Source organism: Setaria italica, chromosome IX (genome assembly GCF_000263155.2).
Source record: "Setaria italica strain Yugu1 chromosome IX, Setaria_italica_v2.0, whole genome shotgun sequence".
Classification (NCBI taxonomy): Eukaryota; Viridiplantae; Streptophyta; class Magnoliopsida; order Poales; family Poaceae; genus Setaria; species Setaria italica.
In genome coordinates this window covers 22,913,317-22,985,405 of record NC_028458.1, presented here as the reverse complement: position 1 = coordinate 22,985,405, position 72,089 = coordinate 22,913,317, and the positions used below count along the sequence as shown (strand labels likewise).

At 43.6% G+C, this 72,089-nt stretch overlaps 3 protein-coding genes across 4 annotated transcripts; 1 reads left to right on the top strand and 2 right to left on the bottom strand.

Moving 5' to 3' along the window:
* Positions 1-11,011: 11,011 nt before the first annotated feature.
* LOC101770142 (scarecrow-like protein 21) lies at positions 11,012-16,184 on the bottom strand. Of its 2 annotated transcripts, none has more exons than XM_004983172.3 (3): positions 15,845-16,184; positions 12,005-13,747; positions 11,012-11,467 (listed from the first exon to the last, which is right to left on the bottom strand). In XM_004983172.3, exon 2 carries the CDS (start codon positions 13,653-13,655, stop codon positions 12,027-12,029), a length of 1,629 nt encoding a protein of 542 aa, XP_004983229.1. In that variant the 5' UTR covers positions 13,656-13,747; positions 15,845-16,184; the 3' UTR covers positions 11,012-11,467; positions 12,005-12,026. The 2 variants fall into 2 exon arrangements, with proteins under 2 accessions (XP_004983229.1, XP_004983228.1); XM_004983171.3 differs by having other exon boundaries at positions 11,012-11,449; positions 15,845-16,177.
* Positions 16,185-40,898: 24,714 nt separating this feature from the next.
* Positions 40,899-44,353, top strand: LOC101769734 (inositol-3-phosphate synthase 1). Its single transcript, XM_004983170.2, has 10 exons — positions 40,899-41,165; positions 41,342-41,410; positions 41,584-41,719; positions 41,940-42,187; positions 42,279-42,505; positions 42,596-42,711; positions 42,798-42,974; positions 43,068-43,256; positions 43,365-43,427; positions 43,754-44,353. Exons 1-10 carry the CDS (start codon positions 40,981-40,983, stop codon positions 43,871-43,873), a joined length of 1,530 nt encoding a protein of 509 aa, XP_004983227.1. The 5' UTR covers positions 40,899-40,980; the 3' UTR covers positions 43,874-44,353.
* Positions 44,354-44,525: 172 nt separating this feature from the next.
* On the bottom strand, positions 44,526-50,270 carry LOC101769331 (probable protein phosphatase 2C 71). Its single transcript, XM_004983169.4, has 9 exons — positions 49,941-50,270; positions 49,192-49,862; positions 48,345-48,406; positions 48,029-48,098; positions 47,693-47,780; positions 45,693-45,862; positions 45,470-45,613; positions 45,260-45,388; positions 44,526-45,176 (listed from the first exon to the last, which is right to left on the bottom strand). Exons 1-9 carry the CDS (start codon positions 50,116-50,118, stop codon positions 44,994-44,996), a joined length of 1,695 nt encoding a protein of 564 aa, XP_004983226.1. The 5' UTR covers positions 50,119-50,270; the 3' UTR covers positions 44,526-44,993.
* Between the last annotated feature and the right edge of the window lie 21,819 nt (positions 50,271-72,089).

Below are 72,089 nucleotides of genomic sequence, written 5' to 3'. Positions count from 1 at the left end.
GACCTTGGTGTCATTGTTTCCTCCAACCGCTTGGACCGCTAGCGAGTAGCACCGCAGCCATTGGACTGGGTCCTGCCTGCCGTCGTATTTGTTGATACCCGAAAGTTTAAACTTGTTGGGTAGAGCTGTATTGCGTACTCGGCTTGAAAAGGCGGGGAACTCGTTAGTGTCTTCTCCCGAGTAGTCGATTTCTTAATCACGTTTGCGGCAGTGCCCTTCAATAATGTCACGAGCGTCGCGATTCTGGTTGATCTGCTGGCAAAGGTCATGAGGTTGCTCAGGTTTTGAGTGGGGCTAACGGGACCAAGGCCTCCCGAGGGTCCCCCCCCCCTGACTACCTTCCATCCTGTGTTGACTTGCCCTGGGTTGCTCAATCTTGGTAACCTCATTTCTGGCAGCTTCGTTGCGACTTGGATGCCTGCCACTGCTGCCATGATGGGAGGAGGTGCGTCGGATTGAGTTGATCGGACTCTGTCGATCTAGTAGTTCGTACGCGTGCTCCACTAGAAATGCTAGTTGCCTGTGTATCTGTCTTGCACTAGTGCCCAAGTGAGCAGGTCAATGGAGGCGACGGTGGCAAGAGGAGTGTTATGTTGACGCGTTGAAACTTCTTTGAACGCTTGATCTAGATTCATGATGGGTAGGTCATTTGTCAGGCAGTGTTGACGTTCTGCTCGCTTCGTGTTTCTTGCTCGTCGGCGCACCCTTTGATCTTTTGTCTCTTCCCCTTGGACATTGGCAGAGAGTTCATCCCCCAACACATCGTCAGGGTGACGCTCGCATCACGGATTTCTTTCTGGTTGTTCTGCTCCATCGTCGTTGGCTCTTTGAGTGATAATGGCGAGTAGTTCTCTCTTTGGGGAGAAACTACTCGAGCTTGATGTGATGATCTCCGTAGGGCCATCTTTTTCGTAGGTAGGAGACAGAGGTGTTCCATCCTGGTATGGGAGGTTGTCGAGGTACGCGACGAAGCGTGACTTGTTGTCCTTGACGAGGGCAGATGGTTTCATGCCGGGCCAGTAGACGAATCTGCCTTGTGGAGTATATGTGATTACCAGGCCCTGCTATGGACCTGATAAGGGAATCTCCTAGTCCAGATTCGTGTAGTAGTCGAAGTCCTCGATTGAATCCAAGTTGGACTGGGATCTGGATAAGGAAGCTTGGTAGACGGTGCTTGTGTTTTGAAGTCCGAACGGGAACCAACTTGTGTTGTAGACTGATTCGCACGATGGCTCAAGTACCAGCTCATGGGAACCAGTCCGACTGGTGGGAGAAGTTGAGTTGTACTCGGACTTGCCCATGGGACCTCGGAAGAGGTCAAAAATTTCATTGAATTTTTCAACGAAATCCTCCAAAGCTTGGCGGTGGAGATTGATGTCGTAGTGCTTCTCCTCTGGGGCTGGCGCGATGTGGCGGTGCAAGTTTCCGGCGCCGTCCGTGACACAGACCAAGGAGCCAAAGACGAACGTCGCACCTTCTTCGAACGCGACAGTGGGCTTGATGATGACTGGAGCCATCGAGTTCACCAGTGGATCTTTAGCGAGAGCCCCTACCTGGCACACCAGCTATCGATGTTTAGACCCGGCAACCTACCAATGGGATACCCGCGGTAGTATTTTGTGCGTGGGGCTCGCCAAAGACCAAGAACTCGAAGGTGAACTCAAACACACGATTAGACAAGTTTGGGCCACTTATGTCGCGTAATACCCTACGTCCTGTGTGTTGGTTGGATTGTATTGATTGATGAGATGTTTGGAGGGGGTCCCTGCCTTGCCTTATATTGCTGAGGGTAGGATTATAGGTCGGTTGTTGTACAAGAGTACTAGTCGGACTCGTCTAGAAAGTCCTACTCTAATTGCTACGAGTACTTTCCTAATCCTTGACTAGTCCCTGTCCTCCACGTAGACCATGCCGTCCTGCACTGTAGTCTCCGTGTCTGATATGTCTTGGTGTACAACCCTATATTGTAGGACTATCCAAACCTCTCAGTGGGCCCATAGATGTATGGCCGACACCACCAGTGCCAGAGACCGCAGTGGCGACTACCTCTGGCGTCGTGGCTACTCTTGTAGCCCCCGAGCCGGAGGTAGAGACCGAAGCCATGGAGGGGCTGGAAGTTGTGATGGCCATCCCACCTTCTTAGATAGGCCCATCGACAAGTCATGCCCTAGTTCCACTCGGCGTAGCAGAAGCTGAAGCAGACAGGGAGCCATTGGCAGCACGTGTTAATCTTGAAGATATTTAATTAATCGACAACCTACTGCTTGACATAGAGATGGAGGTCGGGATGATGGAAATGTACCACCGTGTAGGTGAATATGCAATGGTAATCTTTTGATCCCATTGATTCCATCACTTGAAATTGGTACCTGTATCTTTGACACGAGTACTTCCTCTGTTGTGCAGGATGTCATCAAGCGCTCCTGCCGGTAGTCTCAGATGCTCCAGAGCTACAGGGACACAATAATCTGTGCTAAGGCACTTGCCTAGGAGCTTGGCAAGGAGCGGGAATACTCCTCCTTGCTGCTGATGAAGTACGATGGTCAAGCCGTCGAGTATCGGAACAACGTCCAGTAGTTTGAGGAGGAGAAGAACTGCCTCCGGAAGCTCAACAAGTCTCTAAAGCAGCAACTGAGAGGTAATTGGTATTCTCCTTCAGTCTTAGAGTATTGATTTTTTCCTTGTAATAATGAATTTCCTTTGAATTATTCCTGCAGTGCTTGAAAAAACAAAGGATGCTCTCTTGGGCCAAGTTATTGACTAGCAGAACTCCTATTACCGAGTGATGGACCAGCACGATAGGATATCTGCATTATATGAGAACCTGGACCATCACCTACAAAAGGAGAAGAAGATGTGCGAGGACAGGGAGGTTGACTTGGTCAATGCCATGAAGACCCTCCAGGAGCGCGAGGCCGAGCTGGAGGCTATGAAGCTTGCTCTGAAGGAGCTATCCGAATCAGTTCAGCCCATTGCAGACATGGTGGAGCCCCCAACCGAAGGTGTGGAGCCCCACCCTCTGTCTGAGATACTCAAGGAGGTGCCAGCAAAGTTCACCAGCTACATCTAAAATATAGCGGAGTCGGTCTCGAAGCAGCTACTGACCTTTGTGAAGTCCTTCTACCCATAGGTGGACCTAGCTCCTGTTGTGGAAGGGATCGTAGAGAACTGCTCTGATGAGTTGTTCTAGTAGTACGTGCAAGAGATTTGCCCTATCGCCAAGGAAGTAGCTAGCCATTTAGACCTTGAGTAGTCGTTTGTAAAAAGTAAACATTAGTTCTTTGTAATATGAACATGATATGAATGAAATGTAAATAATTCTAAGTCTTGTTGCAATTTTTTATTGCTTTCGACTTGTTGGTTTAGTGCATCTTACGAACTACCCTGATAGTTGCTCGTACGGTAGTCATAAGTGTCTGCGCACATAGCTATTTTGATGAGCCTCTTTAGATACACGGTGTAGAGTACTTTAGGATGCGACTCCTTTCTGCGGAGTACGAGTACTCAGGGCATCTGGGTAGTCAGACCTCTTAAGCGAGTAGACTCTTCAAGGTTTCTTCGACTAGAGCCTATCATTGCAACCTCTCTGGGTTGTTCTGATGTTATGCTCTCGAAAGCCTGGAACTGCAAACTTGTTATTACAAGCCGCGACTAGACAGACTTATCTAGTAGAAAGTAACTTAGGTAGTTTAATTAACTCCTGAGTTGCTAATGACTTCTTTTCTGGAGGCCGCTGAGGGACAGACTTGTCCGATGAGTTGAATAACTCGTGAATTTCTTTGAGGACTTGTTACTACAAGTCGCATATAGGCAATTTTGCCCCGAAAGCTAAATAGCTTTGTACAAACTTGTGATTACAAGCTGTGAGTTGGGCGATAGTGCCCGGGGAGCTGAATAGCTCTGCGAACTTGCTTTTGCAAGTCATAATCTGGTAGAAATAAGTAGTCATTTTATGACAAAAAATAAATCTGCTTTATTAAATTTTAATTTTAAAACTAAGGCCGATGGCCAATTTACATAAATATGTAAACTAAGGATAAAATCGACAAAGTTGCTCGATGTTCCACGAGTTGTCGACATCTTCACCAGAGAGGTGTTGGAGCCTGTACGACCCAGGTGCAGTGATCTTGGAGATGATGAAAGGACCATTCCATGGTGAGTTTAGCTTTTGCAACCCCCTTGGTGTCTTGGATACGCTTGAGGACCATATCGCCTATATTGAACGAACATTCTTTGACGTTGCGATCATGGTAGCGGCAGATTCCTTCAAGGTACCTTGCAGACTGGACGAGTGTTGCACAATGACCTTCTTCGAGTCTATCTGATTCTAGATGCCTTGTTTCTTCTGCTGCGTCCTCCTCATACTGCTCGAATACTAGAGATTTCCACATGACGTCGGTAAGGAGGACAACTTCTGATCCGTAGACCAGGAAGTAGGGCGATTTCCCTGTAGGCTTGCACGGCTGGGTGTGAAGCCCCCAGAGGACATTGTGTAGTTCCTTGAGCCACTTGCCCCCTTTTGTGTTTTCAATGTCATGCAACCTTTTCTTGAGAGCTTCTAGTAACATCCCGTTGGCGCGCTCAACGTGGCCGTTGGCCCGCGGATGAGCAACAGAGATATACCGGATGTCAATCCCTCTGCTCTCGCAATACTCCCAGAACTCGTGGTTGTTGAAGTTGGAGCCCAGGTTTGTTATAATGCGATTGGGGAAGCCGTAGCAGTGGAAAATTTTGTCGAGGAAGTCGAGTACTCCATCTGCCTTGGGGTAGGTTATTGGCTTCACCATGATCCACTTGGTAAACTTGTCGATCACCACCAGTACTCGGTTGAATCCTCCAGGCGCCGTAGGCAGTGGACCAATCATGTCTAGCCCCCAGCACGCGAAAGGCCAAGAGTATTGTGATCAGCTTGTAGGTAGGGACGTGTTGTTGCTTGTCGAAGAATTAACATCCTTGGCATCAGCGGACCAATTCCTCAGCGTTAGCGAGAGCTGTATGCCAATAGAACCCTGCTCTGAAAGTCTTTCCCATGATCGTTCGTGAAGATGCATGGTTGCCATAGATACCTTTGTGAATTTCCTCCAATATGTCCTTGCCATCTAATCATGAGACGCATTTCATGAGTACTCCTAATGATGTGTCTCTTCTATAAAGTTTATCTCCAATAAGAACGTAGCTCTTGCCATGCCACTAGACTTGCTCTGCTTCTGTTTTGTCCAGAGGTAACTTGTGCTCTTTGATGTATTCGATGAAGGGGGTTCTCTAGTCTATATCGATCATCATAACCTCCCAGTCTGGTGTGTCATGACCTCGATCGGTGGTTGTTGATGGCACCAGCTCTGTTATGGATGGCTTGTGTAGCTCATGGATGAAAAACCTAGTTGGAACTTGACCATGAGTAGATCCAAGCTTTGATAGGACGTCCGCGGTGACGTTGTTGTCACGAGCTACGTGGTGGAACTCCAGACCGGAGAACTTGTTTTCTAGCTTGCGTACTTCCAGGCAGTACACATCCATGTTATCCTTGTGGCGATCCCACTCATTGTTGACTTGATTAATTACCACCAAAGAGTTGCCGTAGACCAACAATCGCTTAATTCCCAGCGAGACAGTCAGGCGGAGCCCGTGTAGAAGCGGCCATGGATATCTCCCAGAACATTTGCATGACATATTTAAGTTGTTCGACTTTGGAAGATATTAACAGTACTCCTGTGCCGGCGCCTTCAAGCTTGAGTGATCCGTCCCAATGCTCTGGACGCTTTGCTAGAGCTTGTAGTTGATTTTTCCGCCATTCTGCCATGAAATCAACTAGTGTGTGGGATTTGATGGCAGTCCTTGGCTTGAATTCCAGGGACAATGCTCCAAGTTCTACCGCCCACTTGGATATTCTTCCTGTTACAACCGGATTGTGGAGGATTTCTCCTAGGGGGAAGTCTGTGACAACGGATATGTTGTGCTCCTGGAAGTAGTGTTGTAGCTTCTGTGAGGTGAGTAGTATTGCATTTAGCAATTTCTGGACTGGTGGGTATCTAGCCCTAGAATCCGACAACACCTCGTTGATGAAGTAAATGGACCTATGTATTTTGTATACATGGCCTAGTTCTGGTCTCTCAACTACGATCACCGTATTGACGACATTAATAGTCGTAGCGATGTAAAGCAACAAGTCTTCATTGGGGTTTGGCGTTGTGAGGACTGGTGGCTTTGATAGGAAGTCCTTCAGCTATTGCAAGGCTTGATCTGCCTCCTCAGTCCATTGGAATTTATCTTGCCACTTGAGTAGTCTGAAGAAGGGTAGGCCCCATTCTCCAAGCCTTGAGATGAATCTGTTGAGGGCCACCATGCATCCAATTAGCTTCTGGACGTCCTTGATGCACGATGGGGCATGCATGTCGGTGATGGTGGAGATCTTTTTGGGGTTAGCTTCAATTCCTTGATGACTAATGATGAACCTGAGTTGCCCCCGACTTCTTTTTTGGGATCTCGAGTTCTGACGGGGATAGTTTCTTGGATGCGACGAAGCCTTGCATCATCGAATTTGGCACTTGTGTAGTTGCTACTAGCTCCATGGCTTCTGTGTCGTAGTCGTAGGATCTCTTCAAGTCTCTGCGCAGGGAGAGTACTCCCTTGGGTCCTGGCATCTTGAGTACTAGGTATATGTAATGTTGGATGGTCATGAATTTGGCCAATGCAGGTCTTCCGAGGATGGCGTGGCACGATTTTTCAAAGTCTACCACCTCGAACTGGATGTACTCTGTCTGGTAGTGTTCTTAGTTCCAAAGGTAACTGGCAAAACCACCTGTCCAAGGGGTACATCCGCGTTGCCTGGGACAATCCCATAGAATGGAAAGTTCATTGGGGGTGAGCAAGTCAGTGATGTCGAGGCCCATCTTCCTCAATGTCTTGATGAAGAGTACGTTAAGACCGCTACCACCATCGTGAGTACTTTGGTGAGTCTGGAGCCAGCGACTACTGGATCCAGGATGAGAGGATACCATCCTGGGTCTAAGAAACTAGTCCATTGGTCCTTCCTGAAGAAGGTAATTGACACCTTGGACCATTTGAGGAATGTTTGTTTTGCCAGTTCAATGGACATGATCTCTTGGAGGGCGAGCTTTTGGGAACGCTTAGTAGCAGTATCCGGTGTGCCATCAAAGATGACGTTGATGGTGTTGGAAGGGTTCTGGAATTTGCCGTTGTCACCATTATTTTCGTCTTCCTTGGTCTTGCTCTTGTCTTTAGTACCAGAAGGTTCCGGCAGGTCTTTCATGACTCTACGTAGACTGTAACAATCCATCACAGAGTGCTTATGGTACGGGTGCCATGGGCACTGCTTCTTCAGGAGCTCGCTGAACGGAGTTATGTCTTGATTTCTGTCGCCACCTTTCTTAGACGATTGTGACATTGCTGTGACAGTATTGTCTGGCTTCCGCTTGCGATTCTGACCTTCCAAGTAGTTATTTCGGTTGTCATTGTTGCGCTTTTTATCATTGCATTGGCCATTATTCTGATTATTGTTGTTCTGGCCCTTGTTGCGATTGGACTCAAACCTTTCGATCTCCTTATCTTCTTCATCTGCCCACGCTTGTACCATGATCTTGAGAGAGTAGATATCATCGGGGCATGTCCTGCCAAAATCCTAGAACATCCGACGGTCATAGAAACTGTTCTGGAAGCAATCTATGGTGTTGCGCCCCATGATGTCCATGATTGTGGCCTTCTTGTCGAAGAAACGACATAGGTAATTGCGCAGGGTCTTGCCTTATTGTTGTTTGACTTGAGGACAATTCGATCCTGTTGCCAGGACACCGCATTGCCCCTATGAAGTTGTTGGTGAGCGCCACCTTGAGGTCCTTCCATGTGTCGATGGAATTCTTGTCCAATGATCGGAGCCATGTAAGTGATGCTGCTTCCATGCAGATGGGAAAGTAGATGACCTTGGTGTTGTCGTTCCCCCCTCTACCTGTACTGATAGTGAGTAGCACCATAGCCATTGGACTAGGTCCTACTTGCCATCGTACTTGGTGATACCCGGAGGTTTGAATTTCTCAGGTAGAATTGTCCTCCTTACTCATCTTGAGAAGGCGGGGAACCCATCAGAATCCTCTACTGGGTACTCGACTTCTTGCTCACGCTCGTGGCGGCGTCCGTCAATGATTGTACGGGCGTCGTGGCCAGCGTTGATCTTGTTACGGAGATCCTGTACTAAGCGGTTAGGCTCTGGGTTGGGCCCATGGTGGCTACGGCCTCCCGAGGGTCCTGCCCGGCTACCCTCTGCTCCAGCTTGGCTTGGTCCGGCGCCTCTGATTTGACTTGGTCAAGATGGAGTGTGCCTATGGCTATTATCATGTTGGCTACGCTGGGATAGGGTGTGTGGAACTGAATGTATCGGGTTTTGCTGATCGAGTTGTTCGTACGCGTGCTCTGCTAGTTCAACCAATTGTCTAGTGTACTTGTCCTATGACATTGCGCGGGTAATAAGATCAATGGACACGATGGTGGTAAGGAGAGTACGATGTTGACGCGATTGAACTGCTTCAAACGTGTTGTCCAAGTTCATGATTGGCAAGTTTGTTGCAAGGCGGCGGTGGCGCTCTGCTCTTGCGATGTTTCTTGCTCGTTGTGGAGTTCTTTGAGCTTCAGTTTCCTCTCCAGCAACGTTGGCGGTGACCTTATCCTGCAAGACATCATCCGAGTGACGTTCATGCCGCAGATTTCTTTCTGGTGGCTCTTCATCTTTGCCTTCTTGTCTAGCAATGAGAGTGAAGAGTTCTCATTCTGGAGAGTAGCTTCCCAAGATGACGTGATGACCTCCATGGAGCTGCTTTCTTTGTAGATGGGCGACAGAGGAGCTCCCTCCTGGTACGGGAGGGTGTCAAGGCAGGCGATGAGGCGTGAGTCGTCATTCTTGGCAAGAGCAGGTGGCTTCATGCTGGACTATTAGACGAATCTGCCTTGTGGAGTCGATGTAATTACTAGGACCTGCTACGGACCTGATAAAGGGGTCTCCTCGTCCGGGTCTGAGTATTAGTCGGGGTCCTTGATCATATCCGTGTCGGATTGTGATATGGACAGGGTAGCTTGGTAAATAACACCCGTATTTCGGAGTCCGAACGGGAATCGACTTGGGTCGTAGTCCGATTCGCATGATAGCTTAAGCGCCAGCTCGTGAAAACTAGTCCGACTAGCGAGAGAAGTCGAATTGTACTCGGACTCATCCCCCCAGCCTCCGACTAACTCAGAAATTGAAAATTCGCTAAATTTCTCAACGAGATCCTCCAAAGTCTGACGCTGGAGCTTCATGGCGTGCTGCTTCTTCTCCGGGGCCGGCGCAATGTGGCGGTGGAAGTTTCTAGCGCTGTCTGTGATGCAAAACCAAGAGCCGAAGATCAACGTCGCGCCAGCTTCGAACGCGACGATTGGCTTGATGATGACTTGGGCCATCGAGTTCGCCAGTGGATTCTTAGCAAGAGCCCCTACCTGGCACGCCAGATGTCGGTGTTTAGACCCGGCAACCTACCGAGGGGGTGCCCGAGGTAGTGTTTAGTGCGTGGGGCTCACTGAGATCAGGAACTTGAAGGTGAACATAGACACACAATTTAGACAGGTTCGGACCGCTGGATTGTATAATACCCTACGTCCTGTGTGTTGGTTGGATTGAATTGCTTTAGAGGGGGTCCCTGCCTCGCCTTATATTGCCGGGGTCAAGGTTACAGGTCGGTTGATTTATAAGTATACTAGTCGGATTCAACTATATAAGTCCTACTCTAATTGCTACGAGTAGTTTTTCTGATCCTCGACTAGTTCCTATCTTACCATGTAGACTACGCCATCCTACTCCGTAGCATTCTTGTCTGACACGTCTCGGTATCCAGTTCTATATCTAAGATTGTCAAAACCTTCTAGTGAGCTTATAATGTATATACGACAGGTCGATACCTAATTTTGTACACGAGGGATGAAACTAAGACTACGGCAATACATGAGGACGTCGAAAGGACTTTTTCCTTATGGGAATGGCCGAATGGATGCTTCTCGCTTCCATCCGCCACACAAGAGACGATGGTTTTTCATTTGTTATAGTCTGCACGAAATTAATTAAAAAGTTAAGGGAGCATATCGACAAAGCCATCACGGTGACAACGGTTTTTCATTTATTATAGTATTCACGAAATTGATTATAAAGGCAAATTAAGAGACGAGATTTACTAAGTCATCATAGACTTTAACAGTTTTTCGTTTGTGTTAGTCTTCACGAAATTAATTATAAAGGTAAATTAAGAAACAAGATTTACGAAGTCGCCATACACTATAATAGTTTTTCATTCGCTTCAGTCTTCATGAAATTAATTAAAAAGGTAAGTTAGAAACAGGATTGACGAAAAGGCACTTCGATGAATGTACAATTGAAAGAACAGCACCGAGCATCTATGTCATGCTAATTTGAGAATTCAAAGTTCTTGCAAGTTGTTCATGTTGGTATCAGGGGCGGAGCCCCGACGTTGAGGGGAGCGAGGGCACAGGTCCTCACTTCAATTTTTGATGTAGTAATTTGCAAATTCCACCGTGTTAAAGCTTTCTTAATCTTGTTGTCCTTAAGGTGTGCCCTCCCTCTGATTTATCCTAGGTCCGCCCGGTGTTTGGATCCCTAGGTTAAACTTTAGTCCCTATCATATCGAATATTTAAATACTAATTAGGAATATTAAACATAGACTATTTACAAAACTTATTGCACGAATAGAGGCTAAACGGCGAGACAAATCTATTAAGCCTAATTAGATCATGATTTGACAATATGCTGCTACACTAACCATTTGCTAATGATTAACTAGGCTTAATAGATTCGTCTCGCCATTTAGCCTCCATATGTTGAATTAGTTTTATAATTAACTCATATTTAGTCCTCCTAATTAACCTCCGAATATTCGATGTGACACGGACTAAACTTTAACTCCAGGATCCAATCACCCCCTTAGTACGATACAAGACTATTGTATGATTGATGAGACATGACGCGACAGCTAGAGACTTCATCACAAAGAAACCACATAGCATTCCACACATATATATACAAAGTAGGGGCCAACACAGTCCAAACTGATACACGAGTACACGACTGACAGACATCCTCTTGTGCCTGCCTAGCATAACCTCTGCATCTGCCAAACCTATGGAGCTGTAACCCAGCTTTAGAGAAACCAAATTCCTAGTTACAACTTCTAATTTCAGGATCCCCTTCAACTTGCGGTGACGATTTAGATGATAAGCTAACCGTTGGATTAGATTGCTTGTGTGAGCATGGGAGGGTTGGAAACTGAACACAGACAAACAAAATACTAAGTAAACCAAGTAGTAGTGGTTTACAGGGTCTTCTATATTAATAGAGTTCAGGATAGAGTCAGGATGAAGTCTTGGAAACATGGGATGGAGGCCAAAATACGATGAAACCTGCAAGGCAACAAAAATCTATGGCAGTTTAAGTATATGGACATGACACCTCTATGTTTCTTAAACCTCTGCTTTAGTTCCAGATTGTTCTATCAACACGTACATATGATGGCCAAACTTCTCAGATAGTAACATAGCAATGAAAGTAAATGAATAGGTCTCAGGAGCATTGCAAGCAAGGAACAAAAAACTAGAATCCATGAATTTGAAACAATCACATGAATAGATATATTGAGGAGCAACAGAAAAAATTAAACTGAATCTCTTCTATATATCTATGTCGAACCCCTAGAAATTCTAAGATGAGCAAGAAATAATAACAACACCAATGTAAACTTATGCCTTTAACCTACTACAAAGTATGCCCAGCAATTCAAAACATGTGGCATTAACAAATAATGGGGATATAGCCAATACTTATATGTGTGTTCATGCCACCTATGAATATTTCTTTATCCAATATACATATATTAAGATAGTTTATACTAGCATGCAGCTAAAAAGTATAGATAGCTATGAATAAAGAATGAAAGTTCAGAGATGTTAACAACTTACATGAGCTTCTTCTAAGGAAATGTCAACACCATGCTGAAGATACGACTAATACTCTGTTCTTCCATCCAAGGTAAAGGACACCATCTCTTTCCTCAAGATTGTAACAGCTGTTGTAACTACGCAACAGAGTGTTGATGGTGTTGTTCACCACTGAACTCAGTGGGTAAGGCCTAAATCCAGCCATTGCAAATCTTGCCTTCCATTTTCCAAACAGCTCATGCCTCTCAACTCTTTCAGGACCCTCACATGCGATTAAATTAACAATATCCCTTGCAACACAGTGTTGTTCTGCGCTCATCCGCCTCCTGTCATCCCTTGGGAGAGCAACATCTATCGACTCAAACATGGCTGTATAGTAGTTGAGAGTTTCCATGTATCTCGGGAAGAATGGAGCTGTGTTTGTATTTGACTCCTGCTCAACAAGAGTAACAACCCTAGGATTGATGCTCTTGATCATTCTTATAATCCTATCCCGATGATTTTCAATGCTTACGCTTTCATCAGGAACATGATGCAGCTGATAGGCAAAATTCACAACAATAATCTCCCCGGGTCTTACAGCAAGATGCTCAAGCTGAACCTCATGGCTAGCAGCTGGAACGGCATTGAACTCAAAGGGAAGACCACATGACTGAGCAACACTATGCAATCTCCTCCCAACTATATCAAGCCCACCCCCTCTGGCATAAGCAGAATTTGAGTCATCAATACCAGTGATTCTAATGTATGGTGGACCCCCAGGCCTTGCAGCAAGGGCCTGTATCAGAGTAATCCATTGGCTCCCCTGAGCAATTTGGAAATCAATGATGTGAACAAAGTTCTCACCCTTAATAGCCTCGGCAATAGCACCATTTGCTGACATATAACCAAACTTGTAGAATGGGCAGATCTCGTAAAGGAGATGCATGTATGACATGAGCTCAGAGCCTGTAGGTTCTTTACATTTCAAAGATTTATATAGCATACTGCCAGAGGAAGAAAGTCTTGCAACAATTCCTTCCAACATATATGCTCCGAGTCTTTGCATTGGATCTCCGGATACAGATACGAGCTGACCTAGCTCAGATATCAGCAGTTCTGTTGCAAAGACATCATTCTCCGCAACAGCCTTACCACATGCTATGATAACTTGCTTCAAGTCTCCTGCATCAATTCCCAGAAGTTGTCTCCAGTTGTCTGGTCTCAATTGAACATTGGCTTGTAAGAAGCTCTCAGGGCTGTCAGAAGTAATGTCCAATTCAGGTCCAAGAATAACATTCTCTAACTCTTTTAATTTAATCTGGAGATCTGCAACTTCAGTTAGACAGGAAGCACTTGGGGGAGAACTATATGTGTGATCTGAGTGGCCATCATGCTGAGACAGGGGGCTCCCACTTAAAGGGGAAATGCTGTGAGAAGATGTGGAGCTTTGTGCAGGATAAATACCATTTGCTGACGACGATTCCAGAGTGCAGTACTGTGCTTCAAATACTTGGGTGTTAGAACTATTAATCCTCTGTGATCCATCATCAGGAGAAGAGTAGTGATGATCTAGATTATTTTGCATCGCATGAAACCTACCATTTTCTCCTACAGGTGCTGAGTCACTGTAGTATGGCATTTGAGAATCATTTGAAATTTTGTACGGATGGTTAGAAGCCCTAGCTGACATACTGCCCTTTACAAACTTGTAGGCAAAAACTTAGCAGGGAGCAGATCCTGTCATCTTTGTCACAATTGTATATAGTGTGCTCATGTCATCCACTGAAAATATACAAGATTATGAAATTCAAGTAAGAAAAAGGAATATATAAGCACATATAAATTATATTTTAACATCTTTGAGAAGAAAATTAGCTTTGAATGTGACACCTGAACTACATCGTATTTTCAAAGCATAAAACAAAATTCAACCATTACCACTTTGTAGTACCAACAAATGAGAATCCAGATAGTTGCTCATGAATTTTCAGATTGCTAAATTTAACAGTTAGCTGACATAAACACTTTAACAGGCAGCAATTTTGTACTGTGCATAATAAGCAAGGAAGTCAAATAAGCCTAAAAGTTGAAATAAAGAATGGGCACATATGATCAACCATCAGCGCATGCAGGAAGATTTCATGTCACAGACTCACAGTTGACCTTTAAAACTCCAAAGGGAGGTTACATACGAAAGATCAGCTAAAAACCAGAATTTCAGATTTCTTGTTAGTCGATGTAATAACCCCATTACATTTCTCATGGAACAGGAGACATGGTAATATCACACTGGGTTCCTCCATCATAAATGATATTTAAGAATATATCGAAGTGTGAACTATAATAAAGTACTCAAATGTATAAACCAACAAAAAAGGGATTTTTTTTGGAATTAACACATTACAGAGATGATGTATGACCTAAAGCCTCGAAGAAGTAAGAACAGAGTTATACAAAGGAATTGCCTGCCAAGCCTGTTGAGCTAATGTATCTGTAACCGAGTTGGCCATTCTAGCAAACTTGATTACAAAATCAATCAACAAAAGGGATTAATCTAACCATTTCAACTAGCTGCTATGCTATCACCTAGAGAAAGAACACAACTTGCAACCATCAGTTGCACCTTGTAAAATATAAATAATTGCTAACAAATTCAATTAATATCATCTTGCAAACCAATCATGCATGATAGAAATCCAATTAAGATTATAAATTTTCTTATTTCCTTGGATCAGTAATTCATCATTATGATAATACTCCTTGGTATGTTCGGACTTGCCAGATATGGAAGGTAACTCAAATTTTCCAGCATATTTCCAGACATAGACAACAATTGCTGGAATTAATTTTAAGAGGAATGGACTCCTACTAATGCAATCATACGCAACTCTCGTGCATGTTTGAGAAAACCGAAAAAGGAGGAATGGACTCAATGGCTTCAAGCCAGTACAGTTGCTGATGATATTTTTGTAATGCCCAATCATTTCTGTCAATATTTTTTTTGTTTCTCAATGTCCATATAAGCCCTCTCTGAACTCTGTTGGTAGTTCTGTAAGCTGTTAAATCATTTCACTGAACTATGACTGATGTGGGAGACATTCATTGAGGATTAGGCTGCATATTTGTTTCTTTATTTATAAAGGAAAGATGTGTAAGATCTTTAATCATCATTTGAGTGATGTGACATTCATTGAAGATTCGGTTGTATATTTGTAGGCTAGATATCTGTTCCTTTATCCATAAAGGAAAGATGTGCAAGCATCACATGTTCTCAAGGGGAAAAAAAAGGAAAACCTCTGTTTTCAAAAGGTAAGGTGGATGAATTTTTTTTTCTATTTCAATTTAGCCATTTAGTTATGTTTTGTTCCAATCGATATCAATCCGGTAGTATCGCACAAAGCTACTTAGGCAGCGATTACTCAGTCCAGCGCTATCACATATTCTGCTAGCAATTAATGACACAAATTCTTACACTAGTGTGTACATGAAAAATGAGACAAGTCAGCATCAGAGACAACTATCCTTTATCAGCAAATAGTTGGAGACCATTCTAACGACCTCGGTGTATTCAGTAGCACTAGGCCAACTATAGTCCTTTTAAAAGAACAAGTTCTTGCACATGAGACAGTAGTCACCCTGTGGCAATCAACTACGGTTTTGTATTCCTAGGTCTAGAGGTCCTTTTCAGTATGGTTTTGTAGATCCTAGATAAGGGACCTTTGAGCATTTACTCAGCAAATTAACAACCACAGCAGACACAACAGAGAACCCTGAACAAGAACAAGAAGACTATCCAACCACAAAATCAAGAACAAGAACCAAAAGGGGGGAACCCCCAAACAAAATCTAAAGCAATTACTGCACGAAACGAAGGCATACCATCAAGAAACAGGCGTCCCCAGGCGATTCTTGTATCCCTTTTGACTCGCATGGAGCAAGAAACGACGCACGGACCGCGATGCTGCAAAAGGACCGGGCCTCAGCTGAAAAGAGGCAGGAAGGAAAGAAGAGAGGCCAAGGTCCTTCAAGGGGGTAGAGCTAGAGCGTGTGCGATGGGGAAGACGACAACTGCTCACTGATGGGGATTGATGGCTGAATTGGTGTGGTGTGGAGGAAAAGGAGCCCCTTATCGGTGAAAAAGGGGGAAAAATCCGAGCCGAAGGGACGAGAAAAATTGGGCCTTTGCGAGGGAGGAACAGACATGACGGCGACCACAACGAGACGACTCTGCTCTTCCGTTTGTGGTGTACTACCACATTACCACCACACTCTTCGCTCCTTTTCGTTATTTCATTATTGTTTCTTTTTTTTATCTTTGTTTTGCCTTTTGATAGGCTGAGCGCAACAGCGACATCCGTCCGGGGCGACGATCCTGAATGGAATCTGATTCGTGCAATCGTGCTGCCGTCTTGACAGTGTCCGCTGTGCATTTCCAAGCAACCCAAATTCGTTTACTGCTACTGTTTTCTGATTTGCCGTGTTGGCCATGCCTGAATCCCTGCAATACTTATTTGGTTCCTATAAAATTATCGTGTTTCCACTTAACAAACGATAACAAACGATAGAGGGTTTGTTTGGCTTCCGGCCACAACTCGCCACACGGCGCGCCACAGAAATCACATGCAAAATAGCAGAAAATTCACCACACTAGCGTCGATTTTCTACACCGCCATCTATGGTTGCTACACGATGGCGTGGCGGTTGGTGGCATGCAACCATGCAAGTCCAGAGAATGACTGTAAATCTAGGATTGCTTTCCACATAGCCTAGAAAAATAAAAGCTCAAAAAGGCTCGTTTCACAATTACTCCAATTCTACTGCTAACAAAATTAGTCAACTCAGAATGATTGTCACCTATAATTCGGCTCGACTCATTTGCTCCATAGTAAAATTGTTCTTAAAATAAATATGATGGTCACTTTTTATTTTTCCCTGCCTATTTTTCAGTTATACTTTCATATGAGGCTCTATTCAATTTATGACATTTTCGCTAAACTTATTTTATAACAAAACCATCACGGCAGCTTGGGCTTGACCTTGGTTACAACTTTTATGATGTTTTGTAGCCTCGTTAATAAATTTGCTCGAATACAATATTTTAGGACGTTTCCAACAAAAACATTGTAAATTTATGATATTTTATCATTTTTCATAAATTTGTTGTTATAAATCAGAAAATTTCTTGTTGTGACTTCAAGCAAGTCTCTCATGTCCCAATTATCATACGGCTGCAACAATAAGACTTGAACTAACAATGGAAGCTTGACTCGTCAACGAATATAATAACAGAACTGCAAGCAATGAGTGACTCGATACCGGATCGAACCCATATTTGTTAAAAGGAACTGCACAGTTATTCTTAGCCGGTACTAAAAGAAGTCTTACCGACCGGTACTAAAAGATACTCTACAGTGAGTTCAAAAGGAAAAATATCTACTTCAATTTGATGTATTCTGCAGGTGAGATGGTAAGAAAGGTACACGTAAGGTGAGAGGTTCTTTCAAATCCTACGCACCACACACACTCGTATTCCGTGCGATTTTTTGTGTGACTTGTGTAGGCCTAGTGCAGATTTAAAATATTTTTTCGATAATTTTTTGGACGCACACACTACCAACTGCTACTAAAGGTTTTTACTAACATCCGGTATTGATGGGGTTTTTCGACCGGTATTCTCGATTCAAATATAATCCTATGCACCGCACGAGCTCATATTCCAATTGTATAGGCCTATTGATTTAAAATATTTTTCCGATAACTTTTTGAACGCAGATCCTACCAACTAATATTAAAGGATCCCGTACTGATAGGGTTCCCAGCCAGCATTGAATGTGCATTCTCTACTAGCATTAGTGGTCTTACACTACTATAGAATGAGTTATCACCGCTGGTTTGAGAAAATTCGGCGGTGTTGAGTTATCACCGCTAGATTATTACATGGCCCAGCGGCGATAACTTGAACCGACGGTGATAATATAACATCACCGCTGGTTTATAATTTGGCCTGGCAATGATAGCTATCACAATCGGACCATATTAAAAAACGGCGATGATAGCTCGAGTCTCAGACCTGAAATTTGGACTTCACTGATTGAAGTCCACGTACGGGTCCGCTCCTCTCTCTCTCTCACCCGAATGCCCCCTCCTCTCCTCTCCCTCACCGCCTGACCCCCCACGCGCTCGTCTCCTTTTCTCTCTTAGTCTCTCCCTCTCTCTCCCGAGCCTCCTCCTCCAGATCCGGCTTCCTCACTCCCTCTTCCTCCTCCTCCGGATCCGACCCCTCCTCTCCCTCCTCCTCCTCTAGATCCAGCCCTCCCACGCTCCACTCGACCCTCTGCTTCCCCTCTCTTCCCCCCTCCACTCACCCCTCCGCTCGCAGGGGTAGTGAGGAGCGACGGTGGGGTGAGGAGCGGAGGCAGAGCGTAGGTCGGCGATGGGAGCGATGACGGCGGGAGCAAAGGTGGGCCGCGGCAGTATGAGGGGTAGTGGCTCACCATGGCGGCGCGAGGGGCAATGGCGACAGCAGGGCGCGACAGCTCTAGGGGCAACGGTGACGGCGGGTGTGACGGTGGACCTCGGCCTCGGCTTCCTCTCCCCGGGTATGCCTCTCTCTCTCTCTCTCTCTCTCTCTCTCTCTCTCTCCCTGTGCCGAATCTAGCGAGGTGTGGCTGACCAAATTCGGTGAGGCAGCACGCGGCCGAGGCGTGCGGCGGCCGTGCAGCATGATTTTTTTTAATAGACCTTCACTGCCGGATCCACCGGTGATGGGGTCCCCTATCACTGCTGACCTTCATATGACAGATTTGAAACCGGTGGTGAAGGAGGTTTTGGAGCCAACGATGATGATGCTCTGTGGAGTAGTGCTATACTCTTATAAGAAATTACTTTTTTTGAGGGGGGGCATAACTCTTTATTCATCAACAGAGTTATAAGAGTTACAAACGCCTTGAGGTGGATTTAACAGCCAAACCTGCCTACCAAACTCAGCATAAATCGTACTCCTTGCAATGGTGTGAGCATCCACATTGGAGCACCTATTTTCATGAACAAAATCAGCAGTGTCAAACTGCGCTGCTGTAGCCTTTATCTCCCTGATGATATGACCATAAGCGGCCATTTCTCCCTCCTTGATTCCTCTGATCACATTAACATTGATTGAGGCTAGCCTGAAGTGTTGAACCATGAGGTCCCTCGCCAATGTCAGGCCTTCCCTGCACACAATAGCCTTGATGATCTCTACATTTGAGAGTCCACGAATCACCAACGCAGACACTCCCAGAAAGTTTCCTGTAGCTTCCCTAGCAATGGCAGCCGCCACTGCATTGCTTGAATTTTTTGAAGTGGCAGCATCGACATTGACTTTAACAAGGCCCGGTGGTGGAGGGATATACCGAGGTGAGACACCTTGGGTATGTCTCACCAGTGCCGCCTACACTGTCTTGATCATCTCCAAGTCAGCTATAAAATTGTTCACAAAACAATGAGTAGATAAAGGACTCTGAAAAGAGCTCTCCTGGATCATCTTCTTGCGAGCAAACCAGATGGCCCAAAATGTGATCACCATCCTTGTCAGATCCTCACACTTTAGCAAGCTGATAATAGTCACTTACTGAAAGAGCATCTAGGCTCCTAGTGGGTTTTGGTGAGTTGAATGATAATGTAATTAAGGTCTAATGAACTTGTTAAGTCTATGAGCACGTATAATGCTATTGATGAATAATCTTTATGGGAAAGATTGTATTAAAAGGCTCATACAATGAAAAGAACAAGTATGGTATATGGCATTGTTCATCTAAGCAAGCAATGGTGTAAAAGAGAGTTGAGGCTTGGTTGATAGCCTCATATTGCAAGATTGCTTGAGTTAAAGATGAATATCATAATAAGGAATTTATGTGGATCCCATGATGGCTATGTGTGATATGTGACAAGAAAATTGAAGTAAAGATAGAGGCATGATGGCATTGGGATATTAGTTGACCTCTAGAGAAAATGAGAAGCTTGTTATAATCAAATGGGATATAGAAGTCAAAAGAGGATATGATCACTAGCATAGTTATTAGGACCGGACCGGACAATGAACCGATCAAGCTCTCGGTTCGCGGTTTGATTGGTTCAACCGGTTGAACCACCGGTTCAACACGGTTCAAATATGGTAACTTATCAACTAAAATCACAAACACAACTGCCAGCCTGATGGTTGCTATCCACATTGCCGAAGGCAAGGGCGGGGGTTGAACCCCAGCCAAGCCATTTTTCCTCCCATTTTCTTCCCTGCACGCTGTTTTTTCTCCTTGCGCTCGGTTTTCTCCGGTTTCTTATCCGGTTTTATACCGGTTTCTTGCTAAAAACCGCCGGTTCAACCGGTTTTTCCCGGTTCGATTGCTTATCCGATCTTTTAGGTGGACCGAACCGGTCGAGGCTCTGGTTCGGTCTTTTACTGGTCGGACCGCCGGTCCGGTCCGATCCCAATAACTGTGATCACTAGTGGACTTCATTCGTGACGTCAAAACATAGCTAGACTCAAATGCGGCAGCGATTGGATGAAGAAATCAAGCAAGTGATTAGCTACAAGGTACTAGGCAAAGTTTGGTCAAGTAGTGAATTGGGCCATAAGCTTTGCTAGAGTGAAGCGGCTAGTGCTTGGAGGATTTTGAGGTATCAAGTCAAGCCTTACCGAGTATAGCAATGGGATGCATCAAATGTTTATTGAGTCATATGAAGAAGTGACTTGTGATCGAAAATTGGGTTTCATTCATATGCAGTTGAATATTGATCCAAGTCACTAGCTCAAGGTTGAAGTGCTTAAACCAAAGAGGCAAAGATGGATGCAGCTCTCAAGTAGATATGCTTATCAAGTATCCTATGTGAGGGGTGAGAGACACAGAAGCCACACGTACACACTAATGGGTTAGGAAGTGGCAAAACAAGAAGTTCCGGAGTTTCTGGAGAAGGTTCCGAAAGATTCCGGAGGTTCCAAAGTTTCTGGAGAAAGTTCTGGAAGATTTTGGAGGTTCCAGAGTTTCTAGAGAAAGTTCTAGAAAACTTCGGAACCTAACCCCTAACGGCTAGTTGGTTTGAAATACTGGAGGTTCCAGTTTTGGGAAACTAGAAGTTCCGGTTTTGGTCTGACAACTCCAACGGCTAGTTCTTGGGGAGTGGAGTATTTATACCCTATGACCCCCTCTATGGTTGGCTGCTGTTTTTGCTATTGCTGGTGTGCTTCTTGCCTGTTCTAAGCTAAACTAAAGCCAAATAACTCTCCCCCAACCCCTCTTTGTGAGGTGGTGTGATCTTTGCTAGATCTTGTGAGTTGGGTTGTAGAGAGGAGCCATTTGAGAGCACTAGAAGAGCACTCATACGCTTGAGCACTGGTTTGCCTTGTCAAGTTTCAAGTGAAACATTTGTTACTCTCGGAGGTGTTCAGTGTGTTCCTCCTAGACGGCTAGGTGTCGCCCAAGAGCTCCCAAGGTGTGGTGAGCCACGAGACAGTTTGTGCAGGTCAAGCTTCACCTTTGAAAGGGAAGAAGCTAACTAGTGAAGTGGGAAAGGGGTTGATTGCAACCCGACTTCTTTGGAAGCACCCAACGGAGATGTAGGATTCGCCTGGGGAGAATCTGAACTTTGGTTAAACAAATCATTGTGTCTTCTCACTGGTTTGCTTACTTTTGCATTGCACTTCCATTTCGTTGTGATATCATAATATTGGTTGATCTGCTCGGGTGTTTGTGTTTGTGAATTGCAGGAACTTTGTGATCCTACTAAGAAACACCATCTGAGCATCTCTCTAAACCTTGTTTGTTTTTTACCTCACATGCAACGCATAAGGTCTAGGGTTTCTCTCTGCCCAAGACAAAATCGGAAGTTCTGGTTTTGAAACCAGAAGCTCCGATTTTCAGGTAGACTATTTTGTTCCACTACTTAACGTGAGCTTTTTCTATCTTCGGAGATTCTGGAGATTTCTTTGAAGATTCCGTAATTTGCGGAATCTCTGGAAGTATTTTCAGACTAATCCGCAAGTCGCTGATAAACTTGTTTTAAGTGGCGACGATTTCAGCTTACGCCTATTCACCCTTCCCCCCTCTATGCGACATCAAGATCCTTTCATTTGGTATCAGAGCCTGGACTCACATCCAAGCCTAACTGCCGTGAGAAAAGATATCGACACTGTACGAGGTAACCTTTGACTTTGAGCCACTTGCCTATGATGGCTCGAACTATGACTCTTGGTCTGCTCATATTCTTGATATCTTTAGGGCCATGGGTCCTCAAATCAAGCAGGTTGTAGTTGTGAGCATTTCTCCTCCAAATGTTGATCGGTCAAAATTAATTCAAGAGGAAGAAAAATTCCTACAACTCAATGCTCAAGCACCTTATATTTTAATTCGTGCTTTGAGCGAAGATGTATTAGATGCTATCATGGATGAGGATGATGATTATCATACAAATCATGATGCATCGTATATGGATCACTCTCAAAGATATGTATGGTGCTTGTGAATACCATGGTCAAAAAGGAAGTGAGTAAGAATAAAAGACTCAACCAACTCAACCGAGAGATCACAAGAAGTCTCCTACCTCAGCTAATGAAGTGAAACCGGAGGTTCCAGTTTCGGAAACCAGATGCTCCGGTTCTGTCAGTGAGGTGGCCAGTGACTGCTCCATTAGTGAGGATCATTCAAGTCATCAGCCTCATGAAGAGTCCACTTCTCCAAGTCACTCATCTTCACATCAGTACACCCATAATGCTTCATGGTTATGGGTGACGAGAAAAGTGAAAGTGAAGATGAAGTGCTTAAGTTTGGTTTTGACAAGATGACTCGGAGAGACAAGAAAGATCTAGAAAAAGGATATGCATGTGCTACTCACTCTTTTTCATATGTAGCACAATTAGAGGAAGCAAACCAAAAGCTCAAGGCTCAACTTGAAGAGCTATCTAGCAAATATGTGAATTTGCAAGCTACTCACAAAGAACTAGAGTGTTCTCATGAGAAGCTTGTGGATTCACATACTATGCTTGAAATGGCTCATGAGGTTATGTTTACCATAGTAAAATTATTAGAACCTCAATTGCACAAGTGTACATGTTCAATAGCTAGAAATGATATATCTTGCGCTAACCCTTACAACTCACAAGTAAAAGTTTCTTGGTATGATCAAGTTCTTATAGAGTCGTGTGATGACCTCATTACCCAAGACAATGAGAATTTGAAGCAAGAGGTCGAAAAGCTCAAGATGGACTTGTCTAGGCTAAAGGGCAAGGGCGTTGCACAATCTCCTCAAGATAACGGCGATTCCATCGTGAAGAAGCTTGAGAAAGGATCAACTTTGCAAAGCTCCTGCAAGAATGCTATCAAGTCCACCATAAAGCAAAAGCAAGACAAGAAGAAGAAAAGACTTGATTACATTATGTGCTTCGAGTGCTCAAAGATGGGGACACTTTGCTTCTATATGTCCAAAGAAGAAAGAAGACAAGCCAACACTCTCCAAGAGACAAAGAAGCCTGTCAAAGAGAAGATGCTTCAACTGTCATGAGAAAGGACACAAGATTGCATCATGTGCAAGCAGTGGGTCTCACTCTGGGAAAACCAGAAGTTCCGGTTTGGCAAAACCACAGGGTCCAGTTTTGGCAGTGAAACCCCATATCAAGTTGAACAGAGGCTTCTTGAAAGCTCAAGAAAAATATATGGGAGGTGCTGCTATCAAAAGTCAAAATAAGAAAGATACAAGTAGCATCAAGCACAAAATTTACTATGCATGTCGAAAGAAGGGTCATCTTGGTAAGGAATGCCCAAATGGTAATGCTTCTAAGCTCAAGTCCATTCATAACGATTCTAAGGAGCTTAGGAACAACCTAAATGACACTTGTGCTGCTAAAATGACTCACTCACCTAAGGCTAGCACAAAATCCATTTGGGCACCTAAGACCTTGTTGACTGACTCTAGTGGACCCAACATGGTTTGGGTACCAAAGTGTGCTTGAAAGTTCTCTACAGGTACTTGTAGGTGCATTGGAGCTTGGCATACTTGTAGGTGCATTGGAGCTTTGGCTCAAGTGGGAACTTCATGTCTATTCAAGAAACAATGCCAAGTGGAAACCTATAAACCATTCTATTCCTCAATGCATCCTTGGTAACAAGTACCTCGCTCCTAGCTTTCTAGCTGGTTGTATATGAACATGCTCATATGCTAATCATATACAACAACTAGCACTACTAGATTTTAGGGCTATTGCCACGGCCATCATCCCATCAACTCAAATTTCGTTGCAACAGGTAGGGGTTATTGCAATGATTTTGAGTTTTCGTTGCAACCGGTAGGCGTTATTGCCACCATTTGAAAATTCATTGCAATAGGTAGGCGATATTGCCACGTGTGTTTTTCATTGCAATAATTAATTGTTTTTGTTGCAATATCGATGGGTTATTGCCATGAAATACGCAATGTTTCAAGGCTTTGACATTTTTGCAACGAATTTGTCACGTTGCCACATAGCCCAAGGCAACAATGGAAAATCTGTTGCAATAGGTGGGTGTTGTCGCAACGAGTTGAAAATGGTTACGAGTTGCTGAACAAATTGCCACGGTTTTTTTGCGTTGTTATAAAGTTTTGTTTTGCGTTGCAATATGTAAGGGTTATTGCCACGAAATACGTAATGTTGCAAGTAGGAAGCAATATTGCAACGAATTTGTTACGTTGCCACATAGCCCATGGCAACAACAAGTAATTTGTTGCAATAGATTGGTGTTGTCGCCACGAGTTGAAAAATGGTTGCGAGTTTTACTTAATGGAAAAATTAAAAGATGCGCAATGAGGGAATCGAACTAGGGTCTCCAGAGTTGGGTGATGGATAGGAGCCGAAGTAAAAGAAATAAATTTTATGTTAGTTACAGAAATAAATTCTATGAAAATTCGTTGCAATAGGTAGGCAATGTTGCAAGGCTTTGACAGTGACTCCAGTAACCTCATTCAATCAGTAATTTAATATTGTAAATGTATTTGTCAGCTAGACCAACAGATTGATGAAACGTAACATGACAGATGGGGATCATAGCAAAGACATTGATCAAAATGAGGCTTATCAAGCAACGTTTTTCCACCATGCACACAGGTAGTCCAAAAGAACATGACAGATGGGGATCATAGCACTAGAGGTTATGTTACAGACGAAACTAAACACTTTGTGAACCAAGACCTACTTAATGTCTACCTTCTTCTTGCCAAGCCTCTTAACTGCTGCAACTAATGTTTTTGCCTTCTCTTTAGTTATGTCAAGCTTCTTGGCAAGGTCATGGTGCTCCTGCACCACTTTGTTGTACTTTTCTTTGGCATGATTCGCGTACTTCTTGAAAGCAGATTTCAACTCATCAAAACTAGTCTGCAATACATCAAACAGTTAAATAAAATCAGTCTGCAATACATTCTGACATTCAATGTTCAGATTATTTTAATGTTCAATGATTAATGTTTCAGGGGTTTATGCATGACCGACAATCAGACATAGATACATAGGTAAAAACATAGACATTACCCTGTTCACATTCCTATCATGTTTTTTTGAAGAAACAGTCATTCCTGTCATGTTCAATGACTATCTTAACCATCTTTGAATTGTAGTACAAATGAGGGATACATAGATAAAAACATATAAGAAAGTAAGAACATTACGATTTCATCGATGCACTGCTCGCACATGTGGTCAATATTGTCATCCGTCTCTGTGTTGGACTCAGTTTCGTAGTCGGAGTCGGCAGTAATCTTCACCTGAAAAGATTTCCCTAGGGTAAACCCCCTCGAAACCGATCGTGTGGTAGGCCGCCTGTTGATGCCGCTGTGTAATTGTTGATGACGTGAGGAAGAAGCGTCGCCACGGCGACCCCGACCTCCCGCGGTGTGGGCCTTCGACGGCGTCTCCAACTTTATGAGCTTGTTGCCCCGGGCAAAACGACCCCTAGCGTCGTGATGGTACTCCCTCATTGACCTGGGCGGTGCGGATGGGGAGCGGCGGGGACTTGGGAGGGGACCGGATCTAGGGGGAGGTGTGCGGATCTTGGCGGAGGATGACTGGAGGAGGATGGGGAGGAGGTTTGGGCTCGACAAGAGGAGGCGGACTGGACGAGGACGAGAGGGGAGGCGTCGGAGGAAAAAATGGTTGGGTTGGACTTTAGTTTTTTCATGGTGATGGGCTTTGCTTAATCTTATTACCCTGGTCGTTGCATTCGTGCCTAATATTTGGCATCGCTACCCTTGTCGTTGCCCTAGGGTAATTACAGGGCGGCGACGGCACCAGGGTCTGGTTGCGACAGCACAAGGGTCTAGTTGCAGCGGCAGCAGGGCGGCGATGGCACCAGGGTCTGGTTGCGGCGGCAGCATGGCGGCAACGGTCGGACGTCGGACGACGTGGAGGTAATTATATATAGATGGAGAAAGCAGGGACTTATTAGCGTACTAATATGAGCAACTAACTGTATATGCAGGACATTAATGTCGCATAATGATGATCGGAGTTGGATGCGGCTGCCACAAGTATCAGATCAGTGGCAAAAAGGATTGAAGAAATTTATGGAGACTAGATTTGCAGGCACTTGTAAAGGAGATATGGCACCATGTCCATGTACAAGATGCCGTTCCATGTCATACAGAACAGTTGAGGAAATTAGAAATCATTTGCTTTTTAGAGGATTTTCTGAATGTTTCATCCAAGGGGAAGGAGAAGAAAAGGATTCATATGCGAGCATCACTGAAGGAGTTGGCAATGATTGTGAATCAAGGGATGGTCCGTCTATGAATGATTTGGTTTCCTCACTAATCAGTGGTGCAATACGTGGTGAAATCGGAACTGAAGAGCCAAATGAATGCGCTAAGAAATTCTTTAAGTTATTAACTGAGGCACAGAAAGAACTATATTCAGGTTGCAAGGAGGCTACTAAGGTCTCATTCATTGTCAGGCTATTTCAGATTAAGTGCATGTTTGGTCTCAGTAACAGTGCTCTGGAGGCTGTGCTTCAACTATTCTTGCTTGTGCTCCCTGAAGGTCATTGTGTTCCAGATAGTTTGGATAAAGTGCAAAGGGTAGTTCATGATCTTGGGCTGGACTACGAAAAGATACATGCATGTATCAATGATTGTGTTTTATTTAGAAAACAATATGCTGACTTGGATAAATGTCCAACATGTGGAGAGAGTAGATGGAAACCTGTTGGTTCAAGTGAGAAGGAGGTAGCTAGTGGTGATGCTGCACCTAAGAAGTGTGTTCCATAGAAAATCCTAAGGTATTTTCCAGTGACCCCTCGTCTGCAAAGGTTATACATGAGAGCGACCACATCTGAATATATGCATTGGCATAAGGAGGGACTTGTTCAAGATGGAAAAATGCGGCACCCTACTAACTCCATGGCATGGAAACACGTGGATGAAATTTATAAGGAATTTGCTTTGGATCCTCGTAATGTTAGGATGGGTCTTGCATCTGATGGTTTCAATCCATTTGGGATGTTGAACGTAACATACACTACATGGCCTTTGATCCTAATCCCTTACAATTTGCCTGCTTGGTTGTGTTTGAAACAACCATTCTGGACGATCTCAATGTTGATACCGGGGCCAAAATCTCCAGGAAATAACATTGATGTTTATTTGCAGCCCCTTATTGATGAGCTTAAAGATCTTTGGCTCAACGGTGTTCAGACATGGGATGCAAAGGTAAAGAAGAATTTCACTCTGCGTGCTGTTCTACTTTGGACAATTAATGACTTCCCAGCATACGGCATGCTATCTGGTTGGAGCACAAGAGGCAAGTTTGCATGTCCATACTGCCATAAAGATACTGACTATTTATGGCTGAAATTTGGTTCAAAGCATTGCTACATGGGTCATCGCCGCTTTTTACCAATGGATCATAGGTGGCGCCGCAATAAGATTAGCTTTAACAACCAGGTGGAAAAGAGGGAGCCTCTAGGGGAAGGTGTGCTGAACCAGTATGAAAGCTTTGAGCAAGTGACATTTGGGAACACGACTAAAAATAGGAAGCAGTGTGAAGAGGACACTAGATGGCACAATTGGAGGAAGAAGAGTATTTTTTTTGAACTGTCTTACTGGGAAAAGTTGCTTGTAAGGCATAATTTGGATGTGATGCACATTGAAAAAAATATATGTGAGAGCATACTGGGGACCTTGCTTGACATGGCAGGAAAATCCAAGGATAGCTAGAAGGCTTGTCTGGACATGCAACATTTGGGCATGAGGAAGGATCAACATCCTTTGGTGATGAATGACAAATACACTTTGCCTCCAGCGTTGTACAGTTTGGGTCAAGATGACAAGGTATATCTATGCAAATTTTTGCAAGGTGTCAAGATGCCTGATGGTTACGCGTCTAATATCAAGAGATGTGTGGATGTGCCCAGATGTAAGCTCTCTGGACTTAAACCTCATGACTACCATGTTATATTTCAGAAACTATTACCTATTGTGGTTCGTCACATACTACCAAAAGAGGTTGTTAAACCACTGATTGAGCTTAGTAGGTTCTTCAATGCAATATGTTTTAAGGAGTTGAGCACCGAAGAGTTAGAAAAATTGAACATTTCGATTAGAGAGACTCTTTGTCGTATGGAGATGATCTTCCCACCAGCTTTTTTTGATATCATGATGCATTTACCAGTTCATCTTGCTGAAGAGGCTAAACTAGGAGGACATGGATGCTATAGATGGATGTATCCAATAGAGAGGTATCTACGTACATTGAAAGGCTATGTGCGGAACAAAGCCTATCCTGAAGGTTCAATAGCAGAGGGATATATACTAGAGGAGTGCATGACTTTTTGCTCTCGCTTTTTGGATGACGTGGACACAAAGATTAATCGTCCAGAGCGTCATGAAAGGGCTGCAGTGAATGAACCACCAGCATGTATAAGCATATTCGGCAACATTGATTATACTAAGAAAGGATTTGCAATTGAGCAACTTACTAGGCTAGATATGTAGCGGATGAGGCACTGGATATTAACAAATTGTGATGAGGTTATTCCATGGGCCAAGTAAGTAGTAACTTTAATTTACTTACATTGGAGTATGCACATACATGTTTTTTTTTTACTTTGTATTCCCCCTTTTTGCCCGTTACTGTAGTATGCATAAGGATTTACTCAGAAAACAGTGTGTCAGGAATGTTGAACAACGTCATATAGAATAATTTGTAGGCTGGTTCGAGCGTAAGGTGAAGTACAATTTCCTCACAGGTTTTATTGCTTGTAGTGCTCAAGTACTCATCCATTGTTCTTTTATACTTCCTGCAGATGAACATACTTTATGCAGAAAGAAAAACAAGTGATGCCATGCATGCACTTTCTCAGGGACCAGACCATCAGGCACGTGTTTTCAATAGGTGCTTCATCAATGGATTTTTGTTCAGAACTGCTCATGTAGAGAAGAATCTGACTACACAAAATTCTGGTGTTGTTGTGAATGGTGATCCTTTTACTGGCAACATCGACTGGTATGGTGTGGTCAAAAAAATTTACGCACTAGATTTCCCGACACAAAAGGAAGTCATCCTGTTTCAATGTGAATGGTACGATGTGCCTGCTGCTAGTAGGAGCAAAGGTAGAGGATTCAACAAGAATCAGTATGGTATTATAGATATCGATACAACTCGATTGCGATATTTAAATGAACCTTACATTTTGGGGACACAGGCTCAGCAAGTGTTTTATGTGAAAGGTTCAAAGAAACAAGATTGGAGCACTGTTATTAGAATGAACCCCAGAAATGTGTTCTTCATGCCCGAATTAGACAACCCGGAAGAAATTGATGTTGATTCAATCGATGTCGGAGTCGGAGATATGATCGAATCGGGCACACATGAAGATTTGACAAACTGGACTAGGACTGGCGTTGAAGGTGTCACCGGTGACGCATCTGTTATTGAAAAGGCTCTTGTTGAGTCTGTACCCGAACCAACAACTATTGACTTAACAAATGAAGATGAAGAAGATGACACGGACGACTACATCGATGATGGATACATTGCGCCTGTCAATTCTACTGTGGACGGAGCGGAAGATGTGTTTTTTGTTTAACTATCATAATTTGTAGTTCTTTGCAATTAATGGTGAATCTGACAATATAATAAACTGAATATTTGGGATATGGCGACCTACCCGTTCCCCGCCGGCTGGCAACCTACCCGTTGACCGGAAGGCGGCGTCGAATCCCAAGTTCAACGGAAGGCGGCGCTTGATCTCGGTGCGGCGGAAGAGCAGCGGCCGGCGCAGGAGCTCGGGGCGGAGCGATTTGGGGCCTTATGTGGGAAGAAGCGATCAAGACGAGGGAACGGGGAAGAATTCGTAATGGGCCGGCCCACGTACGAAATCTGTTGCGCCAGAGTTCATGGCCACAACTTTTAGTACCACCTCGCTCACGAAGAAGCTCCTTGCCATACTTAAAAAGGGAGGCACACAAGCAGCATTGAAATCCTCCGACCTACCATCTGATACGCCACCTGATTCGCTACCTGACTGCTTGCTCTGGGTGGGCTCGGTTGGGCTCCCTCTGTGGTTGAGCCTTCTATTGGGCTTCCTATGAGGTTGAGCCTCATCGGGCCCCCTTCGGCAGTGGTCCTTTTTTTTTACCTTTCATTCTTTTTACTACATACATTGTGCATTTTTTTTAGATTAACGAACATTGTAGAACCTACCAAATTCCCAATAATTTTAGTTAAGACTTGTGAAACATATGATTACATGTCACTATGTATGATTTCATGCCACTATCTTCGGGGTCTCTTCTTGTGTGTAGATGCGCATTTGGTTTTAAGCCGCTTGTGTAGATGCGCCGCTTCAGCAGTAGGAGTAAGTGAGTACTACGGAGTAGAAGTGTTTTATGTGAAAATGGGCTGGGCGACGACTGATGTGACTTGATGTTGATCGCCAAATTTACACTGTTGTGACTTGATGTTGATCGCCTACTCAAGTGAGTGTTGGATCCTTTGCACCATGTTTTTAGGTTAATATGCTAACTGGTAACATTGGCAAAAACTCCAAGAACAAGATAAAACTACTAACCGGTTACCATTACCACTATCGTTAAAACATAAAAAGAACAAGTTCGACAACTTAAACAAAAGACCAGTTCATTACATTGACAACATTTACATATAAACTAGTTCTGGTGCACCTTCTGCTTTTTAACTGCCGCCGCCTCCTCCCGTTCATTCCTTGCAGCCACTCACCGGCGGCGTTCCACCTCCATCGCCACCCGTTGCTCCTCCCTCTGAGCGGCCTACTCCGCTTCTGCGGCGGAGATCTTGAGTGTGCACCTGAGGATGCAGTCCTCAGTCTCCTTTTGTGTGACGGCACGCAGGCGCTGGTCCTCCTCCTCCTGGCGCGTCGTCTCGAAGGAGTGGAGGATGGCAACGTTCTCCGGACATGGCCCCTACTGAGCCATCGCCAAATCCTCCTCTTCCGAATCAGTCTCCCGATTCAGATCGTCCTCGAGGTTGACGTTGAGGTCCGATGAGTCGGACGACGGCGGGGGAGGCGGCGGCGTCGGCGAGTGAGGTGGGGAGGAGGAGCGTTCCGAATCGTTGGACGACGGCGGGGGAGGACGCGTCGTCGGGGAGCGAGGAGCGGAGGAGGAAGGGTTGAGCATTGCCCAAGTAGTCTTCAAGCGGCGAGGCATGGTGAGGGCTTGTTGCGGGAGGGTGCAGGGTGTAGAGGGCTTGTTGCACGTGGGCGGGAGGGTCCTTATATATGCGTGCGTGCATGAGAGACAGAGCATTAACGCAACTGCGCACGTCGGGAGAGGAGATGCCTCTTGACTGGGGAAATGAAGGGACAGAGCAGCCGAAGGACTGGTTAAAGGGCGGCTGGGCGGCGCGAAACGTCACGAGGCAGGGCATCAACTGCTGTGTTAATTGGGGTATGCATGGGGAACCTGCACGCGCGACGTAATCATGGCACGGGCGCAATACCGCAGAGCCGCTGGCACATGTGGCGCAATGGCATAGTGCCAACAACTCCTTGGAGCTACTGGCACGCTACAGTAGGAAGTGAAAGGTCAAGCTGGACCCACAACGAGCTTTAATTCTGGACTCACCGTGTGTCGCCCGCTTCGCATGCCGCGCTGCCCGGCCGCTTCGCATGCCGCGCCGTTCCTCACTCATTTCTCACCGCGTGTCGCAGGCCGAGCCCGCCCGCTCTCTCTCTCTCTCAAGAAGGATGGGACGCGTGATTACTGAGTCAATCAGATCCGATCGACCGACTCTTATTTGCATGGTGCCGGATTTCAAGCTTGCTTTTGCAGTGTTGACAGACACGCAGAACCCGTGTATTACCTCACAAAATTGGGATGCACGGCTAGTTAAAAATATACGATTGCAAAGTTAGCTTCTAAACATAGCCCCACGACTCCAACTCAAGCCTGCGTGCCACCCTCGCCGCTGATGTGGTGCATGCGTGGCGAGGACACCGCGATGGTCTACACATCAAGCCCAGCCCACCACTCAGTTGTGCTGATGTCGTGAGACAAGACAGGCTGAGTGGATGTCGCCTCTTGTAATCCGTAGCACTTCAAGCTTTCGTCAGGAGACAAGACAGGGGCTGCACGCCTGCTTCGACTAGGAGGGGCTGCACGATAGCCACATACGGAGTAAGCAACATGAAAATGAAATTGTGTTTGAAACTACCTACACAATGCAAAATTTCATGGTGTAGTTTCATATGCATTAATACATGCAAGCTAAGACACAAACTGTGTTGGTAAGTGTACATACATGGTTTCATCTAGATGAAAATTTTATGGTGTAGTTTCATATGCATTAGTCTATCCCTTGTTCTCGACCTTAAGTGCTTATGCTTGTTTTTCTACTAGAAGATAATTCCATCTTGGAGAGTCAAGTATCTAAAGTTTGACCAAATTGTAAGTCATTCCAAGAATCTTGGAGAGTCAAGTATCTCTACTTTGACCAAATTATAAGTCATTCCAAGAAACTTGGAGTTTCAAAGTACCAAATTGTAAGTCATTCCAAGAATATTGGAGAGTCAAGTATCTCAACTTTATGGTGTCAACTTAGTTTCATTAGATTGTTCATCTCTATTCCACACTAATTGATATATACTTTCCAATGCAATCTTAATGCTTTCTCTCTCACTAAGGGATATGCCTTATGTTTATTGGCTTCACAGGCATTGGCTTCACCGGTGAAGCCATTTTATTTGGATGAGCCATGCCAAAGGGGAGCTTATTGTGTGCCACGTGAATATATACATGTACAGATGAAGCAATGTGCATAGTGATTTTAATATTGAACACATTGCTAAAATATTGAGTTTTGAGGCAAGTGCTCCTTGAACATTAACTTTTGAGCCTACATGTTTTTATCACATTAATGTCACCTGTATTTACTAGATGCCTAATTTTTATGGGAATCCTATATACTTGAAAACCCATAGAGGTTACCCATGATGGGTAGTTCTATGCTTAGCATGCCCAATGTGGGTTGGCTAAGTTTTACATTAATCTTGACTAATGGAACTGCGGTGGAACTGCCCTATTAAATAGTGATTACCTCTAATGGCAATCATTTGAACACATCAGGCACATTTATTTCACCATTTAACTTGACAGTACGCATCAAACCAATAAACCGATCAAAACCCACCAGTAAGTCTCACGCGATGGTGAGCGCAAATAGTACAAACATTATAGAGTTTTACATGAATTAAGATACAACACAAAGTGCGCACAATTAAGTTTTACAACCCGAGTTCAAATACAAAAATAGTTTATAGTTTAACTAAAATTGAAATTATAGTCTTGAAGGAAATTAAAAGAGCGACAACTACGATACAAGAGCTAAAGCGAAGGACTCTAAACTTCAGCCCACAGTGTGAAATCCAAGATCAACAAGTGGTCAAGCGTCGAGATCAGCAACAACTCAAACTAGATCAAGCTTCCTGAAATAAATTAAGCAACAAACCTTGAGTATACTAATACTCAGCAACGCTTACCCGACTATGGTATATACTTAGCTGACTCCTAGTATGCAAGGCTTTTTGGTTACTGGGTTTGTTTTGCCAAAGAGCGACTAAAAGTGAGTCCTTGCTTTCAATATTTTAGGCAAGTTTTAAATGACATCAACTATTCTCTAGATTTGCATAATCACAACATTTCAGTGTAGAAAAACAATTGATTAAATAAGCAACAATAATAACCATCATCATATTCCACTTTCTCATCCACATGTACAATGTGACTCAGAGGTCACGATTCTCTTATCCGAGAGGTACGGCGAATCGATTGTATTTCATCCCTTGCAAGGTATACCTAATCACACGACATATACCGTCAGACGGGCTGCTGCCCCGTCGGCACATGGCAACGGTCCCCTTCGCGAACGCTAGCATTTGAACTGCCCCATAGCTCCTCAAGTACTAGTCCCCACCAATACCTTCATAGGGTCAACCATGAGTTTCAAGAATCCACCGGTACCTCGTAGGGCCAGCCATGGATTCCAGTCTAGTCTTGATCAGAGGTATGATTGTTGATGGTTGTTAAGTACCAAATATGATCATCAATATTCTCAAGAATAAAGGAGGAATGGCATTTCTTACACGCATATTTGGTTTCGAATAATGCAGTTCCACTTCTCCTTGGAGATTATTTGAGTGCAGGTGAAATAACACAAAAGGATGGAGAAAGCACACTCCCATGGTGAAGAAACACAACTCTGACCAATGAGAGATCACCACGGGGGCAGCACACGGATCCATGGGCCCACAATCCACAGCAAACCACCTTATCAAGGCGCGTAGCACCCACAACCATCATTAGCACCCACATGGCAGTCTACTAGACGAATGCGGTTGCTAGTGGGGCCAAGGGTGGGTCGGCCCAACTAGGGGTTCGGCCAAACCGCCTCTGGCTCCTCTTGTCCCCAACTGACACGTGGCAGCGGTTGACAGCTTTCCTACATCGGTTAATGGATATTCCCACGAATATTCCTCCTATAAACCACCTCTATGAGCCTATAAATAGAAGGGTAGGAGCTCCATTCTTACACACACCACAAGTTGAATCACTCCCTCCCTCTTAGTTTCCAATTTAGTGAAGTTAGGCTAGAGTAGCTCTACTTTAGGGTTCCTAGTCTTCTTGGAGTGTAGGGTATGGCTCTTGTATCTTATATTCCTAGGTTGACTTTATTCTATTCAAAGTATTCATCTTCTTTATATAGTGTTGTGCTTGGTTCTTATATGCATGAGTTAGTTATATACCCTTGCTATGTTGATGTGCTAGGTTTATATGCTCGTATGCTAGTTGTATACCCTTGCTATCGTAGTATAGGCTTATATATTCTCATGTATGCCTCGAGACCATGCTTCAGTACATACTTTGTGTGCGTATATACCTTGTATAGCTTAGTTGATCTATGCTACAGCATCGGTTTAGTGGCCATATTTATGGTGGCTTCAGCCATTGATACAATGGTCCGGTATGGTGGAGTGTTGTTAACAATGCAAGCATGGTACTTGGATTGCTTAGTTTCATTGGATATGAGTTTACCCCACGGTCTGCTAGGGGTAGGTGGCAGGTGGTGATAGCCCTGTCCGTCCTTTGTAATCCCCTACGTTCGGGTACGCTGTAGGAGTTAATAAATTAGTACTAACTTTGCCGGGTGAAACCGGTACGGGTACTGTCTCCCCGTGTGTGCCTGGGTGCATAGGCCAGAGTCCTATACAATGTGTATGTATGTTATGCTTGTATGATCTGTGCAGTATATAGGAAGTACATATGAACCTAGAGCTAACTCTTAGTCCTTCTCCTTAGCTTAGTTATCTTGAGATGATTCTTGTGTGTGTCACACTACTTTATCTATCATTATCTTACCCCTGCCTTGAGTATTGACTCTATCCATCTATTCATATACTCCTGTGCATAGTAAACTCTTTTGACCTACCCGTCTTCCTTTAGGAAATACGGTACCCTTGGGAATACTCTTGGGCAAAATTCTACAACGGTATATCCGTGCGCTTGTGGATTTATTCGTGATCGTTAAATATACCAACAATGATATCAAGATCAATCTACTTTCATGCACGAAGGTACTAGGTTTACCGGTTTCGACTACCTCCTACTCCCGGCATGTGATTAGTATTGTTCAAACTCGATCAGCAGGGCTAGCAACGGTACGGTTCTCAAGTGACAGGAGCAAGGCTAACCAGCAGGGCCAGCAATGGTACGATCCTCAAGTGACACGAGAAGGCTAACCACCAATACAGATAACCATAAACATTCAACAGTTCCAAGCCTCGCCCGATCCCTCTCTAAGGTAACCAATTTCCATATTCCAATAGTAAAGATAAAGGCCCTATTCTCGCAAGCAATAGGAAATCACTCGACTTCTACCGACCCTACTTAGCATGGCAATACTAATGACCTACACATACTAGTATAATCAGGGGACCTAAGGATCATGCATCTATGGTTTCATACAACTCCTACAAAACGTAAATGCACAATACTTAAGTAAAACATTGCATAGTTTTGCAAGTAAGGATTATGCTCCAGGACTTGCCTTCTCAACAAGAGAGTTAGTGACTAACTAGGTCTTGGGCCCTTCCGACCTTAGGCCAGGTCTTTGGTCTGCTCCTGCTGCTGCGGCTCCTCAACAATTAACTCGTGCACCACGTCCCCTGCTATGATCTCACGGTTCAGTTTGTGCGGTCAGTCGAGGACGAGAGAGTCCGGAGGGTGGGTGTTGACCGTGAAGTAGGTGGCCAGCTTGGGGTGGCAATGGCGGGCGCAGGAGCTTCAATTCCTAGCCGCAATATTGACGGTGGGTGGTGCTGAGGGGTCTAGGGTGTAGCTGAGAGGGTTGCGGAAGTGTGGGCGTGAGGAATCAATGGGTGGTGGCGAATCGGGCTGGCGCTTGGAGCTTAGAGCGGTGGTGACAATGGCGGCCAGGAACAGGTGATTTCCGGCTGGCAGAGGCATGACCGGTGGTGTGGGGAGGCCGAGGAGTTGGCTAGTAAGGTGGAGAGGGCACAGGCTCGGGCTATCAGGAGAAGGTGGCGCATGGCCGAGGGATTTTAGCTGGCAGTGAGGCACACGACACGGTTCTTGGCTCTTGCGGTGGAAGGAAAAGAATGGAGAGGGAGAGAGCAGGGAGGAGCGTGAGGCTTTGAAGGCGAGGCATACGGGATTCGAGCAAAATCCCGAGCTTCCTGCTCGCTGGTTGGGGATGGCGCTGCCGTGGCCGAAGGCCAGCGGTTGCATGGCGTATGAGCTCTGGCACGGTCAGCCACTTGACCGGCCAGCCCAAGTTCGTCCCCAGATTTTGGTTAAGTGCAAAACATGTTTGCACAACTACCTTTGATTGTTTAGAACTCTAATTTTCAGCGCATAACTCATACCCAAGTTCTATACAAATATTGTAGTTTAGATCATTCCCTAAACCTTTAGTAAGGGTGAAAATTCAAGAGTACACTGGTTTAGAAACTACTCAAGCTTGAACTTTGAACAAACCTAGTTTTTCTCTAAAATTTCAGAGGTTCAAACATGATTTCTAGCCAATTTTGAATAGAGATTTGAAAGCCAAATTATTGTCAAAACATACCAAACTTGTTCCGCATGTTAGTTTCTAGTATAGAATAACAAGTTCTAAAAAGAAAATTTTGAAAGTTCTTATGTAAAATTTGAAGAAATTCAATTAGCCTCGTGGCATGTTTGGGTTGAAATTAGGAATTTGAATTTTTTCAGGTGATGGCTGAAATAGTAGTTTGACTAGTTTTTGACCAAAATTTTGAACATTTAAACAAAAATTTCATACAACCGCAACACACTTAGATGAAAATAAATAAATCATACTGCAGCTTTCATGTTGGTCAAAAGTTAGATGTTTGGAAAACTAATTTTTAAAGGTCGGTCAAACCTAGCAAAATTGAATTAAGCAACACTTAGATTTCTCACTCCCTCTCCTAGAAATTGAAATGTTTGACTTGTGTCAACATGTAAACATGTTTATGATTTATATCTTGGTTTGTTTGACATTGTTAACTGTTTTTTAGCAGAAATATAATATTTTTCATGTTTCACCATTTTAATTAATATTAAATTTCTAATTAGCTTAATTCCTCCTTTAATTGCTGTTTAAAAGGTAAAACACATCATTTGTGCAACAATGCTCTCAGGAATTTAAGCATACCATAATGCACAAACAAGTATATTTATGACCATGATTATGCAGATGATTAGTCCTTAGTTACTATGCTAACACTAGAGGTGTTAGGAACTATGCAACATATGGGCTTGGTAATCTTTTAGCAACCTGGAACCCTAGGTGGCTCGAGCAAGGATGAGAAGGTGGATAAACTATTTTTCTTGGAATGTGTTAGTCTTGCTCGAGCCAATTTTAAGGTTTGCTCTATGGAGCGATCACCCAGGACTTACTGGGCAATCATGAAAATTGGATGGGGGACGATCTTGGCTAAGCAAGTTGGGTAATATAGTGGCCAACGTTGAGCGGGTATGGGGGCATACAGCACCTCAAATAGAAATGCGCGGCTCAGTGTACCGCTGGTACGCCAATATAGGGCCTGAGGGTCAATGCACACTGGAGAACCAACAGAAGGTCTCGTAGTGTTTCCCGCCAACTCACCTCGGAAGTGTTTAAGGGTCTGTACAACCCGGCAATAAGGGAAATCATGACTCATGAGAAAAGTGTACAACCTCTATAAAGTGTAAAACTGTTATAACAGCCGTGCTCATGGTTAAGAGCGGTATGGACCCTCACATGGTTACCTAGTTTGAGTGGATCACAAAGTGGTTATGTGGTTTGGGAAGTTGGTTAAACTTAAGGTGGTTGTGGTTTGGGAAGCCTTAACTTTAATATCTCTCTAGGTGCTTAATTAAAACTTGACCAAATAAAATATGAGATTTGTAGTCCACTAAATAAAGTCACTCCTTGTTCAAGCCTTCATGCCATCCCTTTCCCTCCCACTTGCTAAGTGGCATAATAAGTCCACTTACGCTTGCTATAGACTTTGATAGGGTATGAACAAGAAGAAGAAACTGGATCATGAAGACCTGGAGATCTAGCCACGCGTACCCCCAGTCGACATTCCTATGGAAGATGAAGCCCTCTGCTGCGATTAGTCTACAATTGTGTAATCTTTTATTTTAGACCCTATGGTCATTTTGTATTTATTATACGCTTTCTAATGATATTATTATGATATTCACTGATGATGCCATTTTATGCATGGAAATTTGATCCTGGGCATGCATAAAGGGTGCGTTCGATTTTATCCTTAAAACTGGGCGTGACACTATCACACACATGATTCTACATAAGCACGAAAGCAACAAGATCAAGGACGGACAAGAAGAGCACAATGTCAGCTTCCATTGCAATCGGTGGGCACATTGGTTCGATTGATTACAACATACGTTCCATAATAATGTTTCTCTCACAATCTCACTATGCTCCTGATTGTTCTTTCACTACAATGTTTGAGCTACACTTCATTTTTTCTATGAACAACACAAACTTCCATTTACCCATATGAATACATGTACACTAACCTTACCGTCATGAGTACATCCAAAAGGTTGAGCTGTCTAGTCTTGAGATTCATAAAGTCAGCACACAGACCTCGGCTCGACCTCAAATGACTTAAGCTAGACCTCAATTTCAGCTTGCTTTTTAATGAGCCAGCTCGAGAACCGGTCCCATGATATTCAATTGGCTCATTAGACTCGATAAATATAAAAATACCGTACTTATTTTTATTAATACAGTGGTATTATTATTATCTGATTCAAATAAACTTGCTATTCAACTAATAAATCAAATCTTGTATTAGTATAGTCCATTTTGAGCCTCCAAATGGTCCTACTATGCTAGTTTATTGACTTATAATATTTATTTTCATAATATCATCATTAACTATACTTTTAGATGATGTTCATAATCTTAAATTATCATATTTTTGTTAATATTACCTTTGGTCTTAACATAAATGTTGAATAATGCTTGACCGGCTCGAGCTTTTCAAATGAATTGAGTCAAACTTGATTTTTAGCTTATTACCCTTAACCAGCCGAGCTAGCTCATTATCAAATGGGTCATAGCGAGCCGAGCTGGCTCATTAGCTACCCCTATTTATGGTGGTGCTAGGTTACGTTGCTATTTTTCGTACATTGATCTAGATATACTTACTAATGGATATTTTCGGAGGACTTTGTGAATGACAAATAGTTATTGGTTTTCTTTAGAGTTTTCTCGAAAAAGATAGCTTTTGAGTCCAATTTAGATATTTCGAGAATTATTGGCGTGGTTTCTGAATTTCCCCCTCCCCCCTCGCCGTGGCACACTAAAATCATCGGTGTAGCTTACATGTGGATCTAAGGCCACTTAATAATGTAAATTCAAAACGTTGGTGCGATGTGATAATTGTTGAGCTAAAGTATGGTGCCAGGTGCAACAGAGGGCTAAATCGTGGCGCAACGTGTTTCAGTATACGCGGTGTTTTATGCCATTCTTCACTTTTTTTTTGAAACGTGGTAAACCGAGGCATGCGCGCCGCCATGAATATGGCCGGCCGGTGTGGTTCACGATCTCACGTGTGATCCGAATGTAAATGTGGCCGGGGCACCCTTACTCTAAGTAGACGACCAAATAACTGAACAGCAGATCACGGAGGATCACCATTGGCACCATGGATCACCATGCATGGCCTGGATCGCGATTGTGACACCACCTGATGGACTGGATGTGGCGATCGATCCGAGAGAATCGGCCAAGGCCCGGGCAACTGGCGCCTATCGGTCGCTCGCCAGTAACCGCGCATCTGCATGCCGCGGTGGACGCCGCGCGCAGCTATAAAACCTTACCCTGGACTGTTGGATCCCTCCTGCATCACCAATCCGTCGTTGAGCGAGTCTTCTCGTTTTTGGGAGGTGAGAGTGTGGCGGCGGGCGAGCGAGTGGGAGATCTCGAGAGAGGGAGAGGAGAAAGGATGTTCGTGGAGGGCTTCCGGGTGGAGAGCCCGCGGGTGCGGTACGGCGCCGGCGAGATCGAGTCGGAGTACCGCTACGACACCACCGAGGTCGTCCCGCCGGGGGATGGCGGCGCTGGATGGGTTGTGCGGCCCAAGTCCGTGACCTACAACTTCAAGACCAGCACCAGCGTCCCAAAGCTCGGGTACGTATACCAAAGTAACAAACCAGCCGATTACTTTCTTGTTTCTTGGGATGAGGATTGAGGATCAGAAATCAGATGAGAAGATCATGATCAGAAAAAAATGCATCTAGTCATCATTTCCTTGTTTTTCCTCTCGGTTCGTTGATGATTCATTTCGTACGTCATTTCGAATGCAGAGTGATGCTCGTTGGATGGGGCGGCAACAATGGGACGACGCTCACGGCCGGAGTCATCGCCAACAGGGAGTAAGTTTCAGCAGCTCCATCGCCATCGTCATCTCTCGTCAGATCTGTGCAGTTGGGAGAGATGCATCCTTGATCCTTCCATCCATGACCTCGTGAAACATTTGCATTTCAACCGTCGATCCCTCGATAGCCTTCTCCGTGTTGTTTTATAACTGCGATGGTGTTTCTTTCAGGGGAATTTCGTGGGAGACCAAAGAGAAGGTTCACAAGGCCAACTACTTCGGCTCCCTGACGCAGGCTTCCACCATCAGAGTCGGCAGCCACAACGGGGAGGAGGTCTACGCGCCTTTCAAGAGCCTCGTGCCCATGGTGATGACCCTCTTCCTCAACTTCCTCCTACCTCACAATTAATAGCAACCAGTTTCAAGATCATGCATTTAGAACAAATTTGTAATCAATGTATTCTTATTCGAAGCAAATTAAATCAGAATCTTTACTAATCATGTGTATAAGATATAAGATATATCCATTTCTTTCTGGATTATGTGTAAGTAAGCAGCGCTGAAGATTTCTTTGTTGAACCCTGCAGGTTGACCCCAACTCTATCGTTTTCGGTGGTTGGGACATCAGCAACTTGAGCATGGCCGACGCCATGGCCAGGGCCAAGGTGCTGGACATCAACCTTCAGAAGCAGCTCAGGCCCTACATGCAGTCCATGGTGCCCCTCCCCGGAATATTCAACCCTGACTTTGTCGCTGCAAACCAAGGTGCCCGTGCTAACAATCTCATCCAGGGCACCAAGAAAGAGCAGGTGGAGCAGATCAAGAAGGACATCAGGTACATAGAGACAAACTTACAACACAGAATCAATTTCTCCCTCCTGATCAAAATTGTTATCATGAAGTTAATCGTGTGGCTCATGAACCAGGGAGTTCAAGGAAAAAAACAAGGTTGACAAGGTTGTCGTGCTGTGGACGGCAAACACCGAGAGGTATAGCAATGTAGTCACAGGCCTTAACGACACCATGGACAACCTCATGGCTTCCTTGGAGAAGAATGAGGCAGAGATCTCACCATCGACGCTGTATGCAATAGCCTGCGTCTCTGAGGGTGTACCCTTCGTCAATGGAAGCCCTCAGAACACTTTCGTACCCGGTGTGTAGCCCTGCTCTGCAGAAGTGTACATGTGTACTCAGTGCTCCAATTATTGGTCCGTGCTCACACTACTCTTCCCGTTTTGCACAGGGCTAATTGAGCTTGCCATCAAGAAGAACTCATTGATCGGTGGTGATGACTTCAAGAGCGGGCAGACCAAGATGAAGTCTGTATTGGTCGATTTCCTCGTCGGTGCTGGCATTAAGGTACCATCGCATTCTGCAACTTTGTTCCATGCATTGGATGTTGTAGAAGAACGGATAAGGAATTTTTTTTGTTTGTGTGACTGTAGCCCACCTCAATTGCCAGCTACAACCACCTAGGAAACAATGATGGCATGAACCTCTCTGCTCCACAAGTCTTCCGGTCCAAGGAGATCTCCAAGAGCAGCGTGGTCGACGACATGGTCGCCAGCAATCCCATCCTATACAGTCCCGGGGAACACCCTGATCACGTCATAGTGATCAAGGTCAGTCAGACAAGTTGTTTATGACTTTGTTCAGAGTTATCCAGAGATGCTAGTTTACATTTGGTTGTTACTCATTTTTTCTCTCTTTTGCAGTACATCCCCTATGTGGGAGACAGCAAGAGGGCTATGGACGAATACACCTCTGAGATCTTCATGGGCGGAAAGAACACCATCGTGCTGCACAACACCTGTGAGGATTCGCTCCTCGCAGCACCCATCATCCTTGACCTGGTGCTCCTGGCTGAGCTCAGCACACGGATTCAGCTCAAAGCCGAAGGGCAGGTAACAGATGATGAACTGAATTAGTCTCGTGCCTCGTGCATGGCATCTCTGTTGCACTACCTGATTGTGAAGAAACACCGTTAATTATTTTGTCCCCTCTTTGTGCAGGACAAGTTCCATTCCTTCCATCCTGTGGCTACCATTTTGAGCTATCTCAGCAAGGCTCCTCTTGTAAGATTTTTCATTTTGTTTGTCATTGTTACAATCTTCTGCCATCATGTTGTAGTGGTCTATCATATCAGTATCACAAATTTAGGATTGAAATAACATGATTATTTTTGTTATCTATTAAAATGTATTTTCAAATGGTTTATTATGGGATTGAAAAATCTTCTAAGGCATAGTAAATTGTGAGAATGTAGGGGATGGTAGTTCGCAACTTCACTATTACCATTAGTACTGACCAGCTTATACCAAGCAGTTAGATTGCACAGAAGGATTTGTATTGTCCAATGTGAGTTCATAAATTTGATTAAAAAGGTTGGTTTCTTAAATAGGTACCCCCAGGCACACCAGTGGTGAATGCACTGGCCAAGCAGAGAGCCATGCTGGAGAACATCCTGCGGGCCTGCGTAGGCCTCGCCCCCGAGAACAACATGATCCTTGAGCACAAATAAAGAGTTCCACATTCACGGATGACGACAAGAAGAGATAGAAGGGAAGGCATGGATCAAGCGAAGGTGTGGGAATAAGTCGCCTCCTCCAAACCTGAAGAAGAAATAACAGGAGGCCATAGGAAGGAAAAGGGCCATGGAGGAAGATCAAACATGGATGATATCAGATGGATCCTCTTTGAAGGCTTTCTTTTCCTTTTTCAGATTTGGCTCATTTTCGGTACTCATGAGACTAGATTGTGTATTGGATCTCTGCTGTGCGCGGCATGAAGCCTTTATTTACTTGGTGTGTGATAAGAGCTGTTAGAAATGTCCAGTCTAATTTTCAGAAAATCAAAACTCTTAGTTGCTTTATATGCTGATTGCTGGATGATGAACTCATTTTGCTGGTTTGTATGCAGGAATTTTGCTTTTCTTTCAGTATGCAGTAGGTCTCTTAAAACTTTCTTGATTGACACAAATAAGGGTTGGTACAGTGGTAGATCTGTGAAAAAATTTATATCCCAGAGAAAACTGCAGTTCTGTATTTATCTCTGCATGTTACCCAACATCAGCACAAGGCTCAGGAGTTCGCTTGTAGTTTCAAGATTCATGCTGCCATACTGATATTAGTAGTTTGTAAAGAATTCCTTGTAATAAGCTTGCAGCATCAGTCTGTCCATCGGCAAAACTCTCATATGATTGCCAGTGCTACGAAAGTATATAAGTTTTACTTGACTTCGCAAGTTTCAACCACTGTTCACGAATGTCCAGTTCCTATCCACAGATGACATTGGATTACAGCTCAACGAGGAGCACCAGGCTACATCTAAATGGTGCTATTCCGATAGCATAACAATGTAAGGGCAACAGGGGGAGCTTTGCTCTGTTGACCGTTGGCTATTGCTGATCAAGCATGATGTATGTTGCTCATGTTTACATCTTGATCTTGTTCACCTTTTGGGAAACCACCACGCACAGCTTAACTTCTACTCCCTCCGTTCCAAATTGTAAGTGCATAACAAAAATGCACATAGAAATGCCAAAACGACCTACAATTTGGGACAGAGGAGTAGTTTGCTGAAGGGTGGCTCGCTTGCAGTACAGCTTCAACATAACTGAGAGCTTTGGTTCTCTGCATCAGTCAGTCTTGTATAACTTGAATTTCAGAAGTCCGGACAATTGATACAACCACAGCTATGTCATCCAGCTTGCCCCCACTGAAGCCAAGGTACCCGACTGAGAGAGCAGCATCTGAAAATGGGCTTCTCCCTGCTCCCGACCTACCCACTTCCTGGGCCTTCGCAGCCAAGTGCTCCGCGATCTCCTGCAAATGTAACAAAAATATGTACTTAGTCTTTTTGTTTCCCATAGAGCACTTTTTTTATTTAGAATGATATTGATTCTGACCGCTGGTTTTAGATCCGCCTGTAACGATTTAGAGATTATTGCAGCTACTTCATGCTCATAGACATTATCGAAAAGGCCATCTGTTGCTGTCACAATCGCATCTCCTTCCTCTAGATCAATAGTATAATTCTGAAATTAGAGTGAAAATTAGCCCAAATGTTAATGTTAGCATGTTATGGAATACAGCTTTTCATGTTAAATTGTTTGCACCTGTACGAGTTTCAAGGGGTCATCTCCCTTCTCAATTTGTAGTGGGAAATTGAAACCATAAACCATAGGTTTTGATTTCTCATAAACTTCTCCATTTCTTATTACCAAAAACCCAGAGTCTCCTATATTTGATGCTTGAAGGACCTGTAACATTGACAGGTGCAATAAACAATAAGAAAATGGCCAATGAAGAAACAGAAAAGTGTTGATCAAAAGAGCAGACCTGGCCATCAAAGTGAGCAACTAATACAGTGGAAGAACCAGGAGAATGTGCTTCATCTGCTGCCTTGGAAAGGATTTGCTCCGGTCCAAGATCTAAGGCCCCTTGATTCTCAGTTATGAATTTTTTACAACCATCCATTAGTTCTCTTGCATAAAGCCCTGCATTGATTCCTGAGCCCAGAATTTACATCAGCACTGGCTGTGGTTTTCCCATGAACTATTATAATACACTTAAAATTCAGCTAGCGGTGGCACAACATGTGAGCTCAATATGATGACAGAGCCAAGGCCTTCACAACGTGTAGCTTTACTACTGATGCTTGAAACATCATGTCATTGGAGATGCCAGTTTCACTTCTAACACGAATGTGCGGCATCAGTCTCTTCCTATAGCTGGGACCCAAAATAGAACTAAAAATCTTAAACTCATCTCCTCTCTATTTCCTTCCAAATGCCTGTAACACATTTTCAATAAGCAAGCACCAGCGCATGTTCTAGCCCCAAAGCCAAGAAAATTTTATCAGGCATCGGTTGCCGCAGTATTTGAGCACCAGTAGAAATGATGCCTAAAACCAAAAAAGTTGCTTTAAAGCATTGGTTCAACAGTACACTGTGGAGGGCCTAAGAATACAGTTATCTGGCAACCAAATTCTTCTGAGTTTTGCCAACACAACAACTGATATGAACACTATCGCTGAAATTATCTGCCGTGTATCTCATGTGGAGACTGTGGTGGGCTCCTTGCCTAGACATTTCAAATAATATTTTCTCCTAAATAAAACAGCTTTAACACTTCCAATTTCTTATTTAATCAATAGAAGTACGCTTACAATCTTTTAATACAATTTGATAGTTTTGTGGCTGGGAGTAGGTGAAATGTGTGCAGTTGTAGAGATAGAGAAATCACCCAGCTCCTGTCGTTTTCAACTTTTTGTATGTCAACTTGTTAGTCTACATGCTTATCTACATCTCGTTGGGGCCATGCTGTACCTCAACCAGTCAAATCTTCCGAATTATTTATGAGGGAGTAGTATATTGCTGTACATTTAATCTCTTTAATGGGTACATTCGTCATGCCATTTGGATCAAGACATGAAAACTGAAAATCAAAGGTAATTATATCATCATCCTTCAGTTCAATGGTCAGGCCTTGTCATTTCTGGTCCTGTCATTGTCATGTATTTTATGGCAATAGATTTAGTTTACTTCCCATTCAACTAGCTGAAAGAAATTACAGAATTAAATGCAACGAAGCTTAATATGGTTCTCACTAGGCTTTTGTATGTGCTTTACATAAAAAATAAAGAATTTTTAATTCATAGAATCTTGACCTCATAAAATTTCCTAGCAGGCTGGAAGAAAAAATCAGCCATGGGAATATGCCATCTGATGGTTTTGTCTTAAAGAAGTGTACCGAACCCTGGCTAGCTAGGAAACTCGCAGAAACAAGTTCTCACTTCTCAGGGAGGTCACATTCTGTGAGCACATGGGAAGAAGCTTGTGTTGGTGGTCTCCTTGATGTGAAAAAAAGGTTCCAAAATATGCCCAAGCCCAATATAGAACATGTGGGGTGCACAACAATCCTGCTGTAATGCTCATTCCTACAATCCAAGTTTCTTCATACTAAGTAAAATTGCTTTCTATCCTTCATAACAATTATTAATTCACTGATTTTCTCTGAGGTCGGTACTATTTTATTCCTCCATCCAGTATCCACAGAACATTGAATATCAAGCATTCATTAAAATTTCAGTCAGTGTTCTACTATTTGTTCTCCAACTAACAACGTCCCCTCATAAATTTAGCTCCACACCTCTATTCGTTCTCTAAAGAACAAGCACTGAGTGAGTTTGCCTGGCAATGAACTGCTTTTTAAACATGTGTATGTAGCTACATACTACGGATAGAAATGTAGTGACAAAACTTGGCATCAGAAGGCTGGGCATAGTTCATAAGGCTGAAATAGAAAAATCAGAGAACCAAAAAATCTTGTGCTTTTACCTTCAAATGACCACTGGCCAACTCCATCCGCTACACCAAACCAGCCATTGCCTGCAATAAAATATGCATCTTCTCCGCCTGTAGCTACCTGGAAATAGTTAGACAAGTATCATAACTGAAGCATCAGGGGAAGTATGGATTCATTTTAAGATGAATATTTGCAGCCTAGGTGAGTATGTCATAGAAAAGATGAAGTTCATGGAACTTTGGAGCAGTAGTTAGTTATTTAACTAACCAAGATAGTTATCAAGATCTTGAAAGTAATATTGCTTTCAATCCTTCGGTGAGATGCGACAAATGCATATTTAGCAAAAGAGAATACAAAGAAGTTATTACCTTAGAAGGATGAGGCAGGATTGCAGCACCTGACAACAACACAAGTTCTGATTGGGCTATTTCAACCATCCTAGAAGTAAATTAAAACATTAAAAAATGATATTGTAGTTCTGAATTACAAGCGCACAGGCTTTTACCACAAGCATAAAGTCAGGAAAAGCTGTAAGACAGGCTTGCATGACAGATATAACTCAATGAAGAGGAAACTTATGCCATATATAGCTTTAACACCAACAGAACCCATTGCAGCATAAGCTATTACTGACCACTTTATGGTCTGAAACACTTGAAATCAAAGTAAGAAACAAAGTAATACCTATCAGAATCCTTCACCTCTGAAGTGTCTTTTTTCCAATCCACCTCCTTGCTATTTCGTTCCTGTAGGATGAAAACGAGCATGTTAACCCAGACAAACATATATCCAAAATTCCAATCCAATAACACCAACAGATATCCTACAATACCATAACTGCACAAGATTTCTGCCCACTAGGCACATAATGTTCACGACAGTTTTCTCATTTTGCACCGAAAGTTCAGACCATAGTGCTTAAAGGATACGTATGCAGCACCTGATATAAAGACTATGTCGTTTAGTTAAGGTGCGGTCCCTTGCAAGCTACAAGATATGGTTACAATGCAATGAATCAAACAAAAATATCACGACAGCAACACATGATATAAAACATGGCCGAGAATGTGAACAGAAGGGGAAAGGGACAGTTTAACAGCTAATTCCGCCAAAAATCAAATAAAGATACAGCTGCCAGTGAACTTTAGAAATATGAAAAGAAAAACGGGGAGTATGTGACAAAAGGTGGATGCAATTGTTCACGATTTTGGCAAGCATACAGTTAGTACTCAACATATCCTACACGTTATGCTACTACTAAGTTTGCACTTCATCACAAACATGAACCAAAGGAGCAATCCTCACCAAATTGAACTCTACACTTCACTGAATGAACTGCCAATACTAGAAGAAACTAACCATCATCTAGTCAGCACATAATCATTTTTCTGCAATTGCTTAAAACTCTTCCAGAAATTTAACACCTTCGTTTAATTTGGTGAATGGTGAATTGGATGCATTCTTGATAAGCAAACAAGATTGCTCATCTCATCTGAATTGGAAAGATTCGCGTAAGCACACAGTTGCGTACCACTATTGGTAGGGGGACCCCGAACTCCGCTCCCTGCTCGTCGCCGCTGGAGCCGCTGGACTCCGTCTCAACGTCGGTGTCAAAATCCTGCACGGTGGAGCCTTCTGACGCGGCCTCGGATTCCTCCAAACCGGCCGTCCCCGCCGCCTCCTCGCGCTGCTCCAAACCCGTCCCTGTCGTCTTCACGACAGCACCACTCGTCGGAACGCCTGCCCCAACTGCGACGCCGTCGCCCTCGGTCTCATACTCAGATTCGGCCGCGGTAATCACCTCCGCGGAGGCCAGTCTGGCCTCTGCCTCCTCAACGCCAGCATTGGAACCCGCCACCTGTTCCGGCGCCTCCTCACCCGCGGCGGAGGCGGCACCGGTTTGCGCGCCTGCGTCAGGAGGCGGAGGTGCCGGTGAAACCTCCGCTGCAGCGTTCGGGCGCGGATGCTCGACCGCAGCCGGGGCGCCCAATCCCGCGCCGGTGACCGCCTGCTCAGAGTCAGGCTCCGGTTCGGTCTCGCCGCCGCTGCTCACAGCGTCCGAGTCAGGGAAGACTCTGGAGTCGGGGCTGGTCTCTGCGGCCTCTCCCGGACCACGGCTCGCCGGCTCCGCCTCCGCCTCCGGCTCCAGCACGTCGGGCTTTGGTTGGCCGAAGCGGAAGACGATGCTCCCGTCCGCCAGCTCTGCGCGCGAAGATAGCACAACACAGCCGAATTAGCGACCGAGACGAAGGGGAAGGGAGGGAAGGGTCTAGCACTTACCGGTGGTGGAGTGGAGTTCGGGAACCGCTCGGCGCGGGGACGGGGCCGCCGCGGCGGCGGAGGTGGCGTGCGCGCGGCGGCGCGCGGGGAGTGGCAGTGGCGGCGGCGGTGGGGGCTTCGGTGACAGCTTGCCGGGGCGCAGGTCCAGGAGCCCCGCCGCCAGCGGCAGCTCCGCCATGGCTCACCTCGAGTCCTCGCTTTCCTCTCGCTAGAGAGAGAGAGAGAGATTTGAATTGAACTGTGAGCGAGGTGGAGAGGAGGGGACGGGGGAGAGGAGGTTGTGACTCCGGAGCTTCCTTCCGCTGTGGAATGGAAAGGAATGGATTATAGCTTCACGAGGCAGCAGTAGCCTCTGCCCCCCACGAGTTCTTGGCTGGACGGTGCGGGTCGCTGGTGGGTGGGCCCAATGCTCCGTGCGGAGCTCAGGCGGGCCCCACGGTTTTGATTGCGGTAGTTAACGGTGCAATGAAGGGTCATTATATTACTCCTCAGTCCACAACAAGAAGGTCCTTGTTTTTCACATCTCCCTCGCCCGTGTCAATGTTTTGCTTTTAGGGCGTGCTTAATCCTCGACTAAAGTTTAGCACTTGTCATATCGAATGAATGTTTGATCCTAATTAAATATTAGTTAATTATAAAACTAATTGCAGAAGCTCGGGACTAATTCCCGAGACGAATCTATTAAGCATAATTAATCTATCATTAGCAAATAGTTACTATAGTACCACATTGTCAAATCATGAATTAATTAGGTTTAATAGATTCGTCTCGCGAATTAACCTCCATCTGTGCAATTAGTTTTGTAATTAGCTGATATTTAATACTCCTAATTAGTATCAAACATCCGATGTGATAGGGACTTTAACCCTAGGAAACAAACCCCCCTTAATCTTACTCCATCATCATTTTTATTTTGAGTGTTTCTCACCGCGACCATTTTATTTTTGGCAAAAATTGGTGCAATGATAATCTCACTATCAAGTCTACTATAAAAGTTTGGTTACTTGTTGGAGCTAGGAAAACAAGTAGGGTATTAAAATTGTCGGTATCGAGGGAACTCTAAACTAAGGTGAGCACTAGTTTTAATCTATATAAAAAAAATTATCCCCTTTATATCATAAAGGGGCTCTCTATTTATAAATAGGCTAAGGATCATTTCTTATTCTCGAAATACTCATCTATCCGGCACATTTTAAGAATATGCTTTGCAAAAAGGTAAAAATAAAGGTATACAAATTCGACTTACATTCGATTTGCATTCCTGCTCTGGGTCACGCTTCTCACGGCACCTTTCTGCCGTCCTTCGATTTCACCGTGACCTTCGTTGTTCTCCAACTCTTGGAGACTCAATCTATGTCATGCTGACCCTACGACCTCCACCTCCGAACGTGACAACATCCGTTTGCGCCGCGCGGTCCCTTTTCACCTCGGTACGGTGATCCGCTCCTCACAGTGATATGCACACAAAGAAAGATAACAAAATCGCTACAATCGCTTACCCGAAGGTAATCGTGATGTGCCTACGAAGTTTAGTGGTCGACAGTAGCCAATCTCTTATTTTTTTTCACTAAGGGCTCGCCCGAATTTCATTACCATCAAGCAACAAAATTACAGAGCAGCTCAGTGTCACAATCATTCCAGGTACTGACAGCAAAAGAAAAGAACACCCCAGCAGGCAAGGCGCGCAGGGGCTTCCAGCTGGGGGCAAAGACTCTTGGTGGACTCACCCTTACCAGGCAGACCAACACCAACAAGGCAAACTAAACAAGGAGCGCGATCTATCAAACAGCATGACAACTAGCCCTCTCTAGCTATCAGCAAGACGCTCGGCTCTCTCTCTGAGTCTTCTGGAAGGAGAAAGGAGAGTGAAAGGGTCTTTTTACTACAGCAACACTATCCACGTCCCTAGCTCTTCCACCGTTCCTCCATGAGGGTGGAAATGCAGCACCGTTTCCTTCATCGCCTCAGTGCCAGCTTCCAGGTTCATCTTATCCTCCGGCTTCTGAAGACCCGCCCAATACAATAAGAATGTGGAAGCTAAGCACCCAATCTCAGTAGGAGATTTCACTTGTTTCTTTTCAAAACAAACTGAATTGCTGGTTTTCCACAGGGCCCAGCAGTTTGCTGGCAGGCCACCATGATTAAATTGTTATTTTGTGGCATATATCTTCTAGTCCATTCCCAAAACTGTGTAAAAGTAGTTGGTCTAGATGGAGCGCCAATAATATGGCAATCAGATTCCAAGCACAGCGAGCAGCGGAACAATCAAAGAAGAGATGTTCTACGGATTCATCCATGTTGCAAAAACAGCACCTCTTATCTCCTTGCCAATTGCGTTTTAGAAGGTTGTCTTTGGTTAAGATGGTATTTTCGTGAACCAACCACATAAAAAATTTTATTTTCAGTGGGATATTAGATTTCCAGATTTTCTTGTGTGAGTTCTCAGTTTCAGAACTGCACAAGTGAGAATACATGGTTTTAACATAGAAGTTTTCCGACTTTTCCCAGGTCCATTTGGGTCTATCCTTGTCATTAGACAGAGCACAGGCTAAGAGCATGTCTCTCAATTGTGTCAATTTTGTTTGGTCTCTTTCATTTAACCATCTTCGAAAAGTCAATTGTCAAGCCTAGCAGCCACAAACGCTACACTTCCCGTTTGTTACTGACAGATATCAAAAAGTTCCTGGAACTTATCCCTTAGAGGTACCACACCGCACCAGGGATCATTCCAGAAGTCAGTATCTAGACCGTTCCCGATCTTAATGATCCTACCCTTTAGGTAGGGATATTTTACTTTTAATAGATCACTCCACACAGGCGAATTGTTTTGATTTGATTTTAGATGCGAAATCCCCCCTTCAATCTTGTATTTCTTCTTAAAAATTTCTTGCCATAGGCCTTCACCGTTTTCAATTTTCCACCACCATTTACAAAGCAGACTCATATTCATCAACCTCAAGTCTTTGATTCCCAGGCCCCCTTTCTTCCCGTGTCTAGTTATTTTAATCCCTTTAACCATATGGCATTTTCTTTTTTACCCCCTCCTTGCCAAAAGAATATTTTCCTAGTTCTGTCCATTCTTTTAACAATTATTTTTGGTAGTAGATACATGGACATGCAATAGGTTAGAATACTACTCAAACAAGCATTAATCAGAGTGATTCTCCCTCCAATCGAAAGTGATCTGCCTTGCCAGCCATCTAATCTTTTTAGCAGCTTCTCATCTAGCAACAGCCAATCAATAACATGCAATCTAGACCAGCTACAGGCACTCCCAAGTATTTAATGGGCCAGGTTCCTATGGCGCAATTCATCATTTTAGAGAAAGAAGCTGATTTATGTTCATCTTCCAAAATCATGATGACTTCGCTTTTATTGAAGTTTATCTTAAGCCCCGATATTTTTTCATAGATATACAACATGTTCTACGCAGTTTCAATATCATCTTCCATGCATAGAATTGTGTCATCTGCATATTGCAGCACCACAACTCTATTAGGGACATATTCTGGAAGGCCTTTAATCAACCCATTTTCTTGTGCTTTATGGATCATTTTTGCCAGGTTATCCGTTGCCAGGTTAAAGAGAAGGGGAGGCCCCTAGTCTTACTCCTTTGCCACTTTTAAAGTATCCTCCTATCATGTCAGATTTTACACTTAGCGTTCCACTCGTGACTTGACACTACTTCCCTAAAGCCTCTTTGTTCTAGCCCTTCAAAGAGAAATTCCTAGTTGATTTTATCATAGGCTTTTTTGAAGTCTAATTTAAGGATCATACATGATCTCATGTAGACTTAGAACTCCATTCATAATATTTCTCCCCTTTATGAACATAGTCTAACAACTGTTGATAATTCTGCTCATGCAGTTTTCAAATCTCAACATAAGGGTTTTGGTGATGATTTTATAACTCACATTCAAAAGGCAAAATCAGCCTATACTGTTGGATTTTGTTGGCTTCTCTTGATTTTGAGATCAAAGTGATGATCCCGTAATTCAGTCTACCAATATCCAGTTTGTGGTCCTAGAATTTCATAAACATATCTAGTAAATCCTATTTGATGAAGTTCCATCCAGATTGGTAGAATTCTACCGGTATGTGATCAGGGCTGGGGGCTGTGTTTTTTCCATTGAGAAGACTGTTGTTTTGATTTCTTCCTCAGAAAAAGGTCTGGATAGAAATTCATTTTCTTCATCATTCACCTTTTCATGTTGTTCCCAACATTCTGGATCTAGTTTAAAAGTTGAACTATCGAAGGGTCCAACAAGATCCTTATAGTAATTTGTGGAGTGTTTTAGAATATTCTCGTCCCCTTCAAATGCTTGTACCATTATGTTAAGGTTGAAAATTGCATTTTTCCTCCTCTTTCCATTTGCTATTTTATGCAATAAATTGGTATTGTTATCTCCTTTTAACAACCAATTTGAGCTGGATCTCTTTTGCCAGTAAAGTTCTTCGTCTTCAAGGAGTCTAAATAGTTCAGTTCGAATGATCATTTTCTTCTTCATGAGGGTTGCAGGAAGCAAACCACCTTCTTCTTTCTTTTCTAGCTCAGCCAATTTGGATTACAAGATGTGTTTATACCTTCTGGACTGGCCTTTCAGATTTCTACACTAGCCAATCAAAATAATTTTGATTCTATTTAGTTTGATGTACCATTTTTCCACACCATTTTTAGCTATTACCTCTCGCTCCCAAATTTCCTATACCTTTGGTAGAAAGTCAACATGCTTAATCCAGGATATTTCAAAATAAAAGTGTTTTGTTTTCTTTAATTTTTCTTGGCCTGTACATGCACAAAGGATTATAGTTAGACATATCTCTGGGGATTTTTCTTAGGTTTGTCATGGGAAAAATAGTTTCCCAGTCATTATTCATGAGAACTCTGTCAAGTTTTTCAAGGGTAGGGTCTAGACAGTTGTTGCTCCATGTAAACAGCCTGCCATTTAAAATGAGATCTCTTAGCTCATAGGAGTTAATGATCTAGGTAAACAAATCCGTAAATCTATTTCCACTAAAGGCTTTGTTTTTTTCCTCGCTAAATCTTAGAATGTTGAAATCTCCTCTTATCAACATAGGGAGACTCTTGTTTGAGCAAACACTGGATAGTTCAGTAAGGAACTTATCCTTTCTTTGGTCATGTGCTGGATCATAAACAGTGGCTAGAGCTAACTATTTTCTCATTTTTTTTGCAAAGACCTCAGCTATAATTGAGAATTCATTTTCTTCTACTTTAATAATATGAAATCTTTCCAATTTAACTACGTAGAGGATCCCTTTAGATCTGCCTTTTGAGGGCAACCAGTGCCAGTCATATAATCTGCCAGGGTCAATTAGTCTAAAGAACTTGTCAGAGTATTTCTTTTTCATAGTTTCTTGAATGTTGTTGACGCTCCTTATTGACACCTTTTTACCCCTATTTATCTTCAATATTGGCATACAAAATATCAAAACTATTCATCATACCTAATAATCGAGCTGTTTTCTCATATGCATTGTATTTTGGAGGATATTCTATTTTCACAGGAAATTGGACTAAATTGAAGCATAATTGGATGAGGCTCAGGACAAGCGGTGATCCAAAGAAAGCACAATTGGAGCATAATTGGATAAGTTTTGATTCATTAGTGATCTATATGCCTCCTTCTATGATTTCTACAGCTTGTAGATTGCATATGATGTTCTTGTAGTCATGGTGACTAGATTTGCATGCCTGATATATCATAACAACGAGATATGTGCTTTATGTTTATGCCTTTAGACTTCCTGTTCTGATAGATAGGATCATGACGGGATTTCATACCGTGTAAGGCGGGGTTTTCGGGAGTCATACCGGAGGTGGTGGTTTGAAGATGCTTTGACTGAGAACCACGTGTTTGCTTGCCATCTAGCTAGAACTACAACATATGCATAGTCTAGGCTTTGCTCTAGATGAGTTACCTCTTGGTCATATTTGCTAATGCTTCTTATCTATTCATATGTATTCACAATCACCTTGCAACTCAAATCATGTTTCCTGATGCTTAGTTAGTCTAGATCCTGTGAATTATTTCCACGGATTGATAAACTTTAGGGAAATACTCTAAGTGAAAAGCTACAAGTGATCCATGCCCTTGTGGTTCAAATTGGCGCGCTAACTGCCATCAACAAGCTTTTCTGGTGTCGTTGCCGAGAAAGCAAGTGATCAAGTTTTAGATTAACTTTTGCATCTGTAAATATTTTTCTTGTTCATAATTTTCATGTGAATATTTTCCTTGTATATTCTTGATCTTGTATGGTTCTCGCATATGTTTTTCTTTCACTAACCCTAATATGAGATGGACTTGGGCCTTTCAAAAAAACAAACAAATATTTTCTTTTTCTTTTTATGCCTGAAAAAAATAAAGATTGCAGGCAAATCAAGTGAGCAGCTATAGCAGGAATATCAACAATGAAGGATGAAGAACCACCACATAGCACTCCATCAAACAGCTTAGCCGAACCACGATAACAAGTAGCAATGGGAGAACAGCCCAAACGCAAGCTTAGCGAGCTTTGTACACTGAACATTAAAGATCTGCCGATCCTGAACATAGCTAAAGTCGAAGGCCCATTCGAGATCAACACTTCAATCATTAAAATGGTGTAGCACAACCCGTTCACTGGTAAGGAGGATGCCAATCTCCATTTGCGATCCTTCCTATAGATATGCAACACCTTCAATTTGGATGGTGTCGACGACAATCAGCTATGTGTAAGACTTTTCCCGTACTTGCTATAGAGCAAGGCACTTCAATGTTTTTACACTCTGTAAGCATCAACAGTCGAGAATTGGGAGAGCCTGGTGCAAGAATTTTTCGAGAATCGAAGATCAACTCTTTAGCGGTAGGCGCTAACTCTATTAGTGGCCCAACATCCGTTATTGAGTCCACACCCAATACAAATGCTGATAAACAAGGTATGCCGCTATGTCAATTATTTTTAGGACTAATGTTTCTTGGAATTTTTTTTCAAGGAATAGGTGTTGGAAGCGACCATGTCAAAGAGGGAAGATTTGAGAACCTCTCTGCACAGGAGGAGATGATTTGGAGCTAATCAAGACTAGATGATACAAGATTAGAAGGACCATGACACTACCAATATTCTCCAATGGGATGCTCAAGAGCTTCTAATTCAGTGATGCAACCAAGGAAGAAAACTGCTTAGATCGTTGACACAAAGTGCAGAAGCCTCCTTTAATCCCGGCACCTTGGCTAAAGCAAGAATTATGGAGAAGACACATCATTTCCACCATACTACTCACTGATACAGCAATGATGATGACCTTGAAATCAAAGGGTGCGTGATATAATGCCCTAAACACAACAAAATTAAGATCATCAACATCTCTGGATCGATGCACAAGAAGCTACTGTTGTCATCAAGACTTTGCGCTACCTTAGAAGAAAACAACAGAATTTTTTAGGATATTCAGAAGTCCCATGAAGTTTACATTCCAACGGATCAAGCGACAAGGCAATCGGATGTTCCTACAAGCAGTTATGGCCAAATCATCAAAGGTCGTGTTTCCTGAAAGTAGTTCTGGACCAGCACTGAAATAAAACGGGCATAACTCTCTCATTTGAACTCCGTTTTAGATAAATGACCACTCGTTGGAAAAGAAATTTCATAAAATTTTCAATAGAACTATATTTAGGTATATATTCTCTTCTACATGCAGGGGAAAATCCATGAAGAAGAGGCAGTAGCAAGACGATGAGAACATGACGCAGCAGATGAAGATGACAACAATGAAGAGGAGCTTGGGAAATGCTTTGGTTAAGCGTACATGATCAAATTCAGAAGCTCAAAATAGAAACAAAAAATGTGGAGCATTGGCAAATGAAGACACAAGCAGGTGACATTCAATGCAAGGAGATGTTATAAGCGAATCACGATGGATTACAAAAGATGCATGGATACATTGGATTCTCGCCAAGGGCTACTCACCAGGGAAGACGCAGATTCTTCGCACTCGAATATCAAGCTTCACCCAGTACACTACGGATAAAACCTTTGAGGTGTTCAAGTGCTTCAATGACTACCCTGTCCACATCATAAGTATCCAAGAGGGGACCTAGTTATGAAGTTTTACGGCAGGTTGAAGGCAGCTTGACGTGCAATCATCAATGCATCTGTTGGAGGTTCCATTGTTGACCTCACTCCCACTCAAGCAAATGCTTTGTTCAATAAGGTTGGTAATAATGATGTCTGGGCATCAGCGCGAAACAGTTCACTTATTCAGTCTATGTGCAAGGCAAAAGGCGTGCAAGAAGTGGAGCATGTTGAATCATCAACATCTCAAGTTGAACATTACTGTTGTGATCAATTTTCTGCCCATGATCAAAGATTTACAACATAATATAATTAGATATTTAGAAACTCCGTCAAATCTTCTTTCCAATGCATCGTGAATCATCAAGTTTGGATATCCGTAGAAGGAATTACGATAAAATCTTTCAACGCTGCACGTTTTGGGACATAACGTAGTGCTGGAGTAAAACAGGCGTAACTCACTTATCCGGAGTCCATTTGGGGTGAATGGCCACTTGTTGAAAAGGGAATTTGATGCATTATGCTGTGGAGAAAATGTTTTGTACATATTCTATTCTGGACATAGAGGAGTTCAACAAAGAAGAGGCAGCAACAAAGAACGATGAATAAGAATGAAAACATGGAGGCCAAATTTGACCCGTTGATAAGGAGAATGGATAAGCTATAGATGAGAAGCCAGTTGCTCAGCTCAGAGGAGAATGCAAGCCTATAGAGAAAAAAAACTTAAAACATAAAATTAAAGAAAGAGGAAGAAGACTGCAGCACCACCCCTGGATGCTGCTGGGAAGAGCAGAAACCCGAAGGTCCAGATATAGATGATAAACAAAGCGCTTTGTGGGAGGCAACCCAAATGTGGAGTCAGGTAATAAGCTTTTGGGAAGACAACCCAATTTCTATGAGTCATTTGAGTTTTAGAGTTTTGCTACACTAGTCACTTCTTCTTCTTATTAATGTTTTGGTCGAACACTTTGATGCAAGATTGTTTGCTTGGTCGTTAACATTCTGTTGCTTTTCAAACCTTTGACCAAACCTATGACATAACCCATCCTATTTTTGTTTCTTTTTATCACCCATGAAAAACCAAAACCAGAGAAGCTAAAAACCCCTCAAGCTGATCGGCGTGGCCTAATTTGCGCCATCTTTTAGTAGAGCATGTGTAATATTTTTCATAATTTATTTTTGTATAAAATACACATGCTAGGCTCATGAAAAAATTATGATGAAAATCTCTTTAGGTTTCTGCTTATTGAAAATCCGGTTTTTCTAGTTAGAGTTTTCTAAGCCTTTTATTTGTGTTTCTTTCAAAATTCTCTCTCTGTTTTAAGCATGGTAAAGATTGAAGATTATTTAGTCTAATTCAATAGATTAAGTGACTTTGATTTAACCTAAATGAATATGGTCACGAATTCTTGATTTACATTAGTTTTTGACAATGAGCTTCACCTCTTATTTACATAATGGCTCGGTGATTGCATTGAGCATGATTTTATTTTTAAGGTCAGAGATGAATTTTCATGTTGAGAACAATAAAACCAAAACCAAGCATTAATCATTTTTGAGCCTTGGCTTTTGCATTTTGCTTTGCTTAGTCATGTCGGCAAGAAATCCCGGCGTGTTCTCTGTTTGTGCTCTCCGCAAGAACCATGAAAAATAAAATATCAAGCAAAGAAAAGAGCATGTTAAAGAGCACATCATGAAGTCCCCAATAGGAGGATCAGCAACCACTCTTTGAGTTGACGCAAGGACATGATAAGGAAGAACAATAGCCGGGTAATGGACAAAGTGACCATTGAAGAAGGGAGACGCAAATGAAACAACACTCATATTCTTGGTTTGCGTATCTTTCCCCTTCCTCATTTTTCATATGCACAAGTTGTGGCAATGTTAGCATGTTTTCGATTTTGTTTTTAGAATCCGTGTCAAATGAATATTCATCGCATTCAGCTTAATGTCTTATGATTAATGTTGATGATGTTGTTTATGCCTTTTGAAATATGATGGATGTTGCCACCTTGTTGTTTGTTGTATTTAGTTATGCATAGCTCGATAGATGCTCCCTGAATATGATTTAAAATGAATTAATTGCCAGCTAATTTTCGTGGAGGTTAAATGACTTTTACTAAAACCCACATAATTCTTGTTGCTCTTTTGTTTAAATTTACTGAAGACTTGTTTTTTTCATGTATTAAATTCTTTATGCTGGTCACTTTAGTAATAATTCTTGCAAGAGCTATATCCTATCCAAAGCCATATTTATGTCTTCATGATAAACCTTAGATTGCAAGTTTATATTTCAGATGAATTGATTAGGATTGATTTCTGTGGTACGAGACTTAGAAGCTGGTTATTCCTTTGTGTAACTATTTCTTGCTAGCCTTTCTATCCATGCACTATGACTATTCCATAAGGGAAATGTTGCAAACCTTGCTGGACATCCAACCAAAAACCCAAACTTCTTTTTGAGATTACTACAACCCAATATGAGTATGGAATAAATTCTCGACATCAGATCAGAACATCCATTAGCACCTTTTCATGATAAACAAGATTTGGAGGTATCCAACTGTGTGCAAAATGAAAATTGAAGGAAAAAGAGGCAAGACAGGGCCAGGCCGATCAGCTTGGACACCCTCATGCTGATTGTCTTGGGTGGTTCCCTCCTCTGGAAGCTCTAATTTTTGGCATGGTTGACCTCCCTAAAGAATCAAATAATTTTCTACAGAAGACCAAAAGATTTTATACTTACATTAACAGTCATTTTATTCTCTCTTTCATGCTTGAGGATGAGCATCGTTCAAGCATGGGGGGATGGAGTCATCGCATTATCTCTGACTATTGTTGGGTAAGTATTATGTTGCAAAAAGTTCTGAGGAGGCAAAAAGAAAAGAAAAAAATGAGTTCAGGAAAAGAAGAAAAAGATAAAAAAAATAAATAAAGAAAGAAAGAAAAGAGAATAAAAATGCTCCTCAGGTTTTTGAGCTTCATAAAATTTCTAGTACCCTAAATGTTAATCCATACTCCTTTTCCAAACATGTGCAATTCGATAACGGGAACTTCACTTGTGTCTCATGATCACTGCTGCCCTTGCACATGTCCACCATCTAAAAGTGTGTGTTCCATTCTCTCCCTCTCCATAAGCAATTATTTCTCCATGACCTTTTTGACAAGTCTCAGTAAACCCAGTAGAAGTTTTTTCTAGTTTGATAATATTCTGAATATAATAGTTTGCTAGGACTATTTCTACCTACCAAGCTCCAGATAAACCTCCCACTTATTTATATGAGTAGAATAGGTTGATAATATTCTAACACATGCTCTGAGAGACTTGATGAGCTGAGAGTTTCCATTGAGTAATTGCAAGAATTTTGCTGCTGGTGTTGATCTAGCTCCTTTTTGAAAATTGTGCTCCACTGAAAGAAAAGTTTTGAAGTTGATTTAAGTTTAAGAGCATGGTTCTAAATTCTTTGTGGCTTGTTCATCATTTGAAAAATGTCTATCCTCCATAATGATAAGCTAGCTACAACTTGAATATTAATTGAATATCTAAACGGAGCGCCATGTCTTGCTATGTATGATGAAGTGCAAAGTTAACACTGAAGGGCAATGCTGATTTCTATTGAAGACTTGCTCGAGGACGAGTAAAATTTAAGCATGGGAGGATTGTTGACGCTCCTTATTGACACCTTTTTACCCCTTTTTATCTTCAATATTAGCATACAAATGATATAAAAACTATTGATCATACCTAATAATCAGGCCGTTTTCACATATGCATTGTATTTTGGAGAATATTTTATTTTCGCAAGAAATTGGACCAAATTGGAGTATAATTGGATGAGGCTCAGGACAAGAGGTGATCCAAAAGAAAGACGAAGGCCAGAGGCCCCAAAAAGGGCCTAGGCCGATCGGCCTATAGAGCCCAGGCCGATTGGCCTAGGGTCCCTAGGGCCCCATTCATGCTTATCTTCGGCGAGAACTCCTCCAAGAAGACTTAGGGGTTAAGTTTCACAAGATATGGCAAGTTGACTTCGGGATCAAAATCAAAGCAAGCAACACTTTGGAAAGATATCAAGATCCATCCTTATCCTGAGGTTATCATTGAGCCAGGCCCATATGCAAGTAAAACTAAGCTTCCAGAACATCAAAGAAGACTTGGTGACGAAGTTGGGCGTGAGGAGATAAAAGAAAGGGCCAGGCCAATCGGCTTGGACCCACCCAGGCCGATCGTCCTGGGCCTTTCCCTCGCCCGTTCAACTTCACTTTTATATCACGGCCTCTCTAGGATATAAATATCCCCTTTCTCTGTCAGCATGACGTGTGGAATTCAAATTCGAAGTAGAAGGAGTTGATGGCCGTGCAGTTGTCCAGAGGCCTCTGGCTGGCGTGATCACCCTGTGAGGAGGATCCACGCCGGAGTTCTAGAGCTCGGATTCACAAGTTGTGGGTATGGCCTCGGTGGAGATCTTGTGATGAACAATCATTCATGGTGAAGTAATAGATGAGTTTCGATTCATTAGCGATCCATATGCCTCCTTCTATGGTTTCTAGTGTTATGAGTTTGCTTATTCCAATCTATAAAGCTTGTAGATTGCATAGGGTGTTCTCGTAGTCATGGTGACTAGATTTGCATGTCTGATCTATCATAATAGCTAGATGTGTGCTTTATGTTCACGCCCTTAGACTTCCTGTGCTGATAGGTACAATCGTGATGGGGTCTCATACTATGTAAGGTCAGGGTTTTCAGGGAGTCATACCGGAGGTGGTGGTTGAAAGATGCTTTAAATGAGAACCATGTGTTTGCTTGCTATCTAGCTAGAACTACAACATATCCGTAGTCTAGGCTCTAGATGAGTTAGCTCTTGTTCATATCTACTAACACTTCTTATCTATTCATGTTTATTCACAATACCTTGCAACTCAAATCATGTTTCTTGATGCTTAGTTAGTCTAGATCCTATGACCTTGTTTCCACGGATTGATAAACCTTGGGGGAATACTCTAAGGGAAAAGCTACAACTGATCCGTGCGCTTGCGGTTCAAACTGGCGCGCTAACTGCCGTCAACAAAGGCCTATAAAGTTAGCCTTATATTAGTAAACCAACTCTTTAATGCATGTTCCCATACCCTTTTTGGAAACCCCTCTACAATTCCATATAAGTCCTATCATTAATTACGTTTTAAAAGTAACGACACCCTTTTTGAGATTATACCTAGAGTTAGATCTTGGTATAACTCCTTCAAGAGCTGAGCCTCCATCAGAAGGATGGTTCTCTCTTCTCTTGGTACACATGTTGTTAGGACCCGCTTTCTTTCTATTTATTTCAGTGTTTTTTCCTTGTCACTGGTTGGAAGCCTTCATCATCAAAAGAATATAATTTTTATTCTATGTATTTCATCTCCTTATAGGGGAGAGCAGTCAAGTTTTCCATGTCTTGTAGATCATTAGAGCACTTGTTTCTTTCTGTCAAATTAGCCCTTGCATTTTCCATGTCTTTTAAAAGATCAAATTGTTCCAGGTTTACTAGTCTAATGTCAACTCCCATTTTACTTTATCTAATGATGAGTTCATTAATATTTAGGACTATAAAAGAATTCTTAAAGTTCAAATTATTACCTTCCAAATTCTTCTTCATGGTAGCCACCTCTGCTTTGTCAGCAACTTTTAGGCCTCCAAGCCCCTGTTTCTTCAGCCTATCACTCAGTCTTGGCTATTGATTCACTTCTTGGTTGTCGCCTTTCTAGACTGCCTCGCACTCATTTCAGATTATATCATCTCCCCCCTTGCTTAACTTATCTGGAATGTAGTTTGAAACAATCTTCATTTTATGTCCAATTTCCCCACATTTGCCACGGATCCCCAAATTGTTCTTGGCTTGTCCAGCCTTTCTTTCATCGTATTTCTTCACCTGATGTTCCCTTCTCCTAGAGTTTTCTACCATCTCTGTGTCAAACACCTCTTTGTCAACCGAGTGTAAAGATCCCTCCTGGCTCAAAGCTTCCTTTCCCATGTTGTCTTCCTGCATTCTGTTCATTTGTTCTTTCCCTCTCCCCTAATTTAAGTTGTTTCTAAGATCAAACTGCTGCACCCTGTTGAAGTTCTGGTTCTAAGTCCTCTCTGAATCACTCTATCTCCATTATTGGTTTGAGGTCCTTCCTCCTTTGAAATTTCCTCTTCGTCCCCCCATTGACCAAAGTTTGCTCAGCCTTCGAAATTCTGGAACTCATCTCTTCTGCTGCCTCCTGGGCCACGCACGAGTCGCTCCCCACTCCTGGGGACTCTTTGCGCCCCAAAGCTCCCCCTGTCATTCATCTGTTGGAATTGTTTCAGGTTAGATTTCACCAATTGCACAAAATATCTAGTATCTGCTCCCAGGGTCGACCACGTTGAATCCGCACAGCAAAGGGAAGCAGACATGGAATCGTGACTAGTGTGAGGGGTTTTTCTAACTGGAACTCGGATTGTCTGACACTTACCCACAAATTTGCTCCATTTCCACAGATGTTCGAGCTTGATAGCGAGATCCTTGTCAAAAACTCCCCAAATAGATTCCCGAAGATTGCCGCCCTTAGGATTAGTTGTATGTGGATCTCTTCCCACCGATGAACACAAAGGGTTCATTGGGTTAGGGTTAGGGTTTGGGTTTGTTTGTGGCGGCGGGGATGGTGGTGGATGTGGGATTAGAAGGGCTGAAGCGGATGGAGATGAGGATGCGAATCCGGGAGCAGGGGGCGAGTGAGTCGAGTCGATACGTGGTTCCCTTCTCCCATCATGGCGAGGCTGGTTCTCTGACCTCCATGTCCCAGCTGTCATGAGGGGAGGTGGGGGTGCGGGTCCGGACACGTGTTTGGGGTTGTTTCCCCTACGCGCGGTCCATGGTGTGCCTGCTCCACGTGAGGTCCTTTTGTCAGAGAAGATGACAGATGCAACAGTGCTGCCCTCTCGTGCCGGTGCGCCGGTGACGGACTCTTGACGGAGAGAGGCGAGCCATCATGATGGCTCAAGCTCAGGAAATCTTTTCTACCATTCACATAAATGGAGAGAGGTGAGCCATCATTATGGATGATTCTAAACTCTCGTGCCAATCTCTTATGAAGGTAATCCGACATGTTGCTTCAATCAAATGAGCGAGGGTAATTCCCTTGGTCTAGATTCCTAACAAAAATAACAACTAATGTCGAAAAGAAGGTAGAAATGTTTCCAGGTCATGTCCAGTGGAGGTTTTATAAGAGTTTCATTCTCATTAAATGATATAATATATCAGCATATTTTGATGACATGGCAAGATAGATATAAAAGAGAGAGGTCATCATATGTACACTATATCTAAATTTAAGAAACCTATTGAAGTTTTTGTTTCATGACTACATCCAAAGCCATGCAACGCAATTAAATGGTATTTCTAGTTTATGAAACCGTGAAATGAAACTATGAACAAAGACCTTGTTTAATCTATCAACTCAAAAATCTTTAGATAATATGGCACTCTTGGAAACAACAAAATGAAACTTCCCACTGAAAATAGCCTATGGCACATTTGCTTGTGCAGTCACTAGTCATTTTTGTTCTTCCTTTCTCCTCGAAATTCCAACTCATGGTCCGTGAATTACGTAGCACCTCTAGGCAGATCACCTTACCATCGAGGGAGCTCGAGAGCTCGTGCTCTTCACCTCAACTCCAAATTTATTCATACCATTTTTTAAAAAAATCTCCACATTCATGTGCAGCCATGACCTACTTGTTGTAAAATTGCTGAAAGAGCACAGCCATCGAACCACTAATATTACATGGTTGACGAGCACATGGTGATATGGCACTGATGAAGCGATCCACGAAAATAGCACCACATCTAAGAAAAGGAAATGAAAATTTGATCTTTCTCTACTCTCTCCGTAAGGGCAATGACCAAATCTCCATATTTTCAGTTAAACAATAATAAAGGTGTTGGAGCCCAATGTGGCAGGTCTAGGAAAATTTGGTCAGGCCTGTTTAGACCGATCTCCCAACTGGTCAGACCGGTTTGGGAAAAATTCCCAAAGTGCAAATTGGACTTCACCATGGCGTATCTCTCCTCGAGACGATCGAAATGCATGTATGCAATGTCCGATTTGGACTTCGAATGAGAGACTTATGCCCTCGGGAAGATCTGCACCTTGTGTAGACAGGTCAAACCGGCTGAACCCACCGGTCAGACCGGTTGGATCAAAGTCCTCCAAATGAAGATTGGACTTCACCATTGCGTATATCTCGTCGAGTAGATCAAGATTCGTATATAGAACGTCCGATTTGGAGTTCGGATGAGGGAGATATGACCTTTGCAAGATCTGCACCCGGGCAGACCGGTCAGATCGATTGCCCAGGCTGGTCTGACCGGTTTGGCTCTGTTTAATCTGAGTAGGAGTTGTAATTTAGCATGATTTGTATTAGAGTTTCGACTCCTGTGCGAGGAAGACCTTCCCTCCCTATAAATATAAGGGGATTCGGCCGATTGAGGACACAGAACCCAATCGACAAAAACCAATTTACTATTTTGTATCTTTTCCTTTATTTTTTTACCCTAGCTTTTCCAGTCTACTTGTTGTTCTTCCTTCGTCTCGATGATATTTAAAGGCGCTCTAGGTGGCCTGCTGATCTTAAAGCAACCCTGCGTGCGCCTGCCCCGACGGGATCCTTCTCGAGCGAGTGTTCGAAGGTCTACCGTCAGCCTGCCCAACAACTGGTCAGACCGGTCCCTGTAACCGGTCAGACCGGCCTGCGCCGAGGTGCTGCAGCAAGCCCCTCCATGTGCCGCACAATCGTGTGCGTTCGTATGTTGTCCCAAAAAACGTCAACAAAAGGTTTTATTGAAATTCAAGTGCTGGTGTGCTCTTTGCACAGTAGATAAACGGCAAGCATCTTGCGACAGTTATAGCTTTTCCCGTAGTGCATTTCAGTGTATATATCAAATGCATAAAAACTAGTAAATGAATTCATCCAAAGTTAATGCATTTCCATTTAACTATTGTTGGCCGGAACTTTAATGATGATTTAGATATACAAACAACTTCTAGTAAAAAAATGCCAACTACAAAGTTTTCTAACAATATACTTAGGCAACAACCGACTATGTTGTTTCTTAGAACCGATTATATAGGTTGTTTAGTAGTGTTTATTATAGGGGAGGAGAGAAATACTCAAATATCATGTAGAAAATCCTATTTTTATCGAAAGATACTCTCTAGTAGGGATGAAAGTGATACGGATATTATCTGTCGGTTTATCCTACCTGAAGGTTTCAAACAATCGAATGGATAATATGTGTCCGAATCCGGCTATTCAATATATGTACTGTAACCGAATTCGGATACTCAAAGTTGGATATCTAATCCGCGAACAGGATAAATACCAATATTTAACATCTTGGCACTACTCGTATCCGAATTTGGTCCAAGAAAGAAATAACTATATGTATCTGGTCGTATCTGATCCGTTTTAATCCCTACTCTCCACTACCTGCTTTCTCTATTGATATGCTTTTTGCTTCCCTACTGAAAAAAAGATGAAGTGTTGAGAAGGAAAGGAAAAGTAGAGAGGAATGTAGAACCATGTTCTGAGATTTAATGTTGCTCTTTTTTACTATGGGTGTGTTTGGTTGCATGCACCACATGATGCATGTATGGATGATCCTGGATGGGATGGTTCAACCAATTTGCTTGTACCATATGGTTCACTCTAATTAGTAGAATAATGTATTAAGTGGGATGGACTCATCCTGGATGAGTTGGTTCAATTCACCCAACCAAACAAAAGGATCATTATTATTTTGAATCATTTCATACATGAATCAAATGATACAACCAACCAAACGCACCCTATTAGAATCAAGCGTGATGCACTCATGCACAATCAATAAACGTGTACAATACTAGCGCACCTGTGTATTATGGACATTGATATTTAAACAATAATTAATGGTGAGTGAGTAACACAGAGGTGTAAGTTTTTACATTGTTTTCTATATATATGTAAGTTAGACGTTATGGGCCAATGTCGTGGATATTACTGTGGATAGGAAAAATGACACATCAATGATCAAATTATAGAGACAATGTTGCTCCAAACACACGTGATAGTTCAGCAGCTCATCAGACTGCATGCGTCGCGCAACCACCTGGGCCCAGGCGCACTACGGGAAACCTTAAAGTCGCCAAGTGTAATTACTTCGCCGAGTGCATTTTTTCGGGCACTCGGCGAAGGACCGTTTTGCCGAGTGTAATATCAAAAACACTCGGCAAAAATAAAACACTCGGCGAACGACCGGTTTGCCGAGTGCCACCCAAAAAACACTCGGCAAACACCCAGGAGGCACTCGGCAAAGTTGGACACTCGGCAAACGGGAGACCACGTGACTTCCCCGTGCCGCCGCCGGCGGCCCTCTGTGACGGACGTTAGTCTTTGCCGAGTGTCAACAGAGAAGATTCCCCAACATAGCGGAGCGGGTCAAGGCCGAGCTGTGGGTAAGTACTCCTCGTACTAAATTGCTCAATACATCAGCTACTTTCGACATTCTTGAAATAATAACTGTATACGCGTGTATATGCAGGACTTCTATAGATGCCAGGAGGGGTTCGAGGCCAAGGCGAAGGCCGTTTGTGATGTAGCCGCCAAGAAGCTCGTGAAGGACATGCATTACGAGGCGCGCATCCAGGCCATCATAGAATTCAACGCTCAATACAAACGTACGAAGGTTAGAAAAGAGGAGGCAAGAACAATGAACATGACTAAGGACCAATTCATGAGGGTAAGTAAAGAACGTTGATGCTTACTATTTCTGATTAATTAGGTTTATTTTCTTGTTCCATATGTCACACGCTTGATGATGTAGGTGCCTCCGTGGTGGTGTCGTGCGCATATGCCGTGCTGGGAGAGGATGGTCGACGTGTGGTTGGAGCCCGGGTGGTTGGAGAACCACCTTGCTTGCCGGCAGCAGCGTTTGCAGATGCCGACTGCACCACACCATCAAGGCAGCCTAAGCCTTGATGAATATAGAGAAAAATGGGTACGCAACTTCAATTCTTTATTGTAACCTTCTGATCTACGTAATTTTTAATGATTTTGTATGTTGCCGCAGTCGGCGTCACATGATGGCCGACCTTGCTCCCAGCTTAAGGCATGGGTCCTCTCCAAAAAGGGCAAGGCGACGGCCGATATAGATTTCAACCCAGACGACCCGTCCGAGGCGTACAGCCACCCTAGCATACACAGCCACGTCAGCGAGTATACAAAGATGGCTAGGGAGGTTCACGGGCCAGACTTCGATCCGAGCTCCGAGGACATTGATGGAGAAATCGTGATGAGGGTGGGAGGAGGCAAGAAGCATGGCCGATATTGGATTGGCGACGGCGTCATCGACACGGCCTCTACTCCCACTCTCTCCCAGATCCGAGCTAGGAGCACGGACTCGAGCCCGGCGGTACACCCACGACCCACCGCTGCACAGTTCCAGATGGAGGCTCTATAGGTTCTTTCTCTTCCATTCATCGTTCGTTTGTTGTTGTACTTTAGCTTTGCATTATAACATTGCAATGAAATATTGTAGGCCCAGGTGGAAGAATCAAGGAAGAAACAAGAGGAGATGGCGGTGCAGATGGAGGAAATGCGGCGGAGGATGGAGGAGGAAAACTGGATTAGGATGGAGCAGATGTTCCAGTACATGCAGAACTTTGCTTCGAGCATGGGACAGTCTTTGCCTCCGCCACCGCCGATGATGTTCCCTCCGCCTCAGCCACCCACGACTACTCCTGTGAGTCACTTGACACATTGTGCTTAAGATTCAATAGTTTAAATTTGACAACTTTAGATGTTACCTCAGAATGTCCTATCCTATGTGCAGAATCAATCGGCGGCTTCGAATAATGAAGATCAAGATTTGTCGCAGTGGTCTCCTTGGCCTCCACGGAAGTAGACTTGGTTGTGAACAATGTGGAAACTAAATTGTGACAAGAACTTAGATTTATGGATTATTTCGTGCTTATGTTGAATTATGCCTGTGATGTTTATGAATTATGCCTGTGGTTGTGAATTATCCATGTGGTTGTTTATTACAAATGCCTGTGATATGTGTATTGTGAATTGAGAGGGGTCCGTTATACGTGGCAAAATGTCGGAAAAGGGGCGGTTCTGGTCACTTTGCCGGGGCCTTTGCCGAGTGTTTTGGCCTTAACACTCGGCAAAGGGCCACTTCCCAGGTGTAGGAAAGGTCCTTTGCCGAGTGCTATGGTCAAGGCACTCGGTAAAGGGGCATTGTTTGCCGAGTGCTGTGGTCAGGGCACTCGGCAAAGGGGGCCGGTTTGCCGAGTGCCCGGGACCCGGCACACGGCAAAGGGGGCCGGCTTTGCCGAGTGCCCGGGACCCGGCACACGGCAAAGGGGGCCGGTTTGCCGAGTGCCCCGTGGATGACACTCGGCAAAGGGCCGGTCTTTGCCGAGTGCCAACACTCGGCAAAGACCCGGTGTTTGCCGAGTGCCTCCCGTTTGGCACTTGGCAAACCCGCCGTTACCCCGACGCCGTCAGTCCGCAATTCGCCGAGTACATCTTTTCGCCGAGTGTTTTTTGGCCGTCGGCAACATGTTTGCCGAGTGTTCGAGTTTTGACACTCGGCGAACTAGTCTTTGCTGACACAAAATTTGTCGTGTGCGCTTTGCCGAGTGTTACACTCGGCAAAGGCTTTGCCGAGTGTTTTTAGGGCAAAGGCTTTGCCGAGTGTTTTTAGGGCAAAGGTTCTGTTTCCCGTAGTGGCGGTTAACTATGGACCGACTGGACAGACATACAAGAGGCATTAATTGCACCAATTCACACAACGTGCTCTCTGATTTTAGCATGCCACCCATCTCCGCGGCATTTGAGGATGCAAATTCGCTTGTTTTCACTGGTGGGAAAAGTACCGGTGGGAAACTCCTTTTAATACCGATTACGTAATCGGTACAGCTAGTTTAGTAGTAAAAGGGTGCCTTTAGGTTGAAATAACCGATACTAAAAGAGTATTAAAAAATAAAAAAATGAAATCCCGTCGCTGACCCCGACCTCCCGCCACCCCAGCCCCGCCGCCGGCTCTCACCGCCCCATCCTCCCACCGGCCCCCGCCACCCCCGCCCCCTCCCTCTCACCCTCCCACCCTCCCGTCGCAGCTCCCACCACTCCCCGCCACTACTCCTCACTGCTGGTGGGGGGCGAGCGGAGGGGGGAGGGGAGGGAAGGCAGAGAAGGTGCCGGCGGCAGGAGAGGAACCGGTGCTGAGAGAGAGTAAAGGAAGGTAGGGGGGAGCCGGAGGAAGATAGGAAGATAGCGGGTAGCGGGGGGAGGGGGGTATAAGTCGGATGAGAGCTCTTTAGTACCGAGTGGGAGCTCCACCCGGTACTAAAGGTGACCTTTAGTACAGGTTGGAGCCCCCAACTGTTACTAGAGGGGGTCACGGGGACTCCTAGGGAACTATCCGTTAGACCCGGTACTAATGCTCACATTAGTACCGGGTCAAAAATCAATCGGCATTAATCCAGTGGACGAAAGGTCCATTCCCCGGTAGTGTTTCATGAGCTTTGTGTAAATGATGATACACATACTCGTTGAATTTAACAATTCTTACAGGTCACAGTCAAATATTCCTGGGAAAATTCCATCAATCTTATTCTAGTATTTGATTTGGCTCATTAATTAGTTTGTCGCATAAGATTGAGCCTGAAGGGACCGTGACGCCATAAGAGGGGTGAATTGGATGTTCTGAAAACTAGGGCTCCAAGTACAAATAAAAATATATTTCAAATTCTATCTAGATGCGCACTAGTTTTTAAATATGTTCCGCCATCTCTACCGCAAAAGAGTTTTACCTATGTGATAGATCCAATAATTGTTATTGGGCCAGTTTGGCAGATCACTTTTGTGCTCTCACCCAAATTTGCCTTCGACACGACGGTAACTCCACGTCACCAGATAAGTCGCTATATTACTATATTAATTATCAATCCATTTTCGACAGGCCGTTCATTGCCTTCGTACCATTAGCAGCTCGCCGTCCACCTGCTTCCGCCGGTGGCTCCAAGATG

Coding starts and splice junctions, on each gene's coding strand:
- LOC101770142 (XM_004983172.3), bottom strand. CDS start 13,655: ATGTCAGCTAGGGCTTCTAACCATCCGTACAAAATTTCAAATGATTCT.
- LOC101769734 (XM_004983170.2), top strand. CDS start 40,981: ATGTTCGTGGAGGGCTTCCGGGTGGAGAGCCCGCGGGTGCGGTACGGC. Junction 41,411..41,583: donor GGAGTCATCGCCAACAGGGA/GTAAGTTTCAGC, acceptor TGTTTCTTTCAG/GGGAATTTCGTGGGAGACCA. Junction 42,506..42,595: donor TCAGAACACTTTCGTACCCG/GTGTGTAGCCCT, acceptor CGTTTTGCACAG/GGCTAATTGAGCTTGCCATC.
- LOC101769331 (XM_004983169.4), bottom strand. CDS start 50,118: ATGGCGGAGCTGCCGCTGGCGGCGGGGCTCCTGGACCTGCGCCCCGGC. Junction 45,863..47,692: donor TGGCCAGTGGTCATTTGAAG/GTAAAAGCACAA, acceptor TTCTGGGCTCAG/GAATCAATGCAGGGCTTTAT. Junction 45,389..45,469: donor ACCCCTTGAAACTCGTACAG/GTGCAAACAATT, acceptor CTCTAATTTCAG/AATTATACTATTGATCTAGA.